The 64,191-nt window shown below is 33.1% G+C and overlaps 5 protein-coding genes and 1 pseudogene across 6 annotated transcripts; 1 reads left to right on the top strand and 5 right to left on the bottom strand.

Moving 5' to 3' along the window:
- Positions 1 to 4,646: 4,646 nt before the first annotated feature.
- Positions 4,647 to 7,355, bottom strand: LOC114719229 (uncharacterized). 2 transcript variants are annotated; one of them, XM_028904697.1, is made up of 3 exons: positions 7,171 to 7,355; positions 5,020 to 6,859; positions 4,647 to 4,818 (listed from the first exon to the last, which is right to left on the bottom strand). In XM_028904697.1, exons 2-3 carry the CDS (start codon positions 6,815 to 6,817, stop codon positions 4,757 to 4,759), a joined length of 1,860 nt encoding a protein of 619 aa, XP_028760530.1. In that variant the 5' UTR covers positions 6,818 to 6,859; positions 7,171 to 7,355; the 3' UTR covers positions 4,647 to 4,756. The 2 variants fall into 2 exon arrangements, with proteins under 2 accessions (XP_028760530.1, XP_028760529.1); XM_028904696.1 differs by having other exon boundaries at positions 7,241 to 7,355.
- Positions 7,356 to 11,108: 3,753 nt separating this feature from the next.
- Positions 11,109 to 12,750, top strand: LOC114719230 (lysine-rich arabinogalactan protein 18). The gene is made up of 2 exons (XM_028904698.1): positions 11,109 to 11,739; positions 12,438 to 12,750. The coding sequence occupies exons 1-2, from the start codon at positions 11,152 to 11,154 to the stop codon at positions 12,519 to 12,521; spliced, it is 672 nt and encodes a 223-aa protein (XP_028760531.1). The 5' UTR covers positions 11,109 to 11,151; the 3' UTR covers positions 12,522 to 12,750.
- Positions 12,751 to 17,700: 4,950 nt separating this feature from the next.
- Positions 17,701 to 24,350, bottom strand: LOC114719227 (aspartic proteinase CDR1). Its single transcript, XM_028904693.1, has 12 exons — positions 23,953 to 24,350; positions 23,759 to 23,879; positions 22,598 to 23,025; positions 22,333 to 22,489; positions 21,232 to 21,314; positions 21,047 to 21,143; positions 20,866 to 20,938; positions 20,302 to 20,511; positions 19,995 to 20,119; positions 19,666 to 19,767; positions 19,498 to 19,595; positions 17,701 to 18,159 (listed from the first exon to the last, which is right to left on the bottom strand). The coding sequence occupies exons 1-12, from the start codon at positions 24,237 to 24,239 to the stop codon at positions 17,988 to 17,990; spliced, it is 1,953 nt and encodes a 650-aa protein (XP_028760526.1). The 5' UTR covers positions 24,240 to 24,350; the 3' UTR covers positions 17,701 to 17,987.
- Positions 24,351 to 28,853: 4,503 nt separating this feature from the next.
- LOC114719210 (FRIGIDA-like protein 3) lies at positions 28,854 to 31,983 on the bottom strand. Its single transcript, XM_028904664.1, has 4 exons — positions 31,843 to 31,983; positions 30,043 to 31,084; positions 29,647 to 29,816; positions 28,854 to 29,528 (listed from the first exon to the last, which is right to left on the bottom strand). Exons 2-4 carry the CDS (start codon positions 31,052 to 31,054, stop codon positions 29,040 to 29,042), a joined length of 1,671 nt encoding a protein of 556 aa, XP_028760497.1. The 5' UTR covers positions 31,055 to 31,084; positions 31,843 to 31,983; the 3' UTR covers positions 28,854 to 29,039.
- A 1,421-nt stretch (positions 31,984 to 33,404) lies between these two features.
- On the bottom strand, positions 33,405 to 36,609 carry LOC114719211 (metal transporter Nramp3). The gene is made up of 4 exons (XM_028904665.1): positions 35,966 to 36,609; positions 35,455 to 35,591; positions 34,690 to 35,342; positions 33,405 to 33,970 (listed from the first exon to the last, which is right to left on the bottom strand). The coding sequence occupies exons 1-4, from the start codon at positions 36,487 to 36,489 to the stop codon at positions 33,743 to 33,745; spliced, it is 1,542 nt and encodes a 513-aa protein (XP_028760498.1). The 5' UTR covers positions 36,490 to 36,609; the 3' UTR covers positions 33,405 to 33,742.
- Positions 36,610 to 54,922: 18,313 nt separating this feature from the next.
- LOC114719207 (probable indole-3-acetic acid-amido synthetase GH3.1) lies at positions 54,923 to 57,204 on the bottom strand (annotated as a pseudogene).
- Positions 57,205 to 64,191: the final 6,987 nt, after the last annotated feature.

Below are 64,191 nucleotides of genomic sequence, written 5' to 3'. Positions count from 1 at the left end.
AATGATATTAGACTTCTATTTGTAAGTTATTTTGTAAAATCTATATATGAAGCAAATAATATTTTCTCAATGTGCTCTGATATGGATATTGTTATGGTATATAAACAGGACGGTGCACTAGAGAGATATTTGGGCTTGAAGAGTGACAAATCCATAGACCCGGTCCATTCTTATTTAGTTGAGGATCCAAAACCGACTACTATTTATAATGGTAGTTGAATCCGCTCAAAAGACCAATTTTAATAAATCTAGAGTTCATGATCCTACTTATCACAAGAGATTAAAAAAAAAAAAAAAAAAGACTTCACGATCCTGCACTACCAAAATACAAACGAATAAAACCGCACAATTTTTGCTAACGTAAGAATTTGTCCTGTCATTATTCTTTGCATCTTTAATATATTAAGTTCGTTAGACTAATTAATGAATGATAAACGACGAGCCCTCAACAGCCAGTGTTGTCAGCGTATATTATTATATTATTATTATTAAGTGATATAACAGTCATATTGGCCCATAAACAAAAACTCTTCCTTTCCTAATTTTGTGCTCGTTTGAAATAAATTATAAATACTTTTTTTTTAATTCTGATTTATAAAATATGAGATAAGTATCTATGATGATTTTTTTGTTTCAACTTATATAAAATATATTATAAATATTTTTTTAATGTTATTCCGTACAGGCTTTTTTCGGCTTCCCGGCCATCCCTCAAAATAAAAATTCGCGGACCCTTTGTTTTGTTTGTTGAATTATTTTTATTATATTGTTTTAAGTCATGTCTCATGTTTAGGTCACATCCATGATTCATATTTCCAACTTTTGACTTATTATTTATTATTTTATTATTCAGTGCGGACGTAAAACCAACTAGTTAGGTCAGGTGAGGTAATCTGCATATCTTTGGACTTTGATGCCAAAGCAAATCTTTGTGGACTTCGTTGAAGGAATAAAGGTTTTGAATCATCTAATATTTGTGGCGGAATGAGCTGGGACACAGCTAATTAATATACATGACAAAATAAAATAATCTTATGAAAATTTTCCGATTCAAGTTTTTTTATAAATAAAAAATTAAATTAAACGAATTCACCCACAAAACCACCATGATTTGCTTTCTAGAAAATTGATTTCGTGCTAAATAGCATTAGGATGGTAGACCGGTACGATAAATTATAATTTATACACTTTAGTGGCATAAAAAGAATTACTTTTAGGAAACTATATATGGATATCTTCAAGATGCAATTATTTTTCTATTTTGGAACTTTCTAGTTATGCATATAATATTAATGCTATTTAGCACGAAATCAATTTATTCAAATTATTCAAATTATTCAAACCATTAGTGCGTGCAAGCAAAAGTGCTGACTCAGGAAAAATTTATGTTTTATTCTCGTGTGTTGAGTCTTATAATAAATGAATCTTAATGCAATATAACATGTTATAATTAATTCTTTAAATTTTGAATAGATTTTATTTAATGTTGTTAAATCCCCATCGATAACAATACATATAATCATATAAAACATAAACAAATCACATCATCCCTTTTAAAATCCATTCAGGTACACACAGAAGTTCATTCCAATTTTCTTAATATTTAAATTTAAATATATCACCGATATACATCTTGCAAGAATATTCTGTTTAATTTCGCTTTTTATAAAATGTGATATTATGGTTTAATCAAATATATCATTTAAACGAATTTACTTTTTTGAAAAACATATCTCCAGTTAAAAGTTTACTATCGTACCAAAAAAAAAAAATGAATTAGAGCTGCATGTAATATATACGATAAATGTCAAGTATGGTTTAAACACATTTTAAAATTTAAAATAAATTAACACGATTAAAATCATACCAGAGATTGGTAGACTAAATTAACACACAAAAGATAAAGTGCCGTTAACAAAATTTCCTCCATCAGCAAGATTATAGTTCAATATATAAATAAATAATAACAAAATTCTTAGAAAATAAGGGTATCTATTATGAGTAAAAATATATTTAGTTTAACTATTGTTTGAATTTAAATGATATCTGTTGCCTTGAAGTTTTTGTTTTTAAGGTATAAAGCTGATCTGATGTTGTTTGTAATTCAAATGACACCAAACACCTTTTTTTTTACAAGGCTTCCTAAATACCAGATTGTGAGTTAAATTATTTTTAGAAGATATAATGAGTGTGTAACGAAAATAAATTGATTTGATTTTTGGAATCCAATATTCTAGAGAAGCTCCATTGATTGTTAAATTAAGACATAAGATTATATATAATATAATTTAATGATTTAATTATGATGGGAGGAGATCCAATATTTATGTCGTATCGATATATTAATAAAACAAAAAACTTAAAATGTATTATTAGTTAATAATAAAATATTTTCATATGATATATAATTCACATAAAACGAATTGGAATGAGCCTATTAATATACATATCATACACCTCTATTATAATCAAAAGATTAAATCACGTAAAAAGAAAATAAAGAATTAATTTTTAACTAGGATTAAGTCACTTAATTTATTAATATTTTATTGATTTTATCAATTTTTAGTTTTTAATTTTAAAATTCAAATTAATCAAAATATGATAATTAATTAATCTATGGATAAAAAATGTTAAATATGTCACCAAAGAAATAATAAGGTAATAAAAATAATAAAATAATTGGACTTTTTCGTCTTTTCTCTTGGTGAGCCCATCAACAATGTCATCCCTTATTCACTCGGGAAAAAGACAGAAAGATGCGTTTAAAATTCATAAAACCCAAATCGATGGCTCTAATTCCACTAATCTCAAATCATCATACCAGAGTCTCAAAATAAGATTTTTGAATGCGTTAATTTACCGCAGTGCCCCTCTGCTTCTTCTTTTTTCCCCTTCCATTTTCTTTTTTCTTCACCGGCTCACCTTCTCTTTCACAACGACCTCACGAACTTTATCCCCTTCGCACTCTTTCAATCTCTCTCCCATAGCAAACCCACCACCTCTATCTCACCAGATTAAGGGTTTGTTTAGAATAACTTATAAGTAGTTTTTCAATTGTAATTTATAAAATATGAGGTAAGTATGTGGGAGGAATTTTGTTTCGACTTATGTAAAACGTGCTTATAAGTAATTTCAGTTTTGATAGCAAACAAGGCCTAACTATTTTGGAATGCTTGATTTTTCTTCACCTTGATTTTTAATGGAACCCTTTCCTCTTAAACTAGAGCTTGCTTCGAATCTTCAAGTGCCTACCGAAGAAGAAAGCAAAGGTTGGAGGGGTGTCGTTATTAGCGAAGTGATGAACTGCATCTTCCAGCATAGCGTATATAAATAGTAAAATTTAGTTGAAAGGCTTCATCTTTAAAGACTGCAGTTGCCACCCGGTGTAATTGAGTAGTGCAGAGCAATATTTTTTCCTTCGCTAGTTATGCTCCCATACCCACTCTAAGTACTTCATTAATGAAAAAAAATCAAGTAATGATTAGTGAAATGGCTAAAATAATCTGTCCTCATTGGTAAGTTTAGTGATTTTGAATTTAGCAACAAATTTAATGATTTTGAGTTCTTTACGAGACGAGTTGACAACTCTTCCAAATAGATTAACAATACTTTATATATATTGACAACAAGTAATTAATAAAATTCATTATAAGGCAAACCAATTGGAAAACTGAGACGAATCACATGTTGTCTCCTTGTTAGGCACGTTAACTACTCTTTCATATAGATTGACAACATCTTTATATAAATAAATTATACTAACTTTTTTTTCTGTGTTGTCTTTTTTTTTTTTATCAATTTATCAAGGACAAATTTGTCTTTTACTAATATTTGAAAATGACAAATCAGTATCTCTGATTTGATATGAACTTTTACTTTTCACTAATACTAATATGAAATTTGGAATATTAAATGTTTTTTTTTTGGTCTTTTTCCCTATTCACTTCTTCCTTTTCTCTATTCGAAATATCATAGAATCCCAGCCCTCCGTGACTGATCATGGGTGCCTGAATGTCAACGATTTTAATCCCACGTTGATTGATTTATTGTGAAAAATATATATATTTAGTTGTTTAATGTCTAAATACGTCGCATCACAAAAACTAATTATGAATTATGAAAGACCCGAAAGCTGATTGATTAGATTTTCCAACTGCTACAAAGCCAAAGTTGGTGACCCCTCATATGGCTCGCAGCCATCATTTCACGATATTACTGTGCTTAATTTTACGTAAATTTCGAGCCAAATTGCGATCATAATATAATGCATTTCGCATTAATATATATGCTCATATAATCAGTGACGGATTTGAAGACATATGCTTTAGAAATAGGTTTTTGAAAAGAAAAAGTACAAATAAAAAGTATAAGACTTGCTATATAATACTTCTTTATGCTATAAATATACGATTCATTTTGTAATACACCATAAAATGAGTTTTACGTCAATAAGCAGAGTCAGCAACGCTAATCTTCCACCGCTAGAAAAGGAATTCAATTTGTATGTAAGGCAGTAAAATATATACGGAGGCATTGATTAATTCCTGTGGTAAATTGAATAAATATTTAAAACATAATATAAATATCTAATATTCCCGGCTTATCTCAATTATGATTAAATAAATATACATTTATATACTGAAGAACAACCTAGACACTACAAGATTCCCTGTCCAAAAATGTACCTCCATGGGTCAAACATTTGTTGAGATGCCGTATCCATATATCAATTTTAATTTCTCCTTTTCTCCACTCATAATCTTTGTCGGGTAACATTTGTTCTTGTCGTCGACCTATCTGACTTTCTTCTCCTACCTGTAAGGAAACAAAAGAACCGTTCCATAAAACTTAACATTCCTCCATCAACCACAGAAATTTAAGGTTGTAGGCCTTTTATCTGTATCGCAAAAATAAGTGTCATGCACAATCACATATGCGAATTTAATTTGATGGTTTATTATTATCTTTTTTCATATAATATAGATATTAATGAAACAAGAGATAAACTAAACTCACCTTCTTTCTTCCTGGTTGTCATCTTCCTCATGGTTTTTACATCAACCTGATACTGGCCCTTGAACTCGTCAAGTTCATCTACGTGTTTGATGCTCCTCCTTGACTTGGCTGAAGCAAAAAGCCACGTGGCGTTCATCTGCTTGTTAAGCATGCGAGCCGCGTAGTATGGGATTTTGAACGTCTTCGTCTTCTGAGACCTGAAGCGGCTCCTGATGAACGCTAAACAGTCCATCAAGCTTTCCTTAGCGAGGCCTTTCATGTCATAAGCTTGTGATCTTCTCCACAAGCTTTTACTGTGAGGAAATGCCACGTGTGACAGGCTCAGAGCTCGAGTGGTATCGCTAATGGCTGCCTCTGCATCTCTAAGAACCAAATAACACTGAGCTCTGTTACTGTAAAGCACTGTCCTCTCTTTTCTTGCTTTTACTGGACATAGATCAATGGCTTCTGAATACTTCACCACAGCTTCTTCAACCTTCCCTGACCTAAACTTCTTATTCCCTTCTTGTTTCAGAACACAGGCCAATGTCTCTCTCTCTCTGATTTCTTGCTCGCTCATTAGACTCTCTCTCTTCACTCTGTCCACCTTCAAATCCCATATTCCTTTTAAGGCTTTCTGGGCTTTCTCACTCTTCAGTTTTATTTCAAAGTACTTGATTTTATGATAATCTTGTAACAGAACTTGCACAATCGCTTGATGTCCTAGTTTTAATCTCCCTCGAACTCCTTTGAGTTCAACCAAATCAGCAAGAACTGGAGCTACAATTTCGATTACTTTATACCTCGTGATTGGGTCTTTGAGGAGTTGTAGAAGACTATCAATAGCCAAGTGTTGTCGATCATCTGAAGATCTTGAGACAATACAAAGATTCTCTACGACTTCCTCGACAGCTGCTATACTTTCTCTTCCTATTTTAGTATAACACAGAGTTCGAAGAAGTCCAATTCCAGAAGGAGATTTTGGGTTCGCCAACCCACCCCACATTGTGCACAGATCCTTCAAGAATTTTTTCTTGCAGATTAATCCGAGAGATCTTTCTTTGCATGCAAAGCAGTCTAGGAGATATAAGGACCAACACTGAAGTTGACTGGCCCATTCTTCTGCCTTTCTGTTCTCTACTTCCAGCCCTCCAAGCCCTCTAGTTAACAAATTCCGATGATACTCCAATCTCTGGGATTCCTGCAACCCAACAAATTGATCATATACCTCGTACAGGCACGAGGAAGCTATGTGAATGGCTACTTCTATGATTTCTTCCTCGTGTTCTCCTACAGCTTCAAAGGTTGCTTCATGTCTTGCCAAGTGACCCAACGCTCGAAGTGAAACTCTCTCTTCAACCCAACTGATCTTACCTCGTAGGAGATCGATTAATGGCCCAACAACGTTGGACTTAACTGCTTTTTCAGCAAACTTAGCTTTGTTCATGGTATAAGAGCCAATGATATGCGCTGCATAATATGGGATGTATATGTTCTGGTAACTAAGAAGCCAACCCTTATTTCTGAGGCCCTTCTGGATGAGTTTCGCCATGCATCTGAATATGCCCAGGCATGGAAATTCTGGGTCATTTGGCTTAGTCATGGCGATTTTCCAAAGGCTGCTTAAGGCCAAGACATGTTCTTTGTCATCCCTAAGAGGCATTTGTTTGAGGCAACGAGCGATTTTAGCTCTTCTGACCAAAGGGTCTGTTTCAGACATGTTGCAGAAGAAACAAGAACAGTTTGTGCATGTAGGTGTAGAAGGAGGCAGTTTTTGAACTCTCTTGGAGGTTGAATTCTCTGGGATTGGAGATTCCATGGCTGGCTGAAAGAAGCTGAAATTTGTGGGGGTCCTTTGGGCCTATGAGACACTTACAGAATAAGGATTAATTTGGACTGCACGACACATATAGAGGGTGAGTATCATAAATTCCATACATGGGGGGCCATGATTGCTTTAAACAACAGATCCAAGCTTGAAAAAACCATAAAGGAGTTTCATTGTTTTTCTTTCTGAGGAAAATCAGATAGGAATGAAGAAAACGAACAGGAAAAGCTCGAAAAAACATATGAAAGGAAGAGTGCTTCCATGAAAATGGTTGTTATGCTAGCTTCCAAAGAGCAATGAGCTAATGAACAAACAAAGCTCTAAAAAGCACATGTTTTGCTTACCCCAAAGAAGAAAAGCTCTAAACAACAACCTATAGCTGGAGGATGGACCAGGAATCTATCCTGAACTTACATGTATTCTGACATGAGCTCTACGAGAAGACATGAAAAGCCAGAAGTTCAACTAGTTTGGAAAAGAAACGGGAAGAGAGAACAGACTAAAAGACCAACAAGGTTGTAATGATGGCTATTGATCTAGATCTCTTGGGTATTAAGTACTTAATAAGAGCTGGATATGGTCCCCTCCATGACAAGCTTTACAAGCTTCCTCGTCATCTGGTTTCCAACTCAAAAAGTGACTCGCTCAAAAATATAATACTAAGGCAAGTACAAGTGGGCGTGTCTCAAGGAAATGCGGCTACCGTTGTTTGTAAATGGAGCCAAATATGAAATGTGCAAATGCAGCTGCTTTTCAAAATGAAGTTACCCACTAATGAACTTTGACTATAGGCTACTAGAATCGTCTATTGTAAGAAGATCTTTTCAGCACAATTTAAATTGAGTGGGGGGAAAGCTGAAGTGCATTTTGATTTTGCATGAGTTTTGACTTTGAGCCTTAGACAATGAAAAACATCATATACAAGAAGAATTACTAGATTTTAATTAAACATAGGTACTCTCTTATAGAAAACATATCCAAAGTAATATCAGACACTAAATGTGGATAAAAATGTGGATGTCGCGTTCACCAGAATTCAAATCTTAGTTGCATATTATAAAAACCAGAGGAGGCAAAGAGGGCATGATTTGGGGTGTACTTGGAGAAGCTCTATGACGTGAGTTGGTTGATTGGGATGCCATGGGTAGTGATGAAGAAAGACATAAGCGTGCACGGCCTTGGATTTGTGGGCACGTGGTCTTCTACTACAGTGGCAGCTTTGCGTGGTTCAAGAAAGCCCTTTTGTTTAAACTTTTAAGTTCAGGCTTTTCTGCAGCATTATAATTCAACAGGCATCTCCATGGAAAGAGTAGATCCTGCTTGCATCAAACGGTATGTTTATTTAAAGTCATTTGGTATATCAATATCAATAGCAAGCAATTTTTTTTTTTGGAGCAAAAATAGCAAGCAATTTAAATCATAAAATCTACAGAGAGCCATAATATCCATGAGTTATGAATTTGTGGCTCAATTTTCAAACTTCCATGTGTGGGTCCACTTTGATGTAATTGCATGACATGGGCTTTAAACGCATATTTCCAACTTGGGAGGCTCCTGGACTATGCTTGCGGGAGGGGTCCAAGGGTAAAGTAGTAATCTGCAGTGGCTTTCCGTGTTCGCTTTAAAGTGGTGTGGAGATAGGCCTTATGCGAGGCCCATTGAGGATTCTGTGACAAGATGAAAGGTTCATCAATCGTTTAACACTTCTAGCATTTGAAGCATCTGAAATAAAAACACATTATTTTTTTACCCTAAATAATAAATTAGACAAGAGATTTACCTTAATCATAAACATAAGACCACAATTCATTTTATTTCTCATAAATTTATGATTTTCCCCCAAAGCTACTATTTTGATTGTATATAATGAGAAAGTTTTTATTAAATATTAATTACAATACACATGATTAAAAGGGATATTACAAGAAAAATCAATATATATTTATTACAAATAAATACTTTAGCTAAATTTTTTATTACTCATAAATTATTTATCTAACTCTTACATTAAGAAGGGAAAATCCCACAAAAAAAATTTGAAAATGACTAAATTCTAAATTAGATTATTTTCTACGCTTCAATTGGTTTTGACTTGGAAATAACAACATGTTTTAGTAAAAAAATTTTATTTAAAATTTAATAACTTCTAGGTTCCTTGAGCAACTCTTGGGTTTTCATCTTCCTTACTCTTGAAGCAGGAATCTCTTCACATATTAATAATGACTAACAACATTAAAACTTAACGAAAAAGATGGAAGCAAAGGTTTGAAAAAAATAAACAAAGAAGGTGGAGTGGGAATAATTTGGTCTTACTGTCCCGAATAAAGATAAATGAAGGGAGGGGGTTGCTACATTAAGGACACATTCTAGATTCTACACTTCCCTTATAACCCAAGTAAAGGTGTAAAGAACAACAGTCCCACCAGAATGATATTTTCGTTGGGGGAGAAAAACAAGCAAGAAAGAAGAACCCGGGGGTGTGATTGAGCGGTGGGGGCTCATCCTCCCTTAATCAAGTGTCGAGGGTTCGATCCTTGTTTTGGGCATGGAAAAGCTTTAAAACCCTGGGCCAGCTGTCTCACTCATCAAGGTACCTACAAGCCAGTGAAGGGATTAGTCACCGGATCCGTCGGTGGATACCCTGATGTTTCATCAAAAAAAAAAAGAAAAACAAGAAAGAAAGCAATGCTTCATAATTTCCTTTTTATTAAAAAAAAAAAAAGTTTGTGGACGGCGTGTGAAATGGTGAGTGTTGGTCTTTTCTGGTATGGCTTGTGCCTTGTGGGGCAAAACATTAAAAAAAAAAAAAAAGGAAAAGTCGTGATATGAACAAAGTATAAAGGAAAGTATCCACACAAGGTTAAGCTTCGCCTTCATTTAATTTTTTTATTAATAATAATAATAACACAAAAAGAATTCTTAAGCTTTGAGCATTTGTCCATCGGCTCCTTTTATATATCCTCTCACCCACGGCCAACACTCTTCTTCTATTGAGAATTAAATTTGATACTTTTTTTCAGATGATTCTACGTTTTGGCTTAAAAAAACAAATAAAATGTTGAAATAGATATTGGGAGAAAATTACATGTGTCTCTTACCCTATTGCTATGGAGCAATTTTTACCGTCTATTTCCTATTTAGTAATTTTCTTTGCATTTTTTAAAACCTCAAAGGAGAATGGGCCAGCAGCCGAGCACTATTTGTTTAGGTTTTTTTTTTTTTGAAACTTTTTAAATAAAAAATTGAATTCGGATTACGGAATTGGAGTGGGCATTAACTCAAATGATACAGTTAAATTTTCTAAGATGTTAATGTATATACTAGTGCTGCTTATAGAATTTGATAAATAGAATGATCATACTACCAATTAATGTAAATTATAAAATTAGCATTTTTACAATGTTTGATATTTACCTATATAACTTAAGAACATTTAATGAAGTTTATTAAGTTGAAACTTTTGATCGACAATTTATTTTATTATTTAGTTGTTGAAAGACTACAATAAGTTCATATATATTTATATAATTAAATAGAAACCAACAATGTTAAAGTTTTGGATATTTTGAAGTATTTGGGGTAAAAGACACTGTAATTAAGGCAACATTGAGGGCCCCCAAACGGAAGGTGGAGTGGCCCACAAGTTTCGTGCAATTATTGTGAGGTTGCTCTCGTGGCGGATGACAATTGGATCATCAAACTGTCATTCCAGTCTCGGAAATCCAGCTGGATCAATAACATCAACTGCTTCTGAGGCCGAAAAACACCAAATCAGCGCCAGAAAGCTACAAACAAGATCGTGCCATTGCCTTTGACGGCGGATGAATGGTTACTCACAACAACGTGAAGAATCAAAATTTAAGTTTTTTTTTAATAGTTATCAAAAAAAATTTTAAGTTTTTATTGGAGAGAAATTTTTAATAGAATTATCTCTAATAAAAAAATATTTATGTATAGTAAAAAAATAAAAAAAATAGTGCTGAGGGGTAATGAAGGCCAAAATAAAATGGCGTAAGCTGACGTGTCCGCCCACTAATGATTCTTCCTCATTACATGCCCTTAATGGGCCGTTTGGGCCCATTCCAGTCAGGCTACAGTTATTTTTGTTTGGATCATAGTGCGTGGCCCTTCAGAAATACGTGATCCAACGGCCAGTGGTGACCCATATGTTGTGGGACCCACTCTACATTGGCGGTCCTGATGAACTTGCACTCGTCCGTTTTGTTCTTGCTTCTTCCAGGTTACCACCTCATCGTCTATATATTAGCATCAGCCACTATTCTCGATGCTCGTACCTCCCTCTCTTGTACACGCAACTCGAGGAAATGGATCGGAAAAGTGTGCTGTCTATCGCATTGCTCTGCATTGTGGTCGCCGGGGTCGGAGGTCAGTCTCCGGCAGCTGCGCCGCCCAAGTCACCGGCAACACCGGCTGCTGCCACACCAGCTGCATCACCAGCGGAAGCCCCATCGAAATCCAAATCGCCAGCTCCGGCTGCTTCCCCCAAATCGGCGTCTCCTGCTTCATCTCCTAAACCTGCATCGCCAGCTCCATCTCCATCGAAGGCTGCGGCGCCGGCTCCGGTGAGTAAATCTCCGGCATCGTCACCTCCGGCAGCTACTCCTGCGACCTCGACTCCTCCTGCACCGGTCCCAGTGAGCTCTCCCCCGGCTCCTGTTCCAGTCAGCTCTCCTCCTGCTCCGACGCCAACAGCTCCTCCTGTGAGCTCTCCTCCATCACCGGCTGTGGAGGTTCCCGCGCCGGCTCCCAGCAAATCGAAGAAGAAGAGCAAGAAGCACAATGCACCTGCACCGTCGCCGTCATTGATGAGTCCTCCTGCACCGCCTACAGGAGCTCCAGGACCCAGCGAGTCTGCCATCTCTCCTGGCCCAGCCTCTTCTGAGAACGATGAGGTACGATCTCTCAATTTGTCCTTATCTACCGTTATGTCTTCCCGCTTTGCTCTAAAGTACGCTGAACAGTACTATGGTCAATAGATCTGGAACATAGACTGAGTAGTTCATCTGGTTTTAGTTCCAAATTTTACTTCGCACCCTTAGGCATTATATAATGAGTGAAGCGGAGGTTTCTGTCTGAAACATGATCGGAAGGGCATCTTGTTCTCTCATTCATGTTTGAACTCCATTTCCACTGAGCCTGGGTAAGCTCCGTGCTCAAGCGTGGTGAACAGTCGTTGAGATTCAGGGCACACTGTTGTCCTGGTCAGGCGTGTCCTTTTGTGAATTGAATAATGAATATTTTTTCCTGAATTGTTTTATACTAAATATGTTAGTTTTGGGATAATCCCTTATTTTAAATTCCTTATGAGTATTCGGGATGGTGATTAAAGAATTAAGATCACTAGTGGGTGTTAATTTATTTGATAAAACCTAAATCTAAATTTGAAGTCTCATTTTATCTTTTTCATTTGAACTTGGTGACATCCTTAATGATTAAAAAAAAAAAATCTGAATGGAAGGAGCTGGCGTGGGTCAGAAATTCACTGAAATCACGCATGGGTCATGCACTCTTGAAATATCAGCAATTAAGTGGTTTTTTATTCTAGGATCAGAATTTCAGTTCCTGAATTTATTCGATTTTGTTATTGCAGAGCGGAGCAGGTAGCATCAGATGCTTGAAGAAGGCATTGGGATGCTTGGCAATGGCCTGGGCCACCCTTGTTTTGATCTTCTAGAATCCAGAGACAGAGAGGCTTATATTGTTGTGATATTCTTGTTTTTTTTTTTTTTTCCTTTTCTTCTTTTTGTTCTTTGCGTTATGGTCACGGGTTCACATTTAATTTATTATTATTGTTTCTCCAGACCTGGTTATTCTATCATATTAATATTATTGTTATCACTAGTGTTCGTATCATTCTTGTTTTGCCTTGGAGGAACCTGCGGAATTGATATGGCATTCTCAAATTGGATGGGGTGTGTGGTGATAAGATGATAATATCTTGACATCAGGGGTAGAAGAAAGAAAGTTGATTAGTAACAAGGCATCTGTGGCCTGCAGATTTTAGCTGTGGAAACAACTACAAGTACTCCGGGTTTGGGAATGCGGACATTTGTGCTTTCAGGACGGTCGTTAAACAAATTATACTTTTTATATTTCATAATAATATGATTCATTTTAATGATATACTTGTTCTTAATTTTATATGAAAACTTATTTGATATTTATTCTAATCTTAAATAGAAGATCATAATTTATCTTATGTCCTTCTCTATTATTTTTTAAGGTAGTTTTTATAGTAGTATAAATTTTAGTAGATTAATTTGATTAAGAAGGATATTTTAATAAAGATAGTACATATTTATTATAAGTAAGGGAAAATTCCAGAAAAGGTCCCTCGAATATATGAAATCCCAGATTGGGTCTTGGAATTTGTAAAATGACAGAAAGGGTCAGTGACCCAATCTGTCATTTGTGAAATTAAGACCAATTGACAATTTTGCCCCTGACTAAGTGAGTAGTTATTCTCTACACAAATCTAGGTAACGCTTACACTGTTCTAGTGATTACAAGATTAGTTGTAGTTAATAATTACAAGATTAGTTGTAGTTAATAATAAGGTGCCTGACTATGAAAAAGTGAATAGTTATTCTCTACACGAATCTAGGTAATACTTACATTATTTTAGTGATTACAAAATTAGTTGTAGTTAATAACAAGACACCTGAATATGAAAAAACGAGTAGTTATTCGCTACATGAATCTAAGTAATGCTTAAACCCTTATAGTGATTTCTTAAATCATTGTAGTGAATGAATACAAATGAGGGTAAAATTGTCAATTCTTCTTGATTTGTCAAATGACAGATTGGGTCACTGACCCTTTCTGTCATTTTGGAAATTCTAGGACCCAATCTGGGATTTCATATATTCGAGGGACCTTTTCTGGAATTTTCCCTATAAGTAATTAATAATTAATTTAATTAATTTTTAATTTATTTAAATTAGTTAATTAGTTTTTATATTAAGAATCTAAAATAATACTCTTTCGGTTCTAAATATAAACTTATTTTGTAGTGTTTACGTTATAAAATGAGTTTTATATTTAAAATCGAAAGAAATATTAAATATAAATATGTCTCTGCATATTTCTAAGAAGGTTCCGTGGGAGTAGCTTATTTTTAACTTTTTAAGGTTGTCCAGAATATGGATATTTATTGGAATTATCATTTGAAATCCTACGAAATTTCACAGCAAATAAATACCATTCATCAATGTTAGTTTTGGATACAACAAATCCTAAGAAATTCATTATTCTTATTTGTTATTGTAGTTTTTTAGTGATTACATTTCTTTCTTAGAATCTTATAATAAATTTCTCTATTTACTTGGATTTATGAAATCCAAGATTTGTTTAGAATATTAATATTAAAATAAATTAGTATAGTGATATTAATTAATTCATATATATAATAAAGTTTAGTGGGAGATTGACAGTTAAATCCCAAAAGGTCAACTTAATAACAAAACATTTTTAAAAATAAGTTATAAATATTTATTTAAACAAATACAGATTTAGGAGATAAAGTACTTGAATTCTAATGTAACTCGTGATTTGCAATTTATCAGCATGTATGAATTACAAGAAATACGTAGAAGCTTGTCCATCGCTATCATGGATAGCTGGCGTCTGCCAATATGACAAAGGCGCAGAGCCACGTTCACTGTTTTTGTTTGATGCCTCTTCCGAAGGATGCGATGCGACCACCTTTGAGATGAGAAAAGAAAAATAAAATTAGAAATGATGAGAAGAAATGGTTGAAAATTGTTTTATAGAGATAAATATAGAAAAGACTTTTGGAAGTATCGATAACGTTACAAGCCTTAAAAAAGGTTCAATAAAATTATCAAACAAGACTTTTTATTAATAATTTAGTTAAAGATTTTGTTATGGATAAAACATATGGAAATTAGGCGATCCAAACGGACTATAGTTAATGACGAGTGTTTGAATAAAATCATAATCATAGTTTTCAAAATATTTTTACAATATACAAAATAAATATATAAAAAATTTTAATTCGATTCATAAAAAACATGTTTTTCAGAATTTCCCATAAATCACTTGTTATTGTATTCTCAACACAGCTTGGTCTGGTATTACTTCTGATCCTAATTATAAGAGTCAGTTGACTAATTTGAGGAGATTAAGGAAGTAAGTTGAGTTAATTATTTGTCCTAAATATGTGTTGTCTTTCTTAAAATATCCTTGCTAATCAAGTGTATTGACTATAACTATATTGTTATAAGGGCTACTTTAAAAATATATATAAATATGAGAGACAAAATAGATTAGAGTCTTATATTTAAAATTAAAATAAAAATTAAATATGATCTTATATTACAATATACAAAATAAATATATAAAAAAATTTAGTTCTATTCATAAAAAATATGTTTTTCAGAATTTCACACAAATCACTTGTTATTGTATTCTCAACATAGCTTGGTCTTCCGGTCAAAAAAAAAAAAAAAACATAGCTCGGTCTAGTATGTTTTAATATTGATGTAGAGGTGCAGGGCTAGGGGCTAGGAACCTCACAACCTTACTTCACGTGTAAGTGTAAGGTGTTCAATTCAGAGAACACAATAAATAACATCGAGCATTGTGCACAACAAAATTAATACTAAAATCTTATCTCGCACCAGCTTTCACCATCTCCCTCTCTTTTTCTTTGCTTGTCAGTAAGATGGGAGATATGTTAGCAAGAAGACCCATCCGTGGTTGGAAGTTTAGAATTCAGAAGGTGTTTGGATGAAAACCAAACCATGGTTTCAGAAGTGATTTTACAGTCTACGAAATAAATATATGGAGGAGTTTATCTCGATTTGCAGAAAAGTGCTTTTGAAAAGCACTTTTCAAAGTATCCAAACACTCCCTCAAACTCTTTTTAGATGAGAGGATGCGTGGGATAGCAAAGTGCTTTTACAGAGTGACAAGATACTTAAAAAAGGATTTAAAATGATATTAGATGCAGTAGATTTTTCTCAAGTCTTAGCCCCCAAGATTAGGCAATGTGTAGCTGTGTGTTTCGCTTTTTCTCATATGTGATGTGAAATCTAAAAACTCTCAAAAACTGACATGTTATTATTAATCATAAATAATATAATGTATCATAAATTTAGAAGGAAAATTAAGTAAATAATAGAAAAGTGCATGTTGAATTTAAAAAATAAATAAATAAGTCATGCTTGATTATTCTTCTAATAATTTTTACTATTTAAAATATGTCAAAATCATCTATTTATAAGATTAATGTCTGTCAGATCAGGAGTATTTATATTTTTTGAGATTCAAATTTGTGTTTTTTTTTCTTTATGAGAATAATACTATTTACCATCTCATGGGAATATTGATATTTTTATTTTGGGAGGAGTGCACTGTTGGTTTCTTAACTTTATATGAAATTTGAGCTTCACTCGTTAAGTTTATAGAGTGCTTTTTATTAAAAAAAAAGGCTTACAGTATAATTTTATATTTTAACAAAGAATTATCAAATAATGATATTTTAATTCAATATTTATTATAGCTAAATTTAGTATGTCAGCATTTAGGAATGTTTTGACAATATTTAAAATAATAATCTCAACTTTTATGTTATGAGACTAAGGTTAAAAATTAAATTAAGATATTAAATTCAGATAATAGACTTAAATCTTATATAAAATTAAAAATTAAATATATACTTTAGTAATTTTTCTAGGAAAATTGAAAAAAAATACTCATTAAAAATTTTATTAGTAAGAAAAACATAATATATTTTTAGATACAGAAAGTATTAATACTCCATAAATTTTGTTAAGTGCGAAGTAAGGTCATTCCTGCGATTTTTTTTTTTTAAAACTTTTCCCCAATTTTCTCCTTTTGTTCTTGTCTATTTCTCCAATTCTTAATATATTAACTGATTAAAAAGTTAATGTTAATCCTATATGCAAGATCTATTTCACATGTTATCAATTTTTCTCAAATTAACCCTATCAATATTCCTCAAATAATAATCAAGTGGAAGAGGAAAAAATTAAAAAAGATGTTGAGTGTTTTAGGAAAAAAATACCATATTAACTAACTTAACTAACATTCTTAATTTACTCAAATTAGTTCATTAAGTCTTATTTTAAGGATCAGACGAGTATATAATTAAATATAATTAAAATGAGGTGACGGGAATAACCTCAGATCTCCGATTCTTCCGGGCATGGTTTTTTGTTAATTTCCCCCATTTATACGACAAAGAAAGCATCGTGGAGCAATTAGGAGGGCTGCCCCTTAGATCTCCTTCCATTGTGTGCTCCGTCAGAAACAACGGACTTTGATGACTGCAAAGAGGAGGGTCGGACGGAAAGGCACCGCGAAGTCAGTTTGGTAGTACCAAGGTGTGTACGCTCTATATGAGAAACAACCTTCCAGGCATATCTGCAAATTACTTTTGCAGGTTTAATCCTAAACACAACCTTAATTTATTTTATTTTTTATATTTATCAATTTTTTAAAATTAATTTTAATTTATTTAATTTATAAATTGATATATAATCTAATACTATCGCCGATCCCTTGTATAAAATTTAACTTGTAATTCAACTATAAATTAGATTCTATATTAATAAAAGGAAAAGTATTACAGAGGTATTTCAAAAGAACCATACCAATTTTATTAGTAAAACACCTCATAACTTCTTATTAGAATCATTGTGACGTGTCCATATCCCTACTTCTCGTCAGTCTAGTTATCCTTTATTTTATTTCAAATTTTTGATAAACTTAGCCAACCTATTTTTGTAGACTGAACCCATACGACAGCCCGCGGACCGCAGTACAGAATAAGAATATGGAAACAGACGGAGCAAGAATACAAGTCCGCTAAGAAAGCAACAGCTCAATATAAATGCAAATTAAAACAAAAAGAAATCCTGTATATTACAATATTCACAAACAAGATCGTCTTCACTGATGACACTATATCAGAAGATTCTTTCTGTACCAATAATAGGCTTTGATGATGGCTACTAGAAATCCTGGGAACTGCGGTTTCTCAGAAAAATCTTTGATCTGATGAATGGCGATGGCTCCATAAGCTGTCCTTGTTTGAGAAGTTGAATGTGAGAATGACACTATCCAGGCAAAACACCAAGAACATAAATATAGCTCACAATGGCTGGAGTTCCTGCTCCGGAACGGCCTCATCAACAGGCTTGTATGAGTGCAAGGTTTGCTGTCTGCTTTTCCAAATCAAGAACATTGCAGAAGCTAATAATCCAAGAAGCAATGAAAGCATAGCAGCCAAAGCCAGCACCATATAATATTGCTGCCACCAAGTCCTGGATCATTTTTAGGTAAGTGAAAATATTAAGTTACTTTCCATAGGCCTGACCTATATTCAGTAAAGCTAAGCCCAAGGATTTTGTAGGTAGAATTATCAACAAAATCTGCAACTACGATAAGTATATAGAGAAATAACAATAGCTAACAGCTGCAAATATAAGGCTAAGGGTACCATAAACCCTAAACCCTAAATCCTAAATCCTAAGCAGATCAAAGGCTAGGGAGGCAGTTTTCTATCATCAAAATATTTCTTATTCAAATTATGTGTTCGGCTAAGCAAAGAACTTAAGTACATTGATATTCCCATATAATTACACTCGGCTTTCTCTCCCAACTACCCGCAAGTCATGACACACAAAATCTGAAAATATACATACCAGACAACTATGTCAGAAAATACACATTAGTAAATACATTTTTAAATACATGTTTAATAATAATGAAGATAACAGACATTTAAAATGTCTAGCATGTATTAGAAAATTGTGAAATCACACAAGTATCAAGAATTTTATGCTAAGTTAGAATTGTGGGGGGTGTCAATCGGGATTCACATTCCAAAGACATGGCTACTTTCTTCAAATGTCTAATGCTTCATGGCTCCGCCATTATCTCCATTACTTTTTCCATAATTACGGATATGATCTCATGTTTTATGTTCTTTCCAAAGGCAACTACTCAGACCTAATGCAAAAGCTTGGCTATTAATAAAGAAAACTAAAAATTATAAGTGTGATGCTAAAAGATCATGTTTCAGCCAAGCAAACATTCAGCAACGCATCAAACAATGCGTAAGATTTAGTGATTTTTACAATTGGACGTGCGAAGGAGCACATAATACAGAGAGCCTCAAAAACTTGGTTATGAGTTTTTTAAAATTACTACTTGGGAAATTAGGCTTCAACCAGTCTGGATGTGTTATATGATAATAATAATAATAAAATGTAAAAGCTCGATGACAGTTAGGGATTGACTCAGCTGTTATATACCTGACTTAGGCCTACAAATAGGATACCGCTTCAATTGTATTCAATCAGATTACGATGTGAATGATATGCAGTACCCCGTCCTAGCTTCTCTCAACCTTTCTCTGTTTTTCTTTCTCTCTACCCTCTCGGTCTCTCTTTTCCTCCCTCTCCCTGTCTCTCTTCTATTTCCCTCTATTCCCTCTTTTTCCCCTTTCTCTCTCATGTCCTAATTATATTCTCCCATCAGGATGTGTGACATGATGCAACTCAGTATTACAAGCATCATATATGATAGCAGGAAAAAAGAAAGAGGAATATAATTTTCCACCTACGTGTTTTTTAATATAAAATAAAATAAAATGTTACCGTTTTGGTGGAGCCTCAGCATTCCAATCAACCAATTTATAGCTTCCAAAGGTGCTGGGGAGTTGCAAGTGGTGTTTAGTAAGCCGAGCAATTATACTCTGTCACATAAAAAAGTCAGTGGTAAATGAACAATCTTCACACAAATGCAAATGCACATCGTCCACTTACCATTGCAGTTGTGTTAGAAATGTAATCAGCAGATGCGCCTGGCATTATAGCCCAGCTACAGAGGGAACCGTTACCAATAGAAGTCAAATTCATCAAGTGAACCTGTGAATATTCATTCAAGAAAGTTGTTACTCTAAAGTAACTATGAAGATCAACTGAAAGGCTAACCTATAGTTTTTGGGGTATATTGGGAGTTGCCCCAAGATGAATCAAGGAAATCTACCCAGTTCTCACCCACCCACCTCAACAATAAAAAGCCTGAAAACGTATAGTTGGAGCAACAACTATGCAACCTAAGGGCTCCCAAAATTTAGTGACCATTTTCTAACCTGTGAAGTATTAACATCCAAGTCATGGGCTATGAGTTCAGCCAGTTCTGTAATATGAGGCATCATATCCGAGTAGCTAATGTTAAATGAAATAACAAATGTCACTCGTGTAATTTGGAGCCCACCTGTGACACATCAGCAAGCATATAACTTAATGAGATCATACTAGTTTCTTTAAAAAATAATATCAACGGCAGACTAAGTTTATAACAAATGAAACACACATATTGCAACATCTCGTCCTTGTGAAAACACTATGTGTCAATACATAGTTAAATTTATGCTGGAGATCAGTAGTTTCTAATACCTGGATGTGAGTCATGTTGTGATGTTGATGGAGCAGCAACTGGAGGTTCTGATGCTTCAGTTATATTTGTTCCTTCTGAATTTGGGGGCATTGGTGGCGGGGCACCAGATATTTGCAATCTTTCCCACAACTCAGAACAATTAGTTCTCCAGAAACCAACTTTTGTATGCTCACGATCATATGTTACGAGAATGTTACGGACAATGATACCTTAATCAATAACAAATGTCAATAGGTCTGATGCCATCTGGCACGCAGAACGCTAGATATGGAAAGGGAAAGGAAATCTAAACAAAATGAGCAGTGACCTTTACGCCTCCATAAGAAGAAAATGTAATTAAAAAGGGGCGTCCGCTAGTGAATAATGACCACAAGGATATGAGAAACTTAATATATCACGTTCTTTGTATATTACAAATGGATTCCCTTTCCAAATGAGTACCAAACTGGCCCTGAATATTTCAGCGACTTAAGCTAGCTATCTAACATAACAAGAAATACCATTTTTTCCACTTGAGGGTAAAGCATGAAATGGCAAAATGTTCATGCAAGCAAATAAAATACCTCCCAAAAGAGTAGTTGGATCCTTCCCGTTCTGAAAAATCCCAAGACAGTATGCTCCTCGCACCTTTGAATGCTTGATAAACAATAGCAACATGAAAAGCATCAGTCAGAAAACATTCAATAAACTATAGCAAGAGACTTTGAATTCAGTTAAAGCTAATGATCTTTATAGAAAACATACCCGGAACAGGTAATTTTCAGGCGACAGGGACAGTTTGGCACCATTTCCAAATACCATGTCCACTGTGGGAAAGCTTTTGGAGAGTTCAGAGACAGCGCTGAAATACAATTAGACTTTAAATGTTAATTAAATTAAACTTCAACAGTAGAGTGTCGGTTCAATCTTTAATTTAGCTACAGACATACTTTCCAGCACCAGAAAAACATATATCATGGTAATTGGGATCAGGGCCATTGATTTGCTTCAAGGAGTGTAGTTCTTTCTTAATCTGCAAACAAAGAAACACATAATCAGAATCATTGGCACTATGAACTTGACATAGAAAAGTATACATGATAGAACCACCTCTGTGAAAAGAAATACAGAAAATCTTAATTTGCGAGAATTAGCAACAAGAAAATCTATCAAGGCTTTCTAGAAGGGAAAGATACCGAGAACTGGTGGTTACAAGCACATAAATTTTATATTTATCTAATGCTCCAAATTGCATATTTTTAGAAGAAACAGAACCATTTTTTTTGCCAATGGAAACAAAGCTGGTCCTAAACAAGTCATTTTACATAAATATGGTAAGCAGAAATTCATTATCTTTGCTATACATACATATGACTAACCTGCACCCCACTAGACTTTTTTAATCACGAATTAGTTAAGGCAGCTCCACAGAAATGAAGACTGAAAATTGGCTAAATTACAGATTTGTCTGTATTGATCATGAAGAATATTGTTAAAGTGCCATTGCAGACTATCCTATTTTGCTTCGTCATGGTTGACTTGAAAGATTGCAATGCTTTCTGATAAGGAATTCATTGAACGAAGTCTAAGAGCCCAAAACAATGAAGCAGCACAGAAAGGAGCACCTTCAAAGTATTTAGAAATCATAGCGCGCTCAAATATCCTTAAGCAGCAAGGCATCAAAATTTTGGAACAGTCTGAAATATTATCTGATTTTATTCAGTTTTACATGCAATGGATTTTACTATTATGTTGAAATTTTATAAACAATGTACCAGTGTATCATAGGTGACAGAACTTGCCAAATATATCTGGAGAACAATTCAAGGTGCGCACACACGTGCACGCTCCAACTACATTTGCAACTTAGCAAGGCTAGCATCATTATAGCTACAATATATTGAGTATAATTTTTGTACTACAGAAATGAATTACCAACATCAAATAGAAGGTCACAATGGGGAAAACGACTTAAAATGTATAGACAACGTAAGGTGAACCTCAGAATGCAATTTGCAACAACTATTTATAAATTACTCCAATGGACTTACAGCATTTTTGAATGCATGAAATGCTGCTTCTGGTAGGTATGCATAAGTTGTACCACTATCCAAGACAGTCCCATGCTTTCCATCAAAAACTGATGGTTTTAGAGGTAGTCGCTTTCCAGCAACATGTATCTCCTTCAAATTGATATTGTAATATGGACTGTTGCCATCCCGAAACTAGAGTAAATGTGTGAGATCAATCAAATGCATTTCTCAAGAAAATGCATGACATCTCATATCCATATGGAAGGAAACATAATGGACATACCTGCGCCCGGGATCAGAATATGCAAAAACCATGCCTGATGGGGGAGATATGCCACCAAGAACCATTGCACCCCCACCAAGATCCATTCCACCATAACATAATGAGAAAGAATCACCGATTACATTTTTCTCAACCAGTTGATCAACGATACTGAGATCTCCACGGCCCAAACCAATGATGCCATCAGCATGCTGACTATAAAGATCACCAGTCTCAGCATTTTCACAGCCAAAAACAGCACGTTGGGGGGTAAGGTCACTCTGGTTTCCAAAAGCGATGACATCCTCACCAAGGACGCCACTGCTAGTGCTCATTTCAGCATATTGTCTCTCATAAACACACCGCATCCTGCTATCATCACAGTTGCAACTTGATGAGCATTTGACAGGTTGATAGGTGCTTGACAAGTCTGGCTGGAATTTCGGATCCTGATAAAATAAAACAGGACAAACATATTCAAACTACTTAAGATAAATTAAATGACTAATGCAAGCAAAGTTTCAAGAAGTGGCAAATAAAATCATTGCTTGAATCTTTGTTTTAAAATAAATGTAATGAATAATGATATTCGAAATCACATTGGAACATGAGAGGCTTGATTAGTCCTTAACACCAATTCGAAGGTATGCGTTTGTATGAGTAAAATGAGAAGGAGGAACAAGCAAAAATGCATCTACGGTCATATTCTTATTTCTAGTCACCCCCATGAATTTCTATCATCCAATTTCCGCCTCTCCGTTTTCACTCCTACAAAGCACACACAGCGCACAACCACAGTCGAAAGCTAAATTATCCTTTAATTTCCTTAGATAGGCAATCCTCATAAACATGACTCATGATATAGGTCTTCTACACAAGATCACCTCTTTAGTTGATTTTGATATATACTAAGGAGACCCCCAAGCACTTGTGCCAGATATTCAAAGCCAAGGAACTTCATGTAATTTTATAAGAATTTAACATATTATTAATACGCAAAGCGAAGTAAGAAGGGCTTAATATTCTACATCTGTGGTCTGGAGAGGGGAAAAAAAAGGGTCTTACTTTCGTCATGTAAATTGATGATTTTTTGCAGGAATACTGTTAAGGATTCATTTGAACGAAGCAGGAGGACCAAATTAAAATTATACATCAACTAAATGTAAGTGTAAAGAAATTAACCTGGTGCCTGCCACAGTGTTCGCAAGAAGAGCACGGAACGTACGTCACAGTACTCCCCGTATCAACAATAAGGGCAAACCTCTGCGGAGGAGTCCCGATCCATAGTCTCGTAGTATAGTACCTACACCCGAATTCCCAATAAGATTGACAGAAAACTTTCACGTAGGGATAAGTATTGAGACCAAAAAAAATACCCATGGAGAAGAAGATCGTCATAGAGCCTCATGCGAGCGTTTGAATGGCGATGGGACTCGGCGGATCTCTGGAGTTTGCGATGGGGATTGACGGCGGATACGGAGGAATCAGGATCAGAGCGATAGAGCGGCAATATCATGGCAGGTCGAGAACCTTTGTGGCGATTCTGCGAGAGTAAAATGTCACCGGCATCGCCGGAGACGGCAAGCGCGATCCAAGGACCGAATTCCGTAAGGCATAGGAATAAGCAGACGGCGGATACGAGCTGAGTCCATTCCCGTGACATGAGTCACTGGCTCGGTCTGGCTCAACGTAATCGAATCCAACCGAGCAAAGCTCCGCACAGTAACGTAGTAGATCAGAACGAAAAAGGAAGAGAATTTGATAAAGATAATAATAAAGGAATATTCAGAAGCAATCTCGTTAAGATAGGCAAGGTGGGAACAGAAGGACAGAAGTTTTAAGTCAGCGGGTGCTTGTCTTAATGACCGAAGAGTTGACGACGCTAACTCATTTGCCTTCTTGGTTTTCTTTTGGGGGCAAAACAAAAAAAAAAAGCAAAAAACAAAAAACGAACGAACAAAACGAGGCAAACACAAAATGAGAACGAAATTTCCTAGACGGGGACACTTGAACGGAAAATTTAATTGAGCTGAAAAAATTTTCCAAAAAAAGAATTTAACTAATTTCAGTGTGAAACAGGTTGAATTTTTGCTTGAAGTAAAAGAAAGCGGCTATCAAATAAAAAGAAAAAAAAAACGGAAAGCCAGTTGGAGGCGAGAAGAGGGAAACTGCAAAACGTGCAATGATACGCCCAGCTTGTCCATATGTATTTTACGCTTCAAAATCACTTCAGTTTGTTATTCAAAAAAATCACTTCAGTTTAATTCCCCATCACTTTAACATCTGTTTTTAAAAAAAAATTGCAGGCATTAAAAAAGCTTTATATGGGCATCGAATCATAATTCATAGAGACATTCTTCATTTAAAAAAATGATATTTGGAAAGTATTAAAGAGTTATATTTACTAAGTATAGTATTTTAGAAAGCTACTATTATTATGGTTACCTTTGTTAATGGAGGATCCCACAAAAAAAAATTAAAATTATTAAACTTTAAATAAAAAATTCTTATAAAAATGCATTGTTATTTGTAAATCAAGTTTTGTCAAAATCCATTGAAATGTGAAAATTAAACCTAATTTAAAATTTAATAATTTTAAATTTCTTTTCATGAATTCTTCTTTTTTGTTAATAAGTAATTCTAGTTTAGGTTAGCATACTAACTATTCTGTGGGCTGCCTTGCATGGTGTGCTTCTTCAATTCCCTCTGTGGAAATCCATGTGATCTGACTTTTCAACCCCTTGTTTATTAAAGAAGAAAATCAGCATTGTTAGGCAAGATTTTCTTTTTAACTGTACTGTACTTTTCTCCTGTTTGACTTGACTCTCTGGTCCCCTAGGGTCTAGAGATATACACTCTTCGGCTTTTATTGTTATGAAAATTTGTTATCAACCAAAAAAATTTATAATTTTTCTTTAATTGTTGAAAAAAATGATGTTTAATTAAATTTTATGGAGGGTTTTATTAAGAAACATAACAAACGGAATCAAAGAAAGAAAGGAAAAAATTGATATCATGCGTATAAAACGAATATTTTGCAATTGCATGATGCAAAACAAAACCTCCTAAAATTTTTGTGAGTACTGTTGTGATTTCCAAGAAAATGGATTGGAGTCCATGCTTCTTAAAAATGACGGGATAAATATTGAAAAGTTAAGGGAGTATATAAAATAAAAGAGCAAGTATACAAGTACTCCTCCGGTCCTAATTATAAGACCCAATTGACTTATTTGAGGAGATTAAGAAAGTAAGTTAAGTTGGTTATTTATAATAAATAAGTGTTATCATTCCTAAAATATCCTTACTAATTAAGTATATTGGCTAAAACTATCATCATTAGAAGGATTATCTTGGAAAAAATGCATAAATATAAGAGACAAAATGGATTGGGGTCTTATAATTAGGACCAAATAAAAAGTCAAATGGGGTCTTATAATAAGGACCGGAGGAGTATTATTTATATTCCTGTAGTACTTTTCTGGTCCTTAATATAAGACCCATTTAACTAATTTGATTAGATTAAGGAAGTTAGGTAGCTTAGTTAATTATAAGAAAAGTGACACGTTTTTCCTAAAACACCATAATCATCTTTCTTAATACCTCATCTCCCTCTTTTACTTGATTATGGTTGAGGGAGTATCCATAGGGGTAATTTAGAGAAAATTAATAAATATGAAAAATGGATCTTACATTTAAGACCAAAACCAATTAAAAAATTAGATCCTATATTAAGGACCGAAGGAGTAGTTTTTACTTTTTACAATGGTTATATTTCCATGTGAGTTGTTGAAACCTAACTATAACCATAATTTATTTGCGTGTTAAAACTTCTTACTTCTCAAATCAACTTACAATTTAAAACTTGAATTTGATCAGAAACAACTGTTAGTCTGTTACTATAATTCCTGCCTTTTATTTAGATTCCAATACATATGGTTAATATCATTATATTATTAGCTTGTATACATTGATTAATCGATGCATTTATGTTGTTGAGGTGGTGCTTATGTTAGTGTTTTGCAATGTGTTTCTATTTTTGGACCCTGAGCCTCCAATTTGATCCTGACACAAGATCAGTTGATGGTTCTGTCTTTCTTTTTTTTTGGCCTGATAATGGTCTTGTCATTTCATTTAAAAAAATTGACTTTCATTATAATAAAAAAATAGTTATAGCCCTCAAGATCAAAAAAAGAAAGTCAAAAAGTCGGTCCAAATATCTTTGTTCAGATTAACGAACAAGAAATATCTTTTCTCAATACCCAAAACATGTCAAAATTTCGGCTTTAGTTGCCATAAAACACATAAACAAGAAAATGACTTAAAATTCACTAAGTCAGAACATATCAAAACATTACATATGGACGTGGCCGGCAACCCTTTCAACTCATAATTGGTTTGGAATCACGATTTTAAGTATTTATAAGCATATTTTATATAAGGCAATACAAAATTTCTCTTACATACTTATATCAAATTTTATAAATTATGATTAAAAAATTATTTATAAGTCATTCTAAATGCAATCTTAAATTTTGTGACATGTGGACTTTGATTTCTCAACCGTTTACAATGCTACCAAAAAAAATAGCATAGTTAGTTGCGCTTTTTCTAACTGCTCTATTTCTCCCTTCAACATGATTCTTTAATTTACATTCCGGAGACGTGTGAGATGAAATTAGGACGGTAAACATATACTCCTCCGATACTTAATGTAAGATTTAACTGAAAAGTTAATATTGATCCTATATATAAGATTTATTTTATATGTTTATTAACTTTTTTCAAATTAACCATATTGATATTCTTTCAATAATAATCAAGTAAGAGAAATAGAGAGGAAATTAAGGAAGATGTTTAGGGTGTTTTAAAAGAAATACATTATACTACTTCTGGTCCTTAATATAAGACCCCATTTGATTTTTAGTTTGATTCCAATTATAAGACCCCAATCTATTTTGTCTCTCATATTTATGTATTTTTTTCCAAGATAGCCCTTCTAATAATGATAGTTCTAGCCAATACACTTAATTAGCAAGGATATTTTAGGAATGACAATATTTATTTATTACAAATAACTAACTTAACTTACTTCTTTAATCTCTTCGAATTAGTCAACTGGGTCTTATAATTAGAATCGGAGGTAGTATTAACTAACTCAACTAACATTCTTAATATACTCAAATTAGTTAATTAAGTCCTACATTAAAAATTGAAAAGGGAAGAACACTGCTGTTTTTGCAGGATAAAAAACTTTTTAAGAAGCTTTTGAATTTTGTTGTGATTCCTAAATATTTTAAGAAAATGAAGTTCGTACTTCTTAAAAGTGACCGGATAAAAATTGAGAAGTCAAGGGACTATGAAATAGATATGTTCAATGCTTGGCTTCCTTGAAGGTGTTGGGACTCGGGCAATGGTGTGGACTCTGGAATAGCAATAGCGTCTTTTGAAAACACATTGCTTTCATTTTATTTTGATCTTCGACAATCTTGTGTTGAATTAAACTTCTCTCTATTAAAATTATCAGCGAAACCTGACTATTTGATGAAGAAAAGGTGAAACCAAGAGAGACCTCCGAGTTTTGATCGAAGAAATATTATGCAATTCTGAATTAAGGTCGTCGAATTTGTTAAGAGTATAAATAGAAAATACATCTTAAGATTTTCCCAAAACCATCAAGAGAGGGCTTTGTGTGACTAGAGATAGATGGCTCGGCCTTGAAAAATGGCTATGGAACTTGTGGAGGTATAATTAGGGAAAGCCTGGAGCTCGGTTGACAGGTTGTGCCACAAAACTGGTATATTTTCCGCCTGCAATAACAAAAGTCCTGGGATCGTTGAAGGATTGGAACTTAGCTGGTTTAGTGGTATCAAGAAAATGGAGGTCTTCAGTGATTGTACAGAAGCAATTAATATTATCAGAAGAAACAAACACTTAACTCATCCGTATGAACACATCATCATTCAAGAAGCAGTGAAGAACTGAATATCATAAACGAGACTATCGATTTTAGGAACAGAGAAATCAACTGTATAGCTAACTCATTAGGTCGGAAAAGTCATGACATCACTGAAGATTTTTGTATATTTGATCATACCACCTTTCTGTATAGAGGTAGTGAATGATGAAAGATAGTACCCCATCCTTGGTCCTTATATAAATTTTGAATCATTAACATATGCTTTCCACTTGGAGAGTGGAACACGTAGAGCGATCAAATGCTAATCCAAGATTGTGGTCTCCACTTTCAACTTTATTATATTATATGGGCATAATGAAGTTACCACAAGAGTATAAATAAAAGCACAGGCCCATAAAATATTCTTCCTACGCAAATAAACATTAGAAACCCAGAAAAAAGACAATCAGAGCACAGAAGGCGCACTGCCAAAAGAAGTTACTCAACTCAAAGGCTCAAATGTACATCTCTCCAGGCCTTCCTTCCTACAATGCTCAAAACTGGAAATTACATATATGGTTGGTGTGATGATTGGAGACTACTACTACCACCCATGTAGCTACCATAATTAGAAGGAGCAGCAACCCTATCATCACGATGATAAAAGGGCAATCTTTGGTCATTTACCTGCTGCGGGTATATGGTTTGGCCAGGAACTTGATAATCATATGTAATAGCGCTTGCATGAGGGTACCTGTCTGGAATCCCTGGATATGGTCCTCTAACAGGGGGAGGCTGCCTAGCCATAGTGGAAGAAGCGGTGGCACCACCACCAACTGATGGACGGAATGCAAAATATCCTCCATTTGTCCTTGGCTTCTTCGGTTGCTGACGTTTGCCAGGTTCTCCAGTTCTCTTTCTATCTGTCTTAAGCTTATCTAGTTGAGCAACTCTCCTCTGAAGAGGATCAAGTGGGTAGTCAGACTCAAGCTTGTACTCTTCAACGCACTTGATTACAGCTTTGAGGGCTGCAAGCTCTTGAGCATTAGCATCATTCTGCAATAAATGACAAATTCCAATTAACTCTTATCACAAGCAATTAGGGACAAGAGTTAAGAGAGAACTTCAGACAATCACTTGATTACTTTAAACTACAATTGACCATCAAAGCTACCTTCTCACCAGCAACGCTGCCTCCAACCTTTCCTTGTGAATTTCTCCGTAGGTCCTTAAGATAAGCCTTTAAAAGGGGTACAGGGGCAAATCTCTCGTTAAGCAGGAAGGCCTGAATAAAATGTACAGCTGCGATTTGTTTCCCATCATTGATTAGTAATTCCACAATATCTGCATAAAATATAACGGGGGGAAATCAACATATGACAATCGTATTACCTCTTAGCATGTAAAATTTTATCAAAAGCAGCATATGTGCCCGTGTCTATGCTTTTTCAGGTTACCTAACTTCCTACGTTACTCTAGATAAAACTAGTCATCTATTGTCAAGGACGGCACTGATGGGACAGTCCTTCATTGCAGACTTCACAGGCCAGTTAATTGAATGAACACCAACCTGGCACTTTGTGAGTTAACCCAAGAGAACGGCAGAGCTCAGGAGCCTGCCTGTGTTGAGCAGCTGCAAGAACAAGCTTGCAGAGTTCTTCTTCATCAAACCCTGAGGCAATCTTAAAAGTCGAGAGGAGCTGCAAGAATGCCTCTGCCTCCAATGAATTTCCATTGGCAGCATAAGTGCCTGCTCTAGCCAACTTAGGCCTCCACTCATCAGCAATTGCCTTGGCTTGCTGCTTGGTTTCAGGGCTCAGAAGGTGATCAGTATCTGATTCAGCCCTTGCCAACAAGGTGGCGAAGGCTTCCATAAGTATAACACAGGATTTGCGCATGCCCTGAAGGGCAGCATCCATTTTATCTCCTAGTTGGGTAGTTTCATTAGTGGGGTAAAACCCCTCCAGTGAATCCAGCACCAAGTCGGCTGGTTCAGTTGCACTTTCAAGTGCAATAGACAGTTCTTCACGAAAGACAGAAATGTTTTTTTTACTCTCCACAGTATAATTCAGAAGACCTTTTGCATCCATTTGCTCACAAAAATGTGTCAGCTCTGGACGTGGCTTAACCTCATTTGCACCCAATTTATAAGGAAAATCATCCTCTTGGGAGTTTTCATCACCAAAAGAGCTTCTTACCTTGTTATCTTCGTTCTCCCCTTCATCTACAGACTCCAAGGATGTTGCCTGGTGATTTGCACAAGCCTCTACAATGGCAGCAACAGCAGCATCTTTTAGCTCCTGCACCCGATCTAAAAGGTCTTGTTCTTTAGAAGCAACCTCTTCCTCTCTCTCTGCAAGCTGGGTATGCACTTCTAGTTTCTTCTTTTCATAATCTCTCCCCTTAGCCTCAAGCTCTTCAAGTTTCTTCTTCAATGCAGACTCAAGATCAAGGAAATGTTGCTTAATTTCATCCCACTGAATGTTATTCTCAAAAGCGTCCTTGCGAGCTTCTAGTTCAAGAAATGCATGACCAAGCTGCTCTATCAGCAATGATGCCTCATTGTCGTTGCCTTGCTCCATGTCAGCATTTATCAAATGTGGCCAGCAGAACTTAAAGACAAGTTCAATTTAATGGTTAGATCTATAAAAAATGATGATGTTTCCACGAGACTAGCAATAATTTCTGATGAATTCACGTAAAGAAAAACCTTGCAATTTAAATAGAAAGGATAATCAAGTGTTCCTCTTCAGCATTGATTTTTTTTTAATGAGTTACATCATTCTCCATTGTAGCCTTGCGTTTAATATAACATATTTATTTAGTTCCAGGAATTATCAGTTGAAGGGTATCTACCTAACAGTCTGCATATTCGCGGTGCCGATTGAACATAAGTTTTTCGAATCTGATTGCCAATTTTAGTCTATCCGATGTAATTATTCTACCCATATAAGTCAGTATATAAAATAAACTATAGAGTACATTCATAAGGAAAGAAAAGCAAACGATGTTGAAAAAGAATCGAAACAATTAACTTATAATTAAAATATATATAATTTCATAATTAATACATAAACACAAGCTCCGACAGTAAAACTAATTTATCTCAAGCTTTCTTGCAGCCCAAACAGAACGCACCCAATTACATCCGTGGTTCCGATAATTTTCATTCACCAGACATCATAAAGTGTTACAGTTTCTTTTTTTGCAGAAGCAAACAAATCCACATCGAGCACGGGGCAAAAAAGCAAACAAACCAACAAACTGATGAACACTCTGAAACTGCAGCATCACAAGAAAAGAAATGGGACGGGAAAAGCTTGTTAATGGAATAATGGAGGGGAGCAAATTTTAGGATAGAAAAACATACCTCGACCACAGTCAGCTATCACACAACATCAAAACCCTAGACGGCCATTGAAACCGAGGCTCAGGGATCCGAAAGGGTTCAAAATTGAGAGTTGCAATGTCAAAGGATCTCTTGCCACACAATAGAACCAACCTCCAGAATTCAGTTCATCTCGGATGCCTTTCTCCGGTTAAACGAATATAATAACTGTAAAATTAATTCACAAAAAAAAAAGTACCAGGTTTTTTTTTCCTTTTGCCCACAAAAAAAAAAAAGAGACTATTCGTTACCTGTTGGTCCAAAATATTAATGATTTGTCTTGAGGACTTACGTACCAAAGTTATATTTTTGTATGGGGATCTAAATTGGAGAAATGCATCTGCTGGCAAAAAAAAAAAATGGAGAAATGCATCGCATTTTTTTAAAAAATACCTTTTTTCACCCAAAATTTTTTTTTGCCATCTTAAAAAATACTTTTAATTTTAATTTTAATGGAAAATAGTTTTTGAAAAATATGAGAAATTGATTTAAATTCTCAGATATATATTAATAAAAAAAATTCTGAAGTCTCTTATCAATATCTTGTGCAAATCACTGAATGAGTTTTCATTAAAATTTGCAAATTTGTCGGTAGAAGTATGAATCATCCGACATTTAAAATCACAAGTTAAAATATACTCCCTTCGTCCATTATTATAAAAAATATAGGACTACATTACGTACATCAAAAAGTTAGTTAAATACAATACGTAAAAATTAAAAGTTCTTTCTCCAAAATACCTTTTTTATGAGGAAAAGAGTATAAGACAAAGAATAAGAAAATTATTATAATAAAAAAATTATAAAAAAGAGAGAATATGTGATGGAGAGAAATAATGGGTTAGAAAATGAGACAATAAATATATTAAATATTAAAAAAAGTAATTAATAGTGACAAAATAGAAAATTTGTTACAAAATTTAAGACAACTTGCAAATGTTGTTTATGTTTAGGGACAAGAGGAAGATAGTAATTGTTACTTATAAAAAAGAACGAAGGGAGTAGAGTACTAAATTAAGAAAAGAGAAGAAAAAATAAATAATTTATTTTCATCTTTTCTCTTTCATAATTAATTGGGTAAGCCCCCCACATATAATTGATATGGTTGTTTGTTGATAATTCCTAGCCAGAGGTTGGATCCATAACTACCAAAGGAAATAAATAAATCAGAAGAAAGGAAAGTCACAGAGGAGATTTTTTTTTCAATTGGCCTCAAACAGACTAAAATCAAATCAGTTTCAGATGAACGTCCAAATGATTAAATTTTACAATAATATCTTGTTTTTTAGAATCCTCATACGAAATCGAACCTAACGAGAATATTTTCACCGAATTCGGAGATAGTGATGAGATATAGAAATATCTTGCATGATTTTGTATCACCATCCTTTTTAAATAAAAAAATTTCAAAACTAAAAAAAAAAAAAAGGCTTCAGTTTTTACGTTATCGTTTCTAATACAGAAAATCCAGGCAAGAAAAGCACCGCTGAAGAATGTATTTTGTGGCCAAGTGAGCGTAAACATTAACCAAAGGAACATATAACTTTGAAGAATTCTCTACATCATTGACAAAGTCGACACCTCGCTTGATTATAATGTATACTTTCTAATTAACAATTCCCACCACGGACTGAAAATGCAGGAAGGAGCTGACATATTACAACTTCTATGGTACAGCCATTACATCACTAGAAAGTAAAGATCTATACTGCAAGTATCATGACAGAGAAAAATCTACACTGCAATATTCCCCTGCATAAACTTGTAATACAAAACAAAAAGCACGAATATGCCTAAAAAGAATACAGGGCATGACAAGTCTTGTTGAAAGCCTTCAGTAACATCTCAAGGCTTGTATGTTTGATCTTGGTCTGGGAATCAATCAACTCGTCAATTCCGTGTCAGTGTTTGCCTTGGTTTGCCATGGTCTATGCCACGGCAAGAAGGTGATCATCCGTGAAGCGAGGTAGATTATGAATGCAACATACATGACTGTGAACACAGACACTACGGTGCTAACCACTGCTCCACTCACTTCAGAGATGAAGAATTCCACCAACAGATAGCCATTAATGACTATAACTAAAGCAGCCACAAACCAGGAAATAATCTGTACCCACATCAGAAGCCACTTAGTACTTTTTAAGCCAAGTGATTAGAACAAGCAACTAAGAACATCGTGCGATTATGAACAAGGGATGCTGAAATGTAATTCTAAATTAAAATAATGCAGATTCATGATCTAGTTAAACAACATAATTGCCAAAAAAGTCAGAGCATTGAATTTATAATCAAACCCCATGGAGTCTTGAAAGTAGAAGCTACAGTCTTCAGACAACACCAAAGCCGCAGACTTCATCACAGATGTGGGCTTTTAAGTATGTTCATGCATATGCTAGGTGAAGTCACTAGGTCAGTCATTGACACACGTGGTGAATAAGCACAAGAACAAGAAAAACTCAAAAGGAGCACAAAATAATGAAATATAGATACTGAACACAGAATATTCACTAATTCTACACGCATATTAGACGCCAAAATACACTCATCATCATAAAAAGAGGAAAGTGGCTATGCTACTTCAATAGATACCACTTTAGCTCTATTTATACTCGAGACAAGACAGTAAGGCCAAAACACCAATTCATTTCAGTCATATTTAACTCTTAGTAACAAAACAGATTAGATATACATTGAATCAGTTATGAATTATTCCCTTGGATGGCCTTCATATGAAGTGAATTATCAGCATTTCAAGTCCTATGCCAAATAAATCAACTTATAAGCCACAAAATTGACAAAAAAGAAATCAGTTGAAAAACAATATACCTTGAGGACAACGCCAATCCTGAAAGTCCCCATCAACTGCTCCTTTGACACCAAGCAAAGCAAGGGAATAAGAGCAAAAGGGATCTGAACTGACTGAAGAATATTGAGCCATTCGTTTAGGACATCTAATGAGTCCTCAGAGGAATTAAAGACAAGAGCAACGATCATGGTTGGGATAATAGCACAACTTCGTGTAATTAAAGCCCTCACCCATTTTTTCAACCTTAAATTCAGAAAACCCCCCATGATAAATTGTCCGGCATAAGTGCCAGTAATGGTGCTACTTTGGCCAGCCGCTAATAACCCAATACCCCATATATATAAGATAGGAAAAAGTCCACCACCATACTTCTGCTGAAGATACTGCCCTGCATTTTCAAGACCAACGCTATTTGCTTGTTCAGTACCATAGAAACCCTTGGCAAACACAGTTGTGACAAATATGTTAATGACTAACGAGACCGCAAGTGCTGCAGCGGATTCAATAGTATAATAATTAAGAGCTTCTTGAACTCGTCCTTTCTTGGTTGAGTCAATCTGTCTCGATTGAACAAGAGCAGAATGCAAGAACACATTGTGAGGCATGATGATGCCGCCTACAACTGCAACAGCCTGCTGTATTGTTTTGGAACTAAGTTTTGGAACCAAAAGACCTACACAGATAACTCAGACTCTGTCAGATAGAAAACATCGATCATGAAATCATATAACGAAGGAAAATCAGCACAAATACAAAATTCCAAATCAAAGAAATAAACTTCTTACCTAGAAGAATATTTAAGCCGTCGGGCTTTGCTTCGCCAAACATCCACGCAAATGAAAGCGCCATTATACCAATGAGAACTGCAAAAAGTGCTTCCAGTTTCCTCACACCATAGTTCTCCAGAAAAAGAAAAATAAAACTGCAAGAGCCAACAAATGTATCGTTTAAAATACTCGTTCTGGTCCTTGTGGATAATTTCTTCTCTGAAACTAATAACAATAATCAACCTCGAATTCTTCCCTCTGGAGTTTACGCTGAGATTTTCTTTTTGTAAAAGTGCCAAAGAAGGTAATTCATAAACTTTTCCAAGAGCTTAATTTCGTAAAACTTTTGAAGAACTTAAACATTAAACTTATAAAGAGGGTATAGTTCCTCGGAAGAAGTTCAATTAACCCGAGAGCAGCATCGATTGTTTCTAAAGTGTAGAAAGAAGAAAGCAAGAACGAACAAAACCAAGTCAAAAATGAAAATACCGCAAGTTCAAGAAAGAACAGATAATGACTAGTTAATTACCAATCCAAAGCTGTGATGACGACCCCAGCCCAAAGAGGCACAAATCCGTTACTTAGAATCCTAATAGCAATAGCACTTCCAATAACCTCTTGGATGTCAGCCCCAATTAGAGCCACCTCCGCCATAAACCACAACACCATCATGGCCCACGTGGGGTACTCCTCTCGGCAGAGCTCAGCCAAGTGCCTTCCGGTGGCGACGCCGAGCCTGGCGGACAGGAGCTGAACGAGAAGCCCCATAGCCGTCGCCCACATGAGGAGCCATAGAAGTGAGTAGCCAGCAACAGCACCAGCCTGAAGATCACCCTCCAAATTCCCAGGATCGAGAAACGCGATGCTCATGAGAAAGCCAGGGCCAGTGAAAAGCCAGAGCTTCTTCCATGAGAACGGTGGCGCCCGACCGAAATCGTCGGCGTCGGCGTCGGCAACCCCGACGACAACGATCTTCTCCGACGAATCATAGGCGGTTTCAGTCGCCTCCTCCTCGCGTGAGCCGTGTAAGAGTGGTTGGTCCTGGGTAGACATGGAGCGAGAGGGGGGAAGTGGCGTAGGGGTCACGCCAGCCAAACGCTTCAGTGAGAGAGGAGTGTGAGTTTGGCAAGTGATGGACTCCACAGTGCTTCTGGTTTCATTTCAGTTCGAGGCATGAAGTTTCATGCTTTATCGTCACCGGATGAAGGTTGAAAGTGAAAACTGCCGCTACCACGGCACGTGCAGTCTTGTGAAATTTTCTTGATGTATTTAGCCAAAAAGATTTTTTTTTTTCCTTATTTGATTATGATATGAGCTTAAATCTAAAAAGTTTTCATGCTGCTCACCACTTCAATAAAAACCAAAAAGAAACAAATTTTTATCAACAAAAAAATTAAATCTGTATGATATTTATTTTCATGTTTTTAAAAAATACTTTTCTTGATCCTTAAACACCTTTTTAAACGGCAACTAGACTTTCTCTTCTTTTCTTTTTTTTAATAAAAGACATATGGAGAAGTATATAAAAAAATATTGAAAAATATCATATTTGGTATGAAAATTTTGCGAACAGGAATTGGTTCTTTTGATTTAACAAAAATTATGTATATTTTTATTTAATATTATGAAACTTTAGCCCTTTTAAATAATTACTCTTTTAAATTGCTTTTCATCAAAATTAATTCAAAAAATATATAACCTTGAAATGAATGGTTTATATGATCAAGGGTAACAAATTCTAAAATTAAAGGATTTGTTATTTATTTCTGTCTTCAACTCTAATTAAACACAAAAAAACACGTGAGGAGAATTAAAAAATTAGTTACTTATGATTTGATTGTGATGGTTGGAAAAATATATAGTTATTTATACTTTCATTGACACACTCATTTATTTATAGTTACTTATGCTATTTTATTTTACATTATCTAAAAAATATTTATTCGAAAATTTTTAATAAATATTTACTTTATATTCAACTTATATTAATTTTTACCCCATCTTTAATAGAAAGGGAAATAAGTGACCGCAGTAGGGAGAAGAATTTGTGCGCTTCCTTACATTTTTAATATTTTATGAGTGATATTAATATATTGAATAATATACGATAATTTTTTCAGAAAAAATAAAATAAATTTTAACAAATATTGTTCTAATAAAACTTTAAAAATTGAATTTTTTTGTTTGGTTTACTTAAAAGTTGAAATTTTTAGTTAATAAAAGGACACCCATGGGTTTAGCCTTCTGAGTGCAGACAAAAGCTAGGAAGATTCAACACTTTTGAATAAAATTATCTTCAATTTTTAATATTAATATCAAGCATAAAATTTATGGCAAGTACATAATCTAGAAATAATGAATGAATAGGGTAGTTTCTCTTAGACTTTCAATATGACTAGATTTTACACCCCTTGTTTGGTTGGGGAGGGGAGGGGAGAAAATTTTTAGTAGAATCAAGATAAAAAAAAAGAGAAAAAAATAAGTAAACTTACTATTCAACTCAAGATGTTCTGGCCAAACAATTTCTTTTTCTGAAAAAAGTCCTTTTAAAAAATAAGCATCCATCCATTGGAAGGACCGCCACGAAATAAAAACAAAAAAGCTGATTCCTTTCGCACCGTCGCTGCCACCTGCCAACTAATGATTATTTATTATTAGGATAACTATCACTTTTAATGTTTGAAGGGAGGAGAAAAAGACGATAAAATATTTTTAAAATTGTTATGAAATATATTAGCGTGGCTAAATTTTAAAATCTTGATTCTGATTTTTTTGTACTATTTTTTTTAAAAAATTAATTTGGCAAAATTATACAAATATTTTTTACTATTTTTTTCTTTTTTAAAAAATTATTACATCATCATCCTTAGCCAGTTCTTGGCTGGCACTACTGTTATCAAACTTGCGAGTTGATTTTCCAAATTTAACGTTTTTATGTTTTCAACTAACAAAATCTTGTCGATTCACTCTTAAACTCATGATAATTGTAAATTCAGTTAAACTTATGAGTTTATTTACCGAGTTTATCTTTTTTATGTTTTTAGTGTGTAAAATCGTGTCAACTCATTCTTAAACTCGTGTCAAATTTTTTAATTTAATTATGTTTAGTGATGTATATGAATTTTATAAAAATTTCTTTATTGAATGTGATAAATTATGAACATTAATGGATATAATTTCAATCATTTAAATCTAAAATATATTTAAATGAAATTATTCTCATTTTATATATATTAGTTATTTGATTACATATTTTTAATACTAGTTTATTAATAAAAATAAACTTTTACGAGTTTACAATCTGAGTTTATAATTCGAGTTTATATCATCATTATGAGTTTGTTTAGACTCATGAGATTGACAACCTTGACTGCTATAGCTCCAATATCAGTGACTTTGCCAGTGGCTAGCCACCAAAGCTTTGTAGACTTGTCATTGAAACTCTAGTGATCAATCACTGGAGCTTTAGTGACTACCATTTCTTATATATTAACCACTCTTTTTTAGCTATTAATTATTATTTTTTTTGAAACATCCGTAACTACTCCGTTTAGTTACTAACTATTTTAGTATTATAATTCATTAATTAACTACTCTAGTTTTGCTATTATCTATTTTTGTTTCAACAGGCGCATTAAGTGTTATTATAGATCCAATGACTACTTTTTGTTTAGTTATTTACTATTCTTATGTGGTAAATAGTTATACAAAAATAGTTGTCAGGACTTTAAAAATGAAAATAGTCAATAGTTAAATTAGAATAGTTAATAGCTATATGAAATCATTCACTGGGAGTGAGGACAATGTTATGATTTTATAATATTTTAAAATTTCAAAATAGTATGAAGAGTCTGATTTATGATTTTAAAATTTATTCACCTTAATTTGTCCTTTAGTATTTTTAGCGTATTTTAGTATTATTTTTTTTCTTGTTTAAAATTTCACATTGATCTTTAAAATTCAAAATCAATATTTATTTATCCTTGAAATCTTGTTTTAAGACAAAAATACTATCTTATGGATTAAAAATGTTTAGACAAATTAAAATAAAATCAAAGTTTAGAAATCAAAATCACTAATTTTAAATTTCAAGAACCAAACTAAAACATAGTCAAATTTCAAGAAACAAAGATAATATTAACTCTTGTTATTATCATACTTAATATTTAATATAGAAGGATACTATTTGTTAATATTTGAAAGGTTAATAGAATTTTTAGTTCCTCAAGTTTGTTTTTATTTTAGTGTTAGTTTCTTAAGTTTTAAATTATAAATTTTAGTCTTTCAATGGGCAAAATGATCTAGGCTTTTATTAGGTTATAGGGACTAATGTTATAAATGAAACAAAATTTGAGAAATCAAAATATATAATTTAAAACTTGAGGAGCCAAAACTAAAATGACAAAAAATTTAAAAAACCAAAAATTATATTAACCTATATTTTATTAGTTTTATTATAAAGCTTGTAACAAACAATAAGCATGAAATTTTGATAAATGTTAACAGTAATTGTTTTCTATAGACTGTTTACGAGAATTATAATTATAAGTTAATATAAGAGTTAGATAATTAATTTATATACGTTAATTATTCATAATATATATGTGTTAATTTTTTAAAATAATTTTTTTAATTATCTGTATTCCAATCCTCTTGTAATATTTATTTTAAAAAATGATCAATTCCAGATGCGAAATAAATTGAGGACTTATATAAAATGCTAAAACAAACTTTTTCTGTCATGACTAAAATAAACCTAAAACAAACCTTTTATTAAGCTTTTATGTATTTAAAATAGGAGGGAGTATCATCCAACATCACTCGTCGTTTTGCTATTATATTTTTGCTTTGTGAATTTTGGCATCGGACACCACGCATGCTTTATATTGAAGCTAATCTATTTTTGGATTTTATTACTTCAATTGTAAGATTCCAATGAATCGTATTCTTTATTATGTATCACGTGTGTAGGGAATTTTTTAAAAAAGGGGGGAAAAATTCAGCTAAATCTCACACTGATCGCCAATGGGCCTCGGTTCAAGCACCACCACCCCTCTTATTAAGAAGGTTGGGCGATCAAATCCCTCCTATAAAGAGGGTTACAATAAGTGTATGGAAAAATATTTCACGTCCAAGAAATTTTAAAAATTCAATTTATTCTCTTGACCCAATATAAAATTAAATGTTCTTAGCTATTTTTTTTATTTTTTGTTGTAAATTTTTATATGTAGCGTTGATTTTTTTTTAATTTTATTTTGGGTCAAAAAAATTTGAAATGAATTTTCAGAATCTTTTGAACCTGAAAATATATTAAATCTGTATTGTGGGACTTAGCTTAAATTTTTCCAAAAACAATTAAAAGTGCGTGTTGACGTTGTGTTACCCTTATCTCCTTTCAATGCATGCAGTTTGATTAGCCTCCATCTCATAAGCAAGACGGCAACGGTCAAGATGAATGATATTATATTATGAGATTTTTTTGACCTGAATATGACGAGATTCAATACTCTAAATATAATATAATTTTTTTGGCCATAACATTCTAAGTATAATTAAACATCTATATATGTCACACTTTGACAGATATTATAGAATTACTGTATATTATCTTTTTCACGAAATGTGTATGGAAAGTTTCACAATCGAGTTTTTTTTTTTTTAAAGCATATAATAGTTGGCAAGTTACTGAATATGTATTCGTATTCAGGCCTGTTCCGCGGGGTCAGGGGCGAATAATTAAAAAATACCACTTCTGATTCTTAATATAAGACATTGTTTGCCTTTTATTTTGATTCTAAATATAAGACCCCAATCCACTTTGTCTCTCATATTTACTTAATTTGTTTTAAAATTGTCCTTCTAATAATTATAGTTCTAGTCAATACACTTGATTAGGAAGGATATTTTAGGAAAGACAACATATATTTAGGACAAATAACTAACTCAACTTACTTCATTAATCTCCTCAAATTAGTCAATTGGCTCTTATAATTAGGACCAGAGGTAGTATATCCTGAATAATAGGAAAAATGTTCAGTCATTTTTGTTTCATAAAAGATTATAATCGAGCCTTTGTAAAAGTATTTTTCAGCTTAAAAAAAAAAAGTGCCTTTGTAAAAGTATTTACTAAAAATGTCAAAATTCTGTACTTTTACCGCGTTATAAAAATTTACGATTTATATCCTCTTAAGCTTATAGAATCGTTTTGTCAAGTTCTAATTTGCTAACTACATTTGTGTAATTTATTTGTAAGAAAAACTGTTTATGCATTTTGAGGAAGTCAATACACACTTGATTAGTAAAAATATTTTAGGAAAGACAACACATATTTAGGACAAATAACTAACTCAACTTACTTCTTTAATCTCCTCAAATTAGCCAGCTGACTCTTATAATTAGGACTGGAGGTAGTATTACATAAAAACAACTGTCTAATTCATGTCTATTAGTATATTATTTATCAATATATTATAGATATACAACCACCTACGCTTAATTAAAAAAAAGTACTCCTCCGGTCCTAATTATAAGACCCAATTTGACTTTTTATTTGGTCCTAATTATAAGACCCAATCCATTTTGTCTCTTATATTTATGCATTTTTTTCCAAGATAATCCTTCTAATAATGATAGTTTAGCCAATATACTTAATTAGCAAGGATATTTTAGAAATGACAACACTTATTTATTATAAATAACCAACTTAACTTACTTCCTTAATCTCCTCAAATAAGTCAATTGGGTCTTATAATTAGGACCGGAGGAGTATATTATATGAAAAAAAAATACCCTGCTTATTATTTTCAAAGTAGTCTGAATATTCAAGGGTAGCTTGATTGCTGTTAATAAAAAAAAAGTGAAAGTATTATAAGCTCATTATATTAATTTTTAATGTAAAATTCTTAAAATAAATGCCCTTTATTTTGATATTTATTAAGTAATGCAATACCCTCCCAAGTCCTAACTAATTAAACAATATTCGCTGATGAATTTCATCGAGCTCTGGAGAAAAAAATGGATCTCATACAGGAACATTTTAAAATTTTAAAAAATAATGAATAACTGAAATACTTGATGCATCATGCATTGATTAAAGTTGTTATATAGTATTAAATATAAGATTTAGTTATTACAAACTAAATTTTATATCTAGGATATGAAGTATTATGTAACAAGGACACTAGGGGCATATAACTTTTTGGGAAAATTGCAAATAAAGACCCCTCAATATATAAAATAGCAATCAGAAACCCTGAATTTGAGAAATTGCTCACAAGGACCCGGTCCCAATTTGCAATTATGAAATCATGGCCAAATTACCAAAATACCCTCTGTTTTTCTCTCTTTCTTCCTCTCCAGATCATCTTCTTTCCGACCTTGCCTCCTCATTTTCCTCTCTCTCTTCGTTCTCTCTTTCCTCTCCAAGTTTCCTTCCCTCTCCTCACTCTTTTCCCAAAGTATATAGAACTCACAATGTCTTCGGTGGTTCTCTCCTCATTGTCATCCCCCATCACTTTGTTCTTATCTTGCTTAGCTGCTCTTTTGTCGACAATGAAGCCTCTTCCATCATTCTCTCTGTTGCTGTGGAAGGAGAGGAGAGTCGGGAGTTTGAGGGAGAGTGACAGTCATTTGCAATGCTTGTAATGTTTGCTTGCAATGTGTGCGGTGATTGCTTGGTGCTGAGATAACGCCTAATAAATCTGGATTTTTATTCTTCATTTCTATTTTGATTTTCAGCTTGTGTTCGTAATTGAAAATAACGAGTTTGATAAGTTGTTGAAAATAACAAGTTGACAAGTTCTGATACCCACTTCACGACAAGTTCAGTAATGCGAATAACAAGTTTAGCAAGGCGAATAACAACTTCTGATAAGCAATTCATAGAAATTCGAGTTTCTCTGTTAAAATGACAGCATTTTCAGATTTCTTTAGCAGATGACAAGTTCTGATACACAATTCATGACAAGTTCAGTAAGGCGAATGACAAGTTTAGTAAGGCGAATGACAACTTCTGATAAGCAATTCATAGAAATTTGAGTTTCTGTGTTAAAATGACAGGTTCCCAGTAGGTTTTCATACTTTTTCTGTTAAAATGAATGGATTTCCATATTGATTTATCAAATGACAGGTTTACAATAGAAAATGACAAGTTTTCATAAGATTTTTATGCTTTTTTTTGCTGGAATTACAATTTGCACATTTCTGACAGCAACAACTTCTGATAAATACAAAATGACAAGTTTAGAATGAAAAATGACAAGTTAAGTATAGCAAATGACAAGTTCCCACAATGTTTTCATACTTTTTCATACTTTTTCTGTTGGAATTATAATTTGCACATTTCTAATAGCATCCACTTTTGATAAACATGAAATGACAAGTTCATAATGGAAAATGACAAGTTAAGTATGGCAAGTGACAAATTCCCATAATGTTTTCATACATTTTCATACTTTTTCTGCTGGGATTACAATTTCCACATTGCTGATAGCAATCACTTTTGATAAACAGTAAATGACAAGTCCACAATAGCGAATGACAAATTAAGTATGTAAAATGACAAGTTCCCATAACGTTTCCATACAATTGTAAATTTCTCTGTTAAAATAACAATGTGCAGATTTCTGACGGCAAACACTTATGATAAACAGTAAATTACGAGTCCATAATAACGAATGACAAGTTAAGTATGTAAAATGACAAGTTCTCATCACGTTTTCATACAAATGTAAATTTCTCTACTGAAATAACAATGTTCAGATTTCTGACAGCAAACACTTCTAATTAACATCTTTCATCATCAACTTCACCTCTCATTTCCTCCTAATGTATAAAACTATAGCACCAGAACTCTCATAAGCCCCTCAAGAAGCATGCTCATATCAACACCAGTGGCAAATGCACTACGATGATCATATCCACTCACAAGTGCATCCTCAACCATGAAATCCCAAATATAAATTGCCACATCATATGAACAAGAAACCATCAAATTCTACATATAAAACAAGAACTTTATTCGTTTAGCACTGTATTTAGGGCTCGTTTGTTCCTCACATACCACACCTTGATCGATTTTTCCACCGAAATACAATCATCATACTTGATTTCCACAATTTAGAGCTTGTTTGCAATTATCAGAAGTGGATGCTGTCAGAAATGTGCAAATTGTAATTATAGCAGAAAAGTATGAAAAAGTATGAAAACATTGTGGGAACTTGTCATTTGCTATACTTAACTTGTCATTTTTCATTCTAAACTTGTCATTTCGTATTTATCAGAAGTTGTTGCTGTCAGAAATGTGCAAATTGTAATTCCAGCAAAAAAAAAAGCATAAAAATCTTATGAAAACTTGTCATTTTCTATTGTAAACCTGTCATTTGATAAATCAATGTGGAAATCCAGTCATTTTAACAGAAAAAGTATGAAAACCTACTGGGAACCTGTCATTTTAACACAGAAACTCAAATTTCTATGAATTGCTTATCAGAAGTTGTCATTCGCCTTACTAAACTTGTCATTCGCCTTACTGAACTTGTCATGAATTGTGTATCAGAACTTGTCATCTGCTAAAGAAATCTGAAAATGCTGTCATTTTAACAGAGAAACTCGAATTTCTATGAATTGCTTATCAGAAGTTGTTATTCGCCTTGCTAAACTTGTTATTCGCATTACTGAACTTGTCGTGAAGTGGGTATCAGAACTTGTCAACTTGTTATTTTCAACAACTTATCAAACTCGTTATTTTCAATTACGAACACAAGCTGAAAATCAAAATAGAAATGAAGAATAAAAATCCAGATTTATTAGGCGTTATCTCAGCACCAAGCAATCACCGCACACATTGCAAGCAAACATTACAAGCATTGCAAATGACTGTCACTCTCCCTCAAACTCCCGACTCTCCTCTCCTTCCACAGCAACAGAGAGAATGATGGAAGAGGCTTCATTGTCGACAAAAGAGCAGCTAAGCAAGATAAGAACAAAGTGATGGGGGATGACAATGAGGAGAGAACCACCGAAGACATTGTGAGTTCTATATACTTTGGGAAAAGAGTGAGGAGAGGGAAGGAAACTTGGAGAGGAAAGAGAGAACGAAGAGAGAGAGGAAAATGAGGAGGCAAGGTCGGAAAGAAGATGATCTGGAGAGGAAGAAAGAGAGAAAAACAGAGGGTATTTTGGTAATTTGGCCATGATTTCATAATTGCAAATTGGGACCGGGTCCTTGTGAGCAATTTCTCAAATTCAGGGTCTCTGATTGCTATTTTATATATTGAGGGGTCTTTATTTGCAATTTTCCCTAACTTTTTTCAATACCTTGCCACATATTTTTATTAAACATTGTAAGTTCTATTTTCATTTGTCAACGTCTTTATAAATTTTTTAATATAATTTATATGTAAGTGTTGTTTAAAAAAATGTTATAATCTTTGTAGGTAAAAAATTAACTCATTCACGAAAAAATAAGACATCTAGTTTTAAATATAAAAATTAGTTGGAGATTTAATTCAGTTTTAAATATGAGAATCAATCTATTTTGTCTTTCATGTGTCTTCAATTCTTCTAAACGCAACCGTCATAATGATTACATGTGTCAAAGAGTTTTTACTTTAATACTCATAATTAATAAAGATATTTTAAAGAAGACAATACTTATTTATTACAAATAACTAATTTAACTAATTTTTAATACTTATAAATTAATTATCTAGTTTTTATATTAAAAATAAAATAATAGATAATTTTAGATATTAGTGGTAGACTGGTAGTAGTAGACCGATAGCGTGTGGGCCCATCGGGCATGCCAAAATGAATGAGAATGTGGAAGGAGTGACAACACTCTAACGACACCCTCCCATCTAACGCATAAAGAGCAAATATCGATGGCGACAAATATTAAATTTAGGATTCCTCGCACTTTCTCGTGTTCCTCCAGCCTCCACAAAATCCCCCTGTGGGTGATAATTTTAAGACTTATACGTTATTTATTTAATTATCAATATCATTGAAATTTATATTTAATAGTCCTACTATTTTTTTAAAAATTTAAGGAGTTATGAAAACATGCAAATAAAAAGTTAATATCCAATCTTCACTAAAATAGTTCTCCTTTGAAGCAATAGATAGCACATCATTTTAAGTTGTTTGCATTTGATTTAAGATATATGCATATATATTTTAACAACTAACAATAGCAAAATAATGAGTGTTCATATGAAAAATATAAAAATCCTAATTTACATTATAAAAGTTTATAAATACATACAAATATTCATCGATAAATTTACAAGTACACATTTGCATTTTAACAATGAAAAACAAAAAAAGAGTGTATGATTGAAAAACTTGATGGATATATGTAATTTGTCCCTGAGTTTTGCCATTTGAGTTAGATAGCTTAATATTTTTAATTTATTTTAAATTCATAATTAAAATTTATTTTTTATTTATATTATTTCATAAATAAAAAAATGAAACACATTCGCAAGAATTTAGGGAGAAAAGTGTTAACAGCCAGAGGTCTTGAGGATTGAATACTGTAAATACAGCCGCGCCGATGAAGTTTGCTGCTCGAAAGGACCCCATTCAATATGATTCATTTTAGTGTGAGCTCCTGATGAATTTTTTTATGGAAGGATAGGCTGAAGATAAGAAAAATAGCAAATAAAGACTCTCAATATGTAAAATTATAGTTTGGGACTTTCAATTTAAAAAATAGTAAATAAAGACCCCGTCTTATATTGTAAATATAAAATCTTGGTGAAATGTCTGAAATACCCCTTAGTTAAGTTGTGACCGCTAAAGTGAACTTGTCATTTTCTATAGTCAACTTGTTATTTGACATACACCCAACAAAATTGTGATTTAGTCTACTGAAATTGTCAATTTACTAAAGTAAACTTGTCATTTCATATAATCAACTTGTCACTTGGCTAAGGGACATTTCAGATATTTCACTAAGATTTCATATTTGCAATATGGGACTAAATTTTTATTTATTATTTTTTAAATTAAGAGTCTCAAATTGTAATTTCATATATTAAGGAGTCTTCTATTTGTTATTATCCCTTGAAAATACTCAGACGAAATAGATGATGTTAGTTTGAAATTAAGAAACCAAAGGAAAGTCAGGATTCGGGTTTTGATGCTAATGGCCCTTGCCGGGACCATTTGAACGAAGAATCATCCTTCTAAATAATGTGATAAATCCTACTAAAAAATGGTATCATATTTAATGTTTTAAAGTGTCTCAAATAGGACGATATATATGTTTTAGTGTACAAAAAAAGGAAAAAACGGAAACAACAGCCATCACGTCGTCTTTGTCTGGCCACTTAGGTCGCAAGCCTAAGCCCCTGAACCACTTCCAGCCTATTTGGTTGAGCGTTTATGGAAGCAAAAAATAGCTTAAAAGTTTGATAAGTCAGTTGTAAATTTAAAAGTTTTATCATAGTTTTTGACTAATCTAACTTATAGCTCAAAAGCTATTTTTTTAAACATGATTGTAAAAGCACTTGAAACTTACTTACTCCTCCGGTCCTTAATATAGGACCCAATTGGTGAGTTGGTTTTGGTCCTAAATATAAGACCCATTTCTCATATTTATCAATTTTCTCTAAATTATCCTTATAGATACTCCCTCAATCATAATCAAGTGTGTAGAAGAGGGAGGGAGGGGGGTATTAAGAAAGATGATTATGGTATTTTAGGAAAAACATGTCACATTTTTTATAATTAAACTAACTTACCTAACTTCCTTAATCTAATCAAATAGTTAAATGGGTCTTATATTAAGGACCGGAGGAGGAGTATAACTTATACAAAATTAACTTTTTAAGATCAAAAGACATTTTTGTCCTTATATTTATGTTCTTATGCTTTTATCTTCATATTCTTTGTACTTTCTAATAAGTTTTTTAGTTATTTTTTTTTAATAATTTCTTTAGTGAAATAATTTTTAACATAAATTTTATAATATTTTTAATTTTTAATATTATATTTCATTTTATATTTACATAAATGGTGCACAGTATATCATCTAATTAATTATGTAATATTATTTGGTTCAAATTTTACATTATTATGATTTCTAATTTAAAAATATTTTATTCATTAAACCATAACTTCTTCCAATTATTATAATTTAAAATTATTGTATTTTGCAAATTATATTTTTTAATCATTTTTCATTATTTAATAAGTACTCATTTGGTGATTCTACAAACTAAACTTACCTATTCAACTATAATTCAAACAATTTTTTACTTTGCAAACTAACTTTTATAAAATAAATCCAAACATAAATTATATTACCCAATCTAACTTTTACTCAATATTACTTTTCTAAAAATCATATTAAAAATAAGTTATTTCTTTCTACTGACGGACACTTCAAAAGCCCAGATCACTTAGTTCCACTTGTTCTTCACGCTTTTGATCATAAAAATGCCCGTGGTTTGGCAATGAATGAGCCAGTTTTTTTTTTTTTACAATTAATGAACTGGACAGGCCCATTAGGTAGTGTTCCTTTTAATGGACAAGATATGCCCATTAGGCGGTGTCTTTTAATGAGCCCGTGTCTTTGATTGAACAAGATAGGCCCATTAAGTAGCTCCAGCCCATGAACTGACTTCAAAAGCCCACTTCACTTCAACTTTTTTTTTTTCCTTTTTGCTAAAACATAGATATCCTCCTATTGGAAGCAATCTTATTAGAAAGTATTATAAGGTACTAAATGTGAGTACTTTTCTCAACAAAAACTTATTCTTCAATGCTTCTCGCTGTTTTTTAAATGGTAAAATTTAGGTTAAACCAAACCAAGGGTAGGACGCTTGAACAGCTCTTCCTCAGTTATACTAATATTGAATAGGATGAACCCTCATTATATACTTAGGCGCTAACCTAGGCATCTGATTGAGCTCTATTTTGACTGTATTTTCGTATTTTGATTTGGGGATTATTTATTGCATGAATTTAGCAAGATTCGGTGAAATCAGCATCCTCGCTCTAGTCTAGTGTGCCTCTCCAGATCCCAAGCATCGGGACGAGAAATGAAACCCCCTTTCCCTTTAAGTGAGAGAGAGTATGTTTTGACCGCTAAAACTCATGGACGATGGTTGTTTTTCAATGCCTTTGATCATAAAAATAATCGTGGTCCGGTAACGAATGAGCCCATGTCTTTTAATGAACTTCTGGGCTCTAGTACAAAAAAGGCCAATAAATTCATTAATTAGGTGGGCCCAGGTCATGTGCACAATACTCAGAATATAACGAATTTCATTGTTCGGACTTCTTTTTTTTGTCCAACATTGTTCGGACCTCGAACTTTACCAAAAATTATTAATGGCACTATAACACATGCTCTCTCTCACGTACCAAAAAATAATATGCCCCCTCTCTGTTCTTAAATATAAGATTCTCTTAACTAATACCTAGAATCCAGAAAAGATAAGTAAGCTGTATTCGTAATTAATACTTCATCCGTTCCTTATTATAAGAGACATTTGATGCTTATAACATGTTCCATATAAGAGAAACTAAAAGTTGTCTCTATTTTTTTGTATTGATTTCCTATTTTACCCCTATTTATTTTGTCTCCAACTCATACTCTCTCTCTCTTCCACTTCTCTTTCTTTTAATAATTTAATTGTTTCTCTCATACTCTCTATCCTTATTAATGAGGGCATTGTTGAAAAAAACATTATAACTTTTTACATATTAATTGTCCTCAACTAATTTTAACTGTTTTTTTATCAACGTAATTTGGTTATTTGTCTCTTATAATAAGGAATGGAGGGAGTATGTAGAGAACTTTGTAACAATTTTTTTTCAAAAGAACCATGTCATTCAAGGATTAAAATAATAAAATTTAATGCCAAAGAAATAAAAATGTCTCAGATAAGGATACTATTGAAAAAGAAAAGGGTTAATATGAGGGGCGAGATAAAATAAAACCTTATATCTAGGATTACTAAATTAAAACTTCCATATAAACTTATACTCCTTTGGTCCTTAATATAGGATTCAATTGTTGAGTTAGTTTTGATCATAAATATAAGACTCATTTCTCATATTTATCAATTTTTTTCTAAATTATCCCTATGGATATTCTCTCAACCATAATCAAATAGGAGAGGAAGATGTGGTATTAAGAAAGATGATTATAGTGTTTTAGAAAAAAACGTGTCACATTTCTTATAATTAACTAACTTACCTAACTTCTTTAATCTAATCAAATTAGTTAAATAAGTTTTTTATATTAAAGACTAGAGGAGTATTTAATAACAGAAGGAGTACTAAAATTTACAATGGGATTTACTAGCTGTGGACAGTAGTGGGAATGGAACTGAGGGCACTATAAAGGGATATGAATGTGATAATAAACCAATAAATTTTTTTCCAACAATAAACCAATAACTTAGAGACAATACCATATTTTGACGACCATTCTTGGAAGTGGTTAAAGAAGAAAGATATTTGCGCCCTTTAAAGTTTGTTGCATATGGCCTCGGCAAAAAAAAGTAAATTCACTTTTTTTTTTCGGGCCATGTATAATTCACTTGTTAATAATAGTCCAAATTTTTGGCCAATAATAATAATAATATTCCAAATATTTGATCATGAAAAAACAAATAAAGTTCCAAGTTCTAGTTATCTTATTATTTTAAGTAATAAAAATATTTAATTATATTTGTTTCTCTCATTGCACTAATTTGAAAATTATATCATTGTTTCTCTTATTATTTTTGATATGTACCGCCTTGAGTTTTTGATATAAGAGTTGGATAATTAATTTAGGGATATTAAAGAAGTTAGCTGAGTTAGTTATTTATAACAATTATATAATAACTTTCTTAAATTACCTTATTTAATCATGTGGATTGGCACTTTTTTTTTGGTGGAAACCCTTACAATTAATAGAGATATGTTGGAGAAGAAAATTTTAAATTTGAGAGACAAAATGAATTAAGATCTTATATTTAAAACCAAAGCAAACTTCTTGTAGTAATTTTTTTTCTTAAAGTGAACATAATCAATGTGTAGTTATAGTACATATGATTTTAAATAATATTTTCAGAAAACTAATATATATTTATTACAAATAACTTAAATAATCTTAATAATATTTATAAATTAGTTATCCAGCTTTTAGTAGTATATTTATCTATTTCTTTTCTAATAACAGCTCCTGCTGTTTTGAAGTTTTATATTTAATTTTTAAACCAGGTAATGTTTGATTATTCGATTTTGCTTGCCCGGTAGAAATAACATATGCATTTATTTGCAGTATAAGATAAATAAATGTCATTTTTATTTTTGTCATGTGTTCCTCTACATTCAACTTTATGCATATCACGTCTTCATGGAATTTTGATGTCTAATATGAAAAAGGTAAATTACATTATTCCTATTTTCCATTATATATATATATATATATATATAAAGTATGATAAGTGAAAAGCAATTTTCAGTCACAAAAATCACAAAAGGACATATGCGGCCTATATACTATGATTCGTTATTGTATATAATGTATTGCTTATTTTGAATAAGTGATTTTGGAAAAATTTAACATTAATTCAATTATTATTAAATATTACAATGTAAAAAGGTATGTTCCATTAACAATTTTACACTGAATTTCTTACCAAAAAAATTTACTAAAATAAAATTTGGCCCCTCATAATTTAATTTTGGATATATCGATCCCTCCTTCACAATCCATAATTCTCCATGATAAACATGAACTTATCGATATAAACTCTATACATGTAATCACACTATTTATAAGCCAATAAGATATGACATCACATTTCTCAAATTAAATATATGAAAAAAGTATTTAATTTAAATTTCGCGTAACACTTTTGTTGTTGTTTTTTTTTTTTCCCCCGGAAAGAGAATTGTGTACGCAAAGCAAATATGACTGAGTCAGAGACGACAAGCTAAGGATCATTGTAAACGACGTAGGTGTCTTACCGTGGGCGTGCATTCTATTCCATCACGGACCATATGATTTGCTTTCATTCGTGGTAAATGAGACGGTTTTGTTGTTTTTTCAATAAGAAAAGAAAAATGAAAAATAATTGATGCAGTGTCCATTTGAATTTGAGTGCCTCTTTTACATTGATTATTTAATCATTAAAACTTGGTAGTGATCTATTTTTCCTCCTCCTGTTTATTTTCTTGTTTGTTACATATTTTTTGAATATCGATGATTTTGACAGATATGACAATGGAATGATGAATTTATCGTGGGGCCACTTCTCTCTTTAAAGTTTCAATGGACAAATTAAAGATGTCGATTGAAAAGTGTACATATCAATATTGAAAATTCGTAACAAATTAGAAAATAAATAAATGTGATTGAATCGTTTAAAAATTATTTTTGTCTTTTGGCTCCATATATTTAGTTCTATCTTTTATCTTTTAATTGTGATTCAACTCTAATATTGCCTGAATCATTGGCGAATTCTCTCTGATTCTTTAAATTTATTTTAATTATTTTGTTTTATTTGTTTCAATAAGATCTTACAATTTTATTTAAAATTTCTTTTTCACCATTTCGTGTTATTTCATTATTAAAATTTTCCATCTCTATATCCTCCGCACGTCATCTACCCGTATCACATGAACTAGCCCAAGGTGGTATATCTTATTTTAAGAATAAAAAAATTAAAAATTGTAGTCCAAAGTAAAAGAATCAAAAAAATATAAAGAAAATTCGGGGATAAAACTGAAGTTTTGAATATGGCTCAAAATCCACGCACTCTATATATGTATGTGTGTGCATATTAAACACATACTAGCAATTAACAATATGATCTTATATAAGTATGTGTGTGTATTAAACACATACTAGCAATCAACAATATTAAAGTTGATAAGTAGAAAATATGAGTTTTGTCTCAACTTACAAAAAACATGTTTATAAATGTCTATGACCATGAATCCAAACAGGCCCTAAGAGTAACAATGAATAATAGACAATTTCTGATAAAGGCATACACTATTGTTCTGCAAACGGTTTGGAACATTTCCTCTTTTTCTTTCCATCATCTTGCCTTTCTTTTTTTCCCCTAACAATGGGATTAATATTTTAACAGTTCAGATTTTAATATTTTTAAAACTATTATTAAAATATTAATGATAAAAATAAATAATTTAATTCTATTAAAATTAATTCTAATGATTTAAAATTTAAAATACTGAAATATGATAATCTAATGATTAGAAAGAAAAAGAAAAAAGAAAAAGGATGAGAAGGGGAGAGAAAATGTTCCAAACTACGTTACACAATGTCATGTCGATCAGATCAGGCATCAAAGTCAAGAGACAAGCTTCCTACAAGCAACACCACATGTTTAAGACTCGTGCTTAACAATTAATTACCATATCAAACTCGTTCACAATAATATTAATACGGTTTATGATATCTAGCACTTGATTATTAATTATTTAAAATAATAATTAATTTCCGTTCTTCATTTGTGAAAAAAATATTACTTTTGAAAGTCTTTCCAAAACTGCTCAAAAGAAAAAAGCAAACATTACCTGACATTTAGCACTTGATTATTAATTATTTAAAAATAATAATTAATTTTCATTCTTCATTTGTGGGGAAAAAAAAGACTTTCCAAAGTCTTTCCAAAACTGCTCGAAAAGAAGAAAGCAAACATTACCTTTGAAAACATTTGGCCCAAAAAAAAAAACCTTTGTTGAAAAAAGAAAAGAAAGCAAAAGCAAACATGGCTAACGAGGCTTGGGACATGACAATAACTAGTCACTTGCCAATCTTTCACTTAATCGACAGGCAAGAAGCGGATAGAACAGTAAAAAAAATAAGGGATAATTAATCCACAACTCTTTATAATTTTAACTAATTTTGAATCAGGTCCTTATAGTTTTTTTTTCTTTTTATCAGGTCCTTATACTTTCACCTGTTTTTAATTAGATTCTTGTATTTATTTTTCTTTTTATCAAGTCCTTATAAGTTCACCTTATTTTTAATTAAGTCCCTGGATTTTTTATTCTTTATTTTATAAATTCTAATAGTACTATTATATAAACATAAAATAGTATATATTATTTAATATTATTTTATAAACAATAATATTCTAAAGATATTGAATTATTATAATGATTTTAATTTTTTCAGCAAAAAAATTAATTGTTATAAAAAAATTTCCTGAATTAATTAATTCTATTAATTTTTTATTACATAATTATTAATATTTTGTATTTCAGTATTAATCTATTTAAATAAGTTTATATTTAATTAATAAATAAAAATTAAAACTACATGGACCTGATTAAAAATTTAGTGAAATTATAAGGATTTAATTAAAAGAAAAATAAATACAAAGATCTAATTAAAATAAAGTAAAAATATAAGGATCTAATAAAAAGAAAAAAAATTATAAGAATTTGATTCAAAATTCATTGAAACTATATAAAGACTCGCGGATTAATTAACCTAAAAAATAATAAGTAACCAATCGAAGAAGAAGACAGACAGCGATTACAACATTCACTTTTGAAAGGCCGGCACATAATCAGTTGCAACAGACAAAGGGTAATGCTTTCGTCTAACATTGGAATTTTCAACAAATTAATAACAGCCCCCCTTTTTGGCCCCCGACACGAACGGGTGGCATCAATCCAAACGGCGACCGCCCGGCGTCCAGTGCGGTGCCGATGGACTGAAGTGAACTGAAACCACTCTCGAGTCAAGCAGTTCCAGTATCGGCGTTGAACTGACGCACCTTGGAGCTTTGTACTGGCTAATCGACGCTCCTCTCGAGATCGCGTAATCCATAAGTTCTTCAAACGTACCGTTCTTCACAACTCTTATTTCCAACGGCCCAATGGATCGGTCGGCGGCTCTTCCTTGTCTGTACATAGCGCTCAGGGACTCCTCCATGGCTAGACAGCACCGGTTCAAGGCTTCATCGGTGGGCCAGACAGACGGTTGGTCCTTCGCTAACAGTTCCCAGTAAATCACGTAATGGCCAGGGACAGATTTAGTGTCGGCGTAGCTAGTATACTCCACCACGCTAGTGTTTGAACTCCTTTAGAAGCAACGAGGCATTGTCAACGGCTTTTTGCAAATCGGCCTCGTCCGTTTTGTCAACGTCAATGCTCAACAAAACGTTCCTTCTGCCCACGAACTGGAATTCCGGAGCGGAGTTGTGGAACCTCGTGACTCGGAGGATATCGCCGACTCGGTACCGGCATAGACCGGCGTAGGTGGTGATAACCAGCTCGTATTGCTTTCCGACTTCAACGTCGGTTAGGTCCACCGGCTCAGGAGATGATTCTTCGTCAAGGGGCAAGAACTCGAAGTATCCCATGTTCGGCAAGATCAAGTAGGAAACTTCAGATGGGTCGCAAAAGGGCCTGAGGTTAGGTCCAAAGAAGCATTCAGAAGAAGCGTACATGGTGCAGACGAGAGGCAGGCCACCGCTGTAATAATCGAGAGTTGGGATGTATTGAGCCATAGCACCGGTGACAACAACGTCAAGGTATTTAGCGTTAGGCCAAATTCTGGTGATTATGCATTCCCAGTTCTCTTTGGAACATTCTCGTATGATGAAATCTGCGAGCTCAGGGTCGGGTTTCAAGATGTTAGCGATGCATTTTGTGATAGAAGCGTCAGTGATTTGTGGGAACAGGGTCCCGGTGGAGATGTCGTGGGCTAACTGTTGATAGTTATGTTGAAGGAAATTGAGGGCTCTGAGAAACCCAGAGGCGAAGATGGCTCCGACTCGTTGGACATGGTGTCGCATGATGAGGCCACATAACATCTGGGCGTACATACTCTGGAAGGAATCGGTACAAACGATGACTTCGTTGGGGCTTGTGTACGATTCAAATGGTCTCTTCTTGAATTGCTCGCTTGTGTAATAGCTTGTGCTCGCTGGGCGTGCCACTATTCCCCCTGGAGTCTTCGTCTCCGCCTTGATAAACAAAAATCGAAGCGCCTTCCAGTTGTCCAAATCCGGCACCTGCCTGCACAATCAAGTTTATAAAAAAGCAAAAACAAGAATCAATATATATCGGTCGTAGCAGGAAACGAAAGAAGAAATTATTAACTTGTTTATTAAAGCGAAGCTCAAGCACAATCCCGATAACGGAGCTAGCAGAAGCGGAACGTACTGTTTTATCAGAGGCATGAGAAGGCTGAACAACAGATGACGACGGTCCATCTCTTCGTCAATTGTTGGCATAAGTTTTCTCTCCCCACCGGATGTTCCAGAACTGCAGTTCTTAGCAGTAAATATTTATTAAAACTGGCAATCCTTGATATATAAGTGCATATGTTTATAGTGTGTGTGTGTGTGTGTGTCAGTATATATAAGTATATACCTGGTGAGGAACTCAGAGATCGGATGACAGGAGAAGATGGAGGAGCGATCACCATTGGCAATGCGCTGGATATCGGGCTGCAAGTTCTCGTAAGTTACGACAGGAACCTTGGACTTGAAAGTCTCCCGGTCGGTGGCTCCGTTGAGCTGAAACCGTTTAAGGTATTCTGTGTCGGCGTTTTGGCTGAGAATCTCTGCCAGAACTCTCTTTTGGACGGCGGCTGCGTCTCTGGTAATATCTTCAATGAATTGCAGAGCCTGCACGTCGTTCTCACAAGCAGGATCATAAGCCATGGCGGTCGTATCTAATAATATTGTCTGGTGGGTCTGGTGTTGTTGGGGGGTTTTCAGAATTTCAATCACGAAAAGAGAAAAGGAGTTTTCAGAATTGCAATCAGAAAAGAGAAAAGTGGACGCTGATCATGCGGTTGTGATTGTAGCTGCTGAGTTAACGGGGCTTATATAAGGGCAAAAACCTTGCTCACCATGTCACAGCCTACGTCTGTTCTTTGGGACACAAAAAGATAAACGATTTTCCCGTGCGTCCTAATTGAGATACACGTGGGCCCGAGTCGCGTAGGCTCTGGGGTTCAAGGAGCCGACAGGTGGTGGCCCACTGAATCGCTGAGTCAGCAAAAGCTGTCTGAGATTCCGAGCCTACGTTCAAGCTGACGCTGAGTTAGTTTCCAGCTTTGTTGTTCTGCGAAAACGACACACAGCTGCGGGATGAACCACGAGGACTGCCGGTTTCAGTTCCAAAGAGAGAGCCAAATTCAAAGCTAAATCACATTCTCCTTGCTGTTCTCATGAGCAGGTCGAGGATAATGGAACTGTCAGCATTCAGAAACATAAAAGAAGACAAAAAGAATACATCCTAGCTAATTACTGCTTCCAGAGTCTGATGAGGTATTAGTGGTTATTATTACGGTCACACTGTAGAAACAATAGTTTATTCTTGCTAATGATATGATTAAGGTCATAATTGGGCTAGAAAAAAGTAGCATGATGCAGGCTACGACGTGGACAAGGCATAGATTAGATTAGATTAATAAAAGGATGTCAAGTTTTACATTTTAATTTGATTTGGTTAGAGAATGTGAGGTGGGTTTTGCTTGGTTTTGCTATGTGTGAGCCAGCGGTGACAATTTTATATCAAAAGGGTAGGTATATGGTTTTGGATTCCTTTTGGGTAGTGACAATTGCATACTGGTAACATTTTCTTTTCCCTGCAGATGATAGAGGGGGGTGGTTTCCATCGTTTTCTTCGTTATCTTTGGGGAACTATTAGATTAGAAAATTGATTAGGGTACTAGCTAATATTCTTATATTAATTGCTAGCTATGATTGGGAGAATGATTTAGACTGTAATATATTAATCCTATAAGAAGCTCTTAACACGTCATGGAAATATAATTTTAAACGCAGCCAGTCTAGCTATATGAGTGTCCTTTTTAATTAGAGCAGAAATCAAAATCCTCATAAATACACAGACAAAACAAAAGAAAACAAAGAATCACGGTTTTTCTGGCAAAAGTGAATGTAAAGCAGAGATGAAGTTAATTTTTCTTAGGACAAAGGTAACTCTACGGATCGTTGTCCTCCTAAACAGAACAGGTAAAGGGGATGGATCTTATTATACGTACAAATTAAATTTAAGAAGCAAACAAAAAAGAATTATGGGTTTCAATATTATTGCGAATTACCATGAATTAGCACGAATTCACTTTGAAATGAACAAGTCAGTGTCTGCTCATTTCAGGCTCAGATATCTCTCAGCCTGCGAGATCTCTAACCATATTCAATTTTCCACTTAATTGCTATCTTAAAAGTTGCTTTACACAAACAGGAAAGTTCCACAAATTAAAGCTGCATCTACTGCAAAAGAACAGAATTTAATTAGTTTTCTTCAATTGCTTCTCTAATTATATTCTCATCAAACATATAATAATCCCATGATTTCATAGACCAAGGTTATGTTCTCGGGTATTTGTTCCTCTGTTTAATTATTTATGATTTACATACTATCTCTGGTCCTTAAGATAAGACCTTATTTGACTTTTATTTTGATCCCAAATATAAGACCTCAATCAATTTTATCTCCCATATTTATCTATTTCTTTCAAATTAGTTCTTGTAGTAGTTGCACATGTTAAATGTTGAATTAAATGGTGATTCTAGTTAATACATATGATTAACGAGAGTATTTTAGGGAATACAACACTTAATTATTACAAATAACTAACTCAACAAATTTTCTTAATTTATTCAAATTAATCAACTAGTTCTTATATTAAGGATCTTAGTTAGTATATAATTAAGCTCATCGCTTGCATCTGGTGGCTGAAATTAAGTTGCCCATGTGTTTCATGGGACCACCAAAGCAAAACTGGCTTGGCAATATACGTATTTACACACTAATTAAATCCAAAATTATGCAACATTTATGTGCAACCAAACGGATCGGACCACTACCACCACAAACGTTGATTTCCATTATTAATAAAACAATCTATTAACTTAGCACGATGGGAATAATTTTGTCAATATTTACAAAACTTGTAAATTATAAAGTTAAAAAATGAGCAATCTCAAGGCAGTGTCTACTTATTTGTGGAAAAGATGCTCTTACGATGATATATGATAGTAGCTGCAACGTATATATATTATTCCTCCTCATCCCGTAGACTCTATATGTCTATTTATCCCGACAAAAGTGTATATAATACCATCATTGTCGAAGTTGCTTTCAGAGTTTAAAACATTGAATTGAACAATGCTAGTTCATATGAAGATGCGTATATGTGCATTGAATTGAGGTGTTAAATTAAAACTTCTCTTCGATTATCTTCCAAATGCTAAATTTGTATAGACATAAAGCCAAAGGAATTGATTCTAGTTTCGATATATACCTATATCTAAACAATCTAACAATTGGTTTATATATATAAGTGAGTATCATCAGAAGAATGAAGATCAAGTCATTAGCTGATAAAGATTTCGAAACACAATTATAAGTATAATGAATTTTGAGGTAACTAAGAAAGTGTCGATTAAGGGTTAATTGACAGTTTCATATATATAATTTCATCACCTAAGCCTTTGGGCTGAATTCCTGACCTTCTTCAGATTAATTAACTTTATATATTCATTTATTACTTTTTGACTCGAGAATTCTAATGAATCAAGGCGCTGATAAGTCAAGGAAGATATATATATATATATATATATATATGTATATGTGTATGTATATATTATATGAAAGAAAATTAAAAGAGAAGTGGGCTGGTTTTTTTTTTTAATGAAAATATTAGATATGGAAATCGTGCCTTGATGAATAGGCAATTTATAGAAATATAATTCTGGAGGACATTGACAGCAAAACAGCTTATATACTCAATTGATGTACAGATAGATATTATGGAACATTTTACAGAGTAGTAGATGATAATGAACACTATTTTGATATATCACACGCTTATTGAATTTTGAAGCCCCTTACTGGCTACTCAAGCACATAATTGAAGGCAGCTTATGATTAGTGGCCATTTAAATAATAATAATAATAATAATAATAATAATAAATAATAAGAAAAAGCTTATGATCCGTACCCCCGCATCTTTAATTATATATATCCTGATAATTAAGGATTAGATCATGGCGCTAGCTAGGGGGACGTAAATGATAATTAAATAAGAATTCAATGCTCAATGTGAGATTTTTGTAAAACAATTTGGTAGCATTGCCACTAAGTTTCAATATTTTGCGTTATGCATGGGATAAGATGACTCCAACATGGATCCATCTACCTGATGATGCAACACATTAATTCTTCGATCATATTGCAATTCTTTAATCCAACTTCTCCAGAAACCAGCAGACACAGAAGCTATGAAGTTGAGTGCAAAGAATGCAAGAACAACCCAATTTTTGGTGTAGGGAGTTGTATTTGTATTGTTTTTATTTTTTTATAAGTAATCTTACTTAGGAATTAAAATTTGTCACGTTTGGAAATATACATTACCAAACTCATGAATATTTTTGTTATGTAAAGAATATTTCAATTTTTGTCACTATCCATATTTCTTTACCTTCACAAACTCTACATATTTTGCAACACACACACATACACATTTTCTAACATGACTGAGAATTTGTATTCAACCAATTGTGTGTGTGAACATATTTTCATATTTTTATTTCTATAAAAGTATAGCTGATAATTAACTTGATTATCATACAATGACGTATTGTTACCCAACTTTCAAAGTTTTCAACACATATTCCTTGGAGAGAGAAGGTCTTTTTTTTTGTTCTATTTATAAGTCACTTTATTAAATTTTCAACGTGAATATACTATTTTATCCTTTATTTATTATAATGTAGATAGTTATCGTTTTTGAAAGGTGTATATATTAAATACGGGTAAAATTAAAAAATATTATATTTTAATAAAAAGTTAATACATTTTAAAGTTTTTCTTGATCTGTGCTGGAAGTGACCAGAAGAGTATTTTAAGATAATATTTTATTTATTTAAATGCGTGGGTGCGGGAGGTCTTACTTGTCCCCCACGTTTGTAAATATTAATTCGAATTTAATTTCATCATTTTGGTGGTTGATGTTAACTTCTATGACTTTTTTTTTAAAAAAAAAATGATGGTATCGAAGCCACGCCAAGCATTTCTGCTTCCATATAGAATATTGCTGATGTCACATTATGAAAGAAAAATAAATACTCCATTAAATTGTATGTTAATAAATTTTCAGCGATGAAAGTCAGTCAACGTACACTTTAGAAAAAGATAAAAATTAAATATTACTACTCCTGCATATTACGTTTAAAAGTTATATTATCAAAAATATCGACATATATGATTAAATATAAACGAATTTTAGAGATAATGGGCATCGTATTTAATTCTGATAAACTATAAAAATCATATTGTTTTGATAGGAATTTTATTTTTATTTTTTTATATTTTTGCCAGTAATTACTCAATCTTAGACCCTTCTCTGATCCTAATAAAACTCACGAAATTTCCCCACATCCATCCCAGTTTTTCGCCTTTCGGAAAAAAAAAAACTTAATTAATGTAGATGTCAGCAGCTGCCTGCGCTGCTTCTCTTGAATTGAGCAATACTGCACCTAGTTATAATGTCTTGGGCAAAATCTGTACAGAAAAAAATAATTAATAATTCGTTCAAGTTTCCAAGATGGGGAGCCTCCCTGCCTCGAAGTATTACAACATTAAACTAGCTTTATCCATTCGTGTAACCCCTACAAAGTACATGGTCAACCCTAACCTGGTCGGCTATACGGGTTGGGTGTATACATTCACACACAACCTCACAATGTTTCATATTACGTAACCATTAGAGACTTAGGTGCCGTCAAGAAACCCAGTTTGAATTTTAGACCCCTCCAATTCATCTTATTCTTCTTTGCATAACTTAACTTTTTGAACTCGATAACTTCATTATTCAACCTCTTTGCCCCTCTTTGTCAAAAACCCTTGTTCATAGCCCATTCAAATTTCTCTTCCCGGCCATGTCTATATACCATACGCGTGGATATACAGTAAAAACAAAAGGGAACAAAGAAAAAGTCTCGGGTTCATGCTTCTACCGCATAAGATGAGATACAGAATGGTACAGTTGCGTTATATAAATGTACTTGATGGAGTGTAGAAAAGTGAAAAGCTGCTAATGGACTCGCAGCCTAATCCTGCTTGTGACCTCAAATATAAATGTCTTTTTTTTCTTTTCAAAAAAGTGAATAGTTGAAATTATATCAGATGCATGCACTTTAGTACCATAGAGAAAATTTTCGAAGGACAATGTTATTATGGAGAGAGAACAAAGTTCTGAAAACTAAAGGTTGGACAGTGTTACATGTTTTCAAACAGAACAGTGATATATTCAGCGAACACTATGAGTTGTGTGCGACTGAATCAAAGTTTAGGTTGACGTGATTGGGTTCGCGACAAGCTGTGGTCTGATTAGCCAAATTGGTCAATGTTCAAATGCGTGCGTCTGGGTTCAAAGTTTGGGACGGTGAAGCAAAAAGGACGAGTCAAAGTTAGATATCCATCACGCGTGAACTTGGCTGTATTATGACCGTTGTCCCGGCGACAGCAGCTGTTCATTGAAAAGACGGATGCAGTAATTTATTATTGCGTCAATTGTTTTTGTCTGTTCAATTTACTGGCAGCTGGGATTTGGCTTCTCGCGTTTATTTACTTGGAAATGGGTGAAATTTTTGGATATATATTGCTTGTTTATTGTGGTATTTGCTTTGTTTTAAATAAGTTCTCAGCTCATTTTATTCCCTAAATTTATAATTTTTAAATTTATATTTAGTGATTAGATATGTAAAAAGATGAGCACAATAGTACTTGTTGTTGGGGGTGAGATTCGTTCAAATATAATTTTACTAATTCATATGTAAAATTTTTAAATAATAATTTTTAAATAAAATATTTTAGAAAAAGAAAAATTAAGAGAATATTTTTATTTTAGATTTTATATATATCAAAATAATTTTTTTAAAAAATAAAGTAAAAATAAAATTCAATTTGAATTATTTAGATTAGATCACAGTAGTGATGAGTTAGATACTCATCAATCTTCTTAGCATCTAAACCTATTTTGATATGAAGAAGGGTTTCTACACAACAATATAATGATTGAAATGAATATTTTAGAGAAATCAACACATCTTATTACACACAACTACTTAATTTAATTTTTTCAATATCTATAAATTAGTTATTTAGTTTAGAATTAGCAAGAAGATATAAATTACTTACATAAATAGTATTAATTTTAAAGACACTTTTTTGATATATCACGCGTGATCTTAATTAGTGGGTGTAATGATCTGTTGAATGTTATAGCTTTGCAGATTCCTCCAATGGAGCAGAGGATCACTTTTCCATTTTCCACTTATACACATGCATGCACTTCAATAATCCCCAGCTGCTCCCTCGTATATCAGATACTGTGTCAATTATCAAACAAGTGGACTTTTAGCTTTAAGCTCCATTATTATGTGGAATTGCATTACACTACCATTTCAAACGCACAAATTTCTTCCTAATAAAGTTGATATTACTTATTCGACTTTTAATTTTGCTCTTCTTATTCATGTATATCTTGTTCAATGAGGTGGTTGGGTTTTTGGTTTTCTTCGAGTGAAATCATACTAATAGTTTGTTCAAGTGTACACGAAGTAATATTTTAAAATTTGTACGTATCTGAACAAGATAAGACTAAACAAATTATTGGCGAGAAGTTTGACGCAAATGACTAAGTATACATAATTTGTTTGGTTTAGGTGCTTTGAATTTTTCTATTTTTTATTTGATTAAAATAATCCTTGTTTATA

Source organism: Neltuma alba, unplaced genomic scaffold (assembly GCF_004799145.2).
Source record: "Neltuma alba isolate B1F8T4 unplaced genomic scaffold, ASM479914v2 tig00011899_pilon, whole genome shotgun sequence".
NCBI lineage: Eukaryota > Viridiplantae > Streptophyta > Magnoliopsida > Fabales > Fabaceae > Neltuma > Neltuma alba.
This window is presented reverse-complemented; position numbering and strand designations above follow the sequence as displayed.

What these genes read in the sequence shown, in the direction of transcription:
- LOC114719229 (XM_028904696.1), bottom strand. Translation starts at nt 7,273, where the DNA reads ATGTCTTCTCGTAGAGCTCATGTCAGAATACAT. An exon ending in GAGCTCATGTCAGAATACAT is followed by an intron (nt 6,860 to 7,240) that starts GTAAGTTCAGGA and finishes AGTGTCTCATAG; the next exon opens with GCCCAAAGGACCCCCACAAA. An exon ending in GACAACCAGGAAGAAAGAAG is followed by an intron (nt 4,819 to 5,019) that starts GTGAGTTTAGTT and finishes GTTTCCTTACAG; the next exon opens with GTAGGAGAAGAAAGTCAGAT.
- LOC114719230 (XM_028904698.1), top strand. Translation starts at nt 11,152, where the DNA reads ATGGATCGGAAAAGTGTGCTGTCTATCGCATTGCTCTGCATTGTGGTC. An exon ending in CCTCTTCTGAGAACGATGAG is followed by an intron (nt 11,740 to 12,437) that starts GTACGATCTCTC and finishes TTGTTATTGCAG; the next exon opens with AGCGGAGCAGGTAGCATCAG.
- LOC114719227 (XM_028904693.1), bottom strand. Translation starts at nt 24,239, where the DNA reads ATGTCACGGGAATGGACTCAGCTCGTATCCGCCGTCTGCTTATTCCTA. An exon ending in GACGATCTTCTTCTCCATGG is followed by an intron (nt 23,880 to 23,952) that starts GTATTTTTTTTG and finishes ATTCGGGTGTAG; the next exon opens with GTACTATACTACGAGACTAT. An exon ending in TATTCTGATCCCGGGCGCAG is followed by an intron (nt 22,490 to 22,597) that starts GTATGTCCATTA and finishes GGATGGCAACAG; the next exon opens with TCCATATTACAATATCAATT.
- LOC114719210 (XM_028904664.1), bottom strand. Translation starts at nt 31,054, where the DNA reads ATGGAGCAAGGCAACGACAATGAGGCATCATTGCTGATAGAGCAGCTT. An exon ending in GTTAACTCACAAAGTGCCAG is followed by an intron (nt 29,817 to 30,042) that starts GTTGGTGTTCAT and finishes TATTTTATGCAG; the next exon opens with ATATTGTGGAATTACTAATC. An exon ending in GCAGCGTTGCTGGTGAGAAG is followed by an intron (nt 29,529 to 29,646) that starts GTAGCTTTGATG and finishes CATTTATTGCAG; the next exon opens with AATGATGCTAATGCTCAAGA.
- LOC114719211 (XM_028904665.1), bottom strand. Translation starts at nt 36,489, where the DNA reads ATGTCTACCCAGGACCAACCACTCTTACACGGCTCACGCGAGGAGGAG. An exon ending in GTCATCACAGCTTTGGATTG is followed by an intron (nt 35,592 to 35,965) that starts GTAATTAACTAG and finishes TGGCTCTTGCAG; the next exon opens with TTTTATTTTTCTTTTTCTGG. An exon ending in CGGCTTAAATATTCTTCTAG is followed by an intron (nt 35,343 to 35,454) that starts GTAAGAAGTTTA and finishes TTATCTGTGTAG; the next exon opens with GTCTTTTGGTTCCAAAACTT.